This window comes from Mytilus trossulus, chromosome 11 (genome assembly GCF_036588685.1).
Source record: "Mytilus trossulus isolate FHL-02 chromosome 11, PNRI_Mtr1.1.1.hap1, whole genome shotgun sequence".
Lineage (NCBI taxonomy): Eukaryota > Metazoa > Mollusca > Bivalvia > Mytilida > Mytilidae > Mytilus > Mytilus trossulus.
The window spans coordinates 42,692,319-42,764,407 of NC_086383.1; the positions used below are offsets into that span (position 1 = coordinate 42,692,319).

The 72,089-nt window shown below is 31.8% G+C and overlaps 2 protein-coding genes across 6 annotated transcripts; both read right to left on the bottom strand.

Moving 5' to 3' along the window:
* Positions 1-15,837: 15,837 nt before the first annotated feature.
* On the bottom strand, positions 15,838-30,237 carry LOC134690377 (uncharacterized). Its single transcript, XM_063550348.1, has 9 exons — positions 30,198-30,237; positions 26,508-26,602; positions 20,741-20,857; positions 20,212-20,331; positions 19,537-19,593; positions 18,763-18,816; positions 18,125-18,160; positions 17,405-17,483; positions 15,838-16,921 (listed from the first exon to the last, which is right to left on the bottom strand). Exons 2-9 carry the CDS (start codon positions 26,569-26,571, stop codon positions 16,438-16,440), a joined length of 1,011 nt encoding a protein of 336 aa, XP_063406418.1. The 5' UTR covers positions 26,572-26,602; positions 30,198-30,237; the 3' UTR covers positions 15,838-16,437.
* A 10,384-nt stretch (positions 30,238-40,621) lies between these two features.
* On the bottom strand, positions 40,622-53,414 carry LOC134690378 (uncharacterized). Of its 5 annotated transcripts, none has more exons than XM_063550353.1 (8): positions 53,312-53,414; positions 51,493-51,579; positions 48,504-48,608; positions 47,303-47,422; positions 46,418-46,474; positions 45,394-45,450; positions 44,883-44,961; positions 40,622-41,264 (listed from the first exon to the last, which is right to left on the bottom strand). In XM_063550353.1, the coding sequence occupies exons 2-8, from the start codon at positions 51,551-51,553 to the stop codon at positions 40,910-40,912; spliced, it is 834 nt and encodes a 277-aa protein (XP_063406423.1). In that variant the 5' UTR covers positions 51,554-51,579; positions 53,312-53,414; the 3' UTR covers positions 40,622-40,909. The 5 variants fall into 5 exon arrangements, with proteins under 5 accessions (XP_063406423.1, XP_063406421.1, XP_063406422.1 ...); XM_063550351.1 differs by having other exon boundaries at positions 48,504-48,620; XM_063550352.1 differs by having other exon boundaries at positions 53,308-53,414.
* Positions 53,415-72,089: the final 18,675 nt, after the last annotated feature.

Below are 72,089 nucleotides of genomic sequence, written 5' to 3' on the forward strand. Positions count from 1 at the left end.
CATAAACAGACTTACCTGTTTTACAAATGAAGTGGTTTTGGATACTGCAATTACCAAAAGTCAAACCACTTCTGCTGTAGTGGCCACATGTAACAATTCTGTTTTTAACTGTCTCAAAGCCTATGTCTGAAAGTTTGAATACAGTATCACGTTTAACATTTTCTTTATTAAAAAAAAAGCCGGACATATTCTAAAAAGCTATATATATGTGGTTTGATTGCCTACATGAGGCAGCCATAGGTATCATAATTATATATTGTTTTGGCAGAAGCTGTTTAGTATCAATCACAAGTACACGAATTTATACTCATTGTTTTTTGATCAAGTGAATATAATATGTATAAGACCCAATTATATGCTGATATTGTTGTGCAAATCTTAACTTTAATCAATACACATTCACCAATTCGCTATTTTTTCTTCAAATGGATGTTTTCAAACATGTTTTATTAATACGATACTTATATAAAACGTTAAAATTGATTGCGAACATCATTAGTTTATTGTCAATCTATAACCGCTTAACGTTAAACATCACTTGTGTTAAACTGATAACCATAACTGCAGTTACGATGGTCCCAACTTGGCGCAACCCAAAAACAGGTAAAATCGTCTTTTTGTACAAATGTAAATTCTTCGTGTACACGCATTATTTTAAAGAAATACTCAGCCATGTCGGAATCACCGTAACTCTGCAGTTACGGTCGGCTGCAGTTACGGTCGTGATTACTTCAATATCAGTGAAACATGTTAAAATATAGAATACTGTACATTCAGAAATTATTGCTTGAATTTATTATTACGATTTTGTCATTTGAGACTTACATGCGATTTTAATAATTGCTATATTGAAAACTCCTGTTGAGTTCATATAAAAAAATCAAAATGCGAGTTTCAATTATTGCGATTATAACCCTGTCGCATTTTTCGCTAATATAAAAACATCGCAATAATTTCGGAATTTACAGTAATCTGACTAAATCATTAGTTTACTTGATCATATTTTCTAGCAAAACTGTACCATATTGACCCATATGATGGATATCTAACTTCTGGCTTCTCACACCAATCCAGTGCTGTGCGTTTCGCTGGTCTAATTCACAGCTGTTTGTAGAAAACAACAGAGGAAATGTGTCTTGTTGAAACACACAACTCCATAGTAAAGCATCGTATGTTGCATATACAGTGGGATAGTTAGCATACTGGCCGTTTCCTATGTTAACAGATTGATACATGTGTATATGAAAAGAACATTACATTTGTAGATAAAAACATTATGCGCATCTTCTTAGACATGTAAATCATATCGTTACATGATGCATGTGTTACTTACAACGTACATGTACCACTATAGACTGACATGTTTTTTAGAAATATTTTCAAGTGATTAACAAGAGTAAGGTTAACAAATAGAAGATCAATGCTCTCGATACACCTAATGGCATCCGAGTCGATACACATTCAGCTTGTTATTATACGACTTACAATCAAAGTAGAACATGCAAATGTACTATCTAAGGGTGCATTTTTTTTCTAACACAAACGATGCAAACGACTTAGCACGCACATGTTTTGATCATTTGTTTCTAACATACGTTTGCAAAGTTTACATACACTTTGATAAACTATGCAATTGCTAAAGATACGTCTCAAGTTTGTCGTTCGTCGTTTGTTAGTACAAACGCTATATTTCTTTCTAACTTGAACTTGATAAAACGATTTTTTTTTCTACGTTTGTAATAAATATGTTTACCATGCATAATTGAAAGTTCAAACAGGGTCCGTAAAGACTATGACGTTGTATTTGTTCCAACTTTCGTAGCGTTTAGAAAACAAAAACAAACGACATGCAACGTTTACAAAATTTTGCTTTTGAAAGAAATGCAGCCTAAATGTATACTTACGACACTGTGCAATATATCGTTGATTACAATCGTCTTTTCCATAATGCTGTTGGGACGAAATGCAGTCTGAATAAACACACGATTTGAGGGTATCGGTTGGATTATCAAGATGGATATCAGTGGCATTCAATACTGAAAAAAGTATTCAAGTCTTGATAAAAAAAATACATGTTTGAAAGAATCTATTTCTTGATTTTAATTTTCGTATGTGTAAATGTTAAAACACCACAATGAAGTATATGGTCTGATATAGTATTGATTATTGTGTGAAACAAACACAAGTGAAATTGTGATAGTTATATTTGCTACGAAGTTTTAAGTTATTTCAATATGTTCATAACTGGCCATATATTGCTTCCCTTTTAAAATTTTTTTAAATGATTTTACGGATCAGGTTGAAATGTAATTTGTCCAACATCTATTCGTGTATTAACAGATCTAAAAAATGATCGTTTGTCACAGCATGCATTTTATTGTAAAAATTTGAAGAGCCCCATATGTTTTATAAAATTAACGTTACAGCCGATTACATTGAGTATGTATGGACAAAGGTAATATATTTGGTTAGCGTGCTTTCTAGCTGAACCGTGAAGTTATTATTAGATAAGGTATTCTAGCCTTCTTTACCCACGTCTACTTGTATTTTGTCCTTATGACGAGTTAAGCCTTTTCAACTGATTTTATCGTTAGATCTTATGTTGTACCGTAATACCACAGTCCCAGGTTAGGGAAAGGGTTGGGATCCCGCTAACATGTTTAACCCCACCACATTATCTATGTAAGGAGCATGTAATTCAGTGGTTGTCGTTTGTTTATGTGTGACATATTTGTTTTTCGTTCATTCTTTTATATAAATAAGACCATTAGTTTTCTCGTTTGTATTGTTTTACATCCTCATATCGGGGCCTTGTGGGCTGACTATGCGTACGGGCTTTGTGGTGACCTATAGTTGTTAATGGCTGTGTCATTTTGGTCTCTTTTGGATGGCTGTCTCATAAGCAATCATACCACATCTTCTTTTTTATATTTAGCATGTTTATACTAGTCCGACAGATAAACAATCTGTTTATGGAACTAGTCTTCTTCAAAAGGAGGATAGTATACATTGCCTTATGATAACTTTACGGTTCAGCTAGCAAGTAAGCTACACAAAGATATAACCTTTGCCTACACACTCAATGCAATTGGCTGTAAATAGCATGTGCATACACATTTGTTTACATTTGATTTCATACCAACGCACATGCATGTATATATGCATATTTGTTTATTTCGAATATTAGATGACATTCACATACAAAAAGTTGTATATATACAGCCGATTTCAAATCTCTTTAATATGAAAGTGTTGATAAAAAAAATACATACAATACCTTTATACGTGAACAACAGTTCAAAACAGTTTGTATCATTCATCACACAACTTTGTAAGCATTTTGCAGCGTTTAGGGTTGGTAAGTCTATCAGGCGATGGTCATCGAAACACGCACATCGACTTGTCTATAAAAATAAATTTGACAGATGAAGGTGACACAAACAAAGACAACACTATCGGTAATAAATTATGTATTACAAGGTTAAACTAATGTCAACGTTTCCCTCCAGTTTTAGAAGTCACTACAGTAAAGAAAAGCTCCAGCACGTATATTATAATACAAAAAAACTATAAGTATCTCACTTAACGTGTTTAACCCAACTGCATGTTTGCGTCTGTCCCATGCCAGGAGCCTCTGGCCTTTGTTAGTTGCGAACGGTTATAAATTTCAATGTTTTAAAGTTAAGTGAAATGTCCATGTTCACTAAACTAGTACTCACTTTCATTTAGTATGTTAAGGGGACAACTGAAGCATGCATACGGGTTCAGGATTTTCTCCCTGTGATCATGCAGGCGCGTAGCTCCCTATTCGCCAACACGCAGTTGCGTGCACATCGGTTCGGCATGCCAAAAAAAATATTGCAAAATTAAAAATTTACAAATCAAATTTTACACTATGTTGCCACTTGTTTGATTGATGAAATGTCATTAAATAACGGCATTTGGTTTCAAAATAGAAGTTTTATTGGAGATCATGCATGACAAAATCGGACACTGTAACTTGTATCTTTTACAAGATTTGAATTTGTTATACTCAGTCTAATACATGTAGTTTCGGAGCCCATTTTACAGAGTACGGATATCTGTTTGGAATGAGATGTACCAATCGGCATTAGCTTTAAACCCTTTGATATCGTTGAAACTATGCCACAGCGATGTGTTCGAGGGACTACCAGAGCCACTCATCCTGCAAACACGCCAAAACAGTATTGGAAAGTCTCATTTTATTTTGAGTTTATAAACCATATGATAATGGAACTGGAGAGTGGATTCGCGTCTGGTATAATCAGAAAATCGCTTCTTTGTGCCGTATCTGCTTCCTCGTGTTGTAGGAAATATAACAAACGAATAAATCTCAACATTGTGTGAGACATACGAAACTGACCTGGTATGTAATTTTGACGAATTCAATTGGGAGGTCGCTCGATGGCAAACACTGGTTTATAACATCTCGCGAGTGCTACCGTGGTGAAATATCAGTGTACTACGTCTGTTGAAATCAAATGTACGATCAACAATGAACAATGACAGGTTATCATCGCTAGCATTACTGCATATTCAACGATATTTCAGTGTGAATACTGACAAATAAATAGAGAGGCTCGTTCCTGCCTAGACCCGAAGAGCAGATTTTGGACAATTTTGAGTAAATTCTGTATCAGAAAAATGTGAAGTTTATGTTTTCAATTAACCATGATTTACTTTATTCAGAAGCTTTATGAATAGTTTTACATTCATAAATTGTTTATAAGTCCTATCTACATGTAGCTCCTCTTTCAACTGTCCTATGACCGAAAGCCGAAAAAAAACCATTTTCCTTCATAAAAGGGTCCCAAAAATTTTTCGGCGGTAGGTGCTTGCACATCGTTTCTTTCTAGCTACGCCCCTGCCATGTCCATAAAGTAATATAACATGAAATTTTCCAAATACTAATAGTTACTTTTCATCTTCAAATAAAAAAAAGGTACATGCAAGTATAGATACATGTATATATGCTATGTGTAGTATTTGACGATTTCAATTAAAATAAAGAAGGAATGAGAAAAAAAATATCTATCAAAAATTAATTATATCTACTAATATATGAATAGTTAATCTTACGTCGGAGTTAACGGCAAAATACTTTGCATGTGAACATTTCACTTGACATACAGCTGGGTTTACTCCAGATGTGCTGTTTGTAAACACTATCTCCTCCACATCTTTCATCTTTTGTATTCTGAAACAACCTATAGAGAACATTGAATTATACTTGGTATATGGTCACAACTGTTTATTCCAATACAACTAATTGACAAAATCGAAATATTTACCAGTAGTGGTTAAATATGTATAATACATCATATTCATATAGGAATCCATAATGCATATCCATACGATTGAAATATGCTCGCAGACTTTGCTCACATACATGTATGCTTCATGAAATTCAAACATTTTTTAACAAGCAACAAAAAAAAAATCTTAGAAAAGATAAGAGTTGTCGCTGAAATAGTACTTTGCAAACATAACTTTGTAATTGACCAATTTTTTTTTTATCATACTTAGTTAATAATCACAAAAGAACTGTTCTTCACTTTATTTGTTTGTTGCAATATCCCGCTAAATTTCTATATTTAACTATATTTTTTAAACTTGTTATTGCTTCTGTTTACATTATTTCTCTTACCACAGAATGTTAAACGACCATTACTTTGTTTAATATTTATGGAAGCATTTACATTGTTTTTATTACATTTACAATGTTGTTTAAAGACGCAGACCTTGAGGAAGGCCCAAAGTTGATTAAATAAACGCGGTCCTCGAAGAAGACACCCATTGACATGCCCGTTTGAAGCAATATCAAATATAAATAGGAACGTTATTTAATCTTAACATAATGATCGTTCATAGTTTCTAACAACACTTCTTCGAACGCAAGTCATCTCATGAATATTATTGACGGCTCCTGAATATTATTGAAGGCTGGCCTCATGAATATTAACGCCGGCTGCTATCGACGGCTAGATCCACACTAGTTAGTTAGCGTCCTATCACCATAGACATTGGTCTTTTGTTGGACGCTAAACACTGATTTTTTTTATTTATTTCGTAATCGTTTAATTGTTTACAGAATTTGCAAGTCGATGCAGAACAATAAAATACATTTTTGTACATGAAGGTTCATCTCCAATGGTATTTTTTAATGGTTATTTGATGTCCATAAGACAACACCGCGTATGAATAATGAATGAACAACCTTAAATGCAAATTCTACCCGTACCAAATCTTTGTTCAATTGATTTCTCGTTATTTTATTAAACATTTCGAATTTGTAACAGAGCGTTAAAAATATAAGTAACTTTAACTTTGTTATGAAAGACAGTACAATCATTGGTGCTAAATTGACTTTTTATCTTGTAAATATTTCAGCATAGAAAGAAGAGTAGTTGGTCTCATTGGGGTCTATGCGTGACGCAGGATTGACGAATTTTTGAAAGCGTGATACGTGAAAGTCAAATTTTTGTGCCGTGAAAACAGAAAATAAAGTCTAGCTGGACACCGGAAATTACAGAAAATGAGAATTGCGTACGTACATAGTGTATGCGGGATACAGGTATCTGACAAGACAGTAAGCGGGATCCGGGATCAGAACCTCCCCTTTTTCCTTCATCAATTAGGCTCCATGTATATTGTATTGATTGACACAAACCTAAGATTTCCATCCATGGTAGCATTGCGATATAACTTCCACTCCAGAGACTTTGTACGTTGTTATTTTGTTGAAGGTATTCCGACAAAACTGTTTCATTACTTTCAAGAACATTACCTCTGTCAATACACAGCGAAACAGCATCTGTCCAGTTTGCAGTATCTTTGATTTCACTTATGCCTGTAGAAGTTTTAATAACATTATCAACATCTTAGTTGTAAAGACGATTCAGTTTTATCAAAGGCACACATTGTTGTTTTATGACTTAATAAATATATTAAGGATTTGTAATATTCCATAAGTGTTTCATCAACATGTCTTTCGCTTGCATTTCTTTTATTTACTTATTTCGATGACTTTTAATTACAGCTCGTCCAATCGTATGGTTGGATTGCAATGTACTTTCTGTCTCATAGATACATGAATAGACGTATACCCAACATCTCTTTTATTCGACAATTTCATTTTAAAGAAATCTATATATTTTGTATAGAAACATATTAATTGTTAAAGACGGACCTACCTACGGAACTTTCAATTGCCTCGAATTAATCCGTCCGAATAAATCAGCATGTCAAACACCATTGTGTAGATACACTAATGCAGATTCCCGAAATAACAAGTTTTCGCGACCAAATAAGTTGTCTCGACATAACAAGTTTTCACGACATAACAAGTTTTCACGACATAACAGGTTTTAGTGAGATATACATCCTTGAAATAGAAAAATGACGAAAGTTCATGCATAAGTGTCATTTATTAAAACTGTGCCTTGGGTATCTTGTCTTTCATTTAAGGTATAATTAGATATAGATTAATCCATATTATGGATACATGGATGTGAGGAGTTTTATGTCCAGTGGCGGATATCGTAAATACGAAACCACGGAAGATGTGGGATTTTTACATATCAATAGCAGATTAAAATCAGACGTGGTATGAATGCTAATGAAACAACTAATCACCAGAGTTCGTCGCAGGATTTTAATCAGTAGTTTCTAGTCGACATGAGATGAAGGTCAACTTTTCCATCTGACATATTATTCTGTGTCAGCGTTATCGGATAATTTGAAATCTTTACACCTTTTCTCTGATATATGACAAAGGAGTTTGGACCTTATCAAAACCATGTAATAACGTTAAGGTGACCATATTATACGACCATCGATGCGACTTGGAATTAACATGGATTGTCAAAATAAAAATAGATGAAAAAAGCCAATTATTGCACAACTACCGACAAGAGTTCAAATAAAGTGGAAGGAAGTAGTAATTGGCAATCACATGACCATCAACAATGAGCAACATTAATACCGTCTTACTCTACCAGTATTTGGCTATCAACGGCTCCGACATGCAAAATGTAAAACAATTCAAAAGAAAAAAAATAACTAAAAAAAATAATTAACGCAACATTAATAATGACAACCGCGAACCAACAACAACAACTGAACTATATGCTCTTGACTTTGGATGTGTACACACAAAATGTGGCGGGTTTAAACATGTTTGGTAACGCCTTACAATTGCTAAGTTTGTCAACAAGCCCGTTATTTATTTTGCTAAGGAAGAAGGTCTTGCCAAAGCATGTAATATTCTAGAGGGCAAGTCCGACATAAACAACTAGTTAGAATGCTAGAGAATTTGTATTTCTTAGTATTTGTTTATTGTCGTGTAAATATAATTTATACTTTAAAATTTGTAAAATTTATAATGAAAGAAGAACCAATTCCTCCCTGAATGCATTTTACACACTTGTCTAGGACTATTGTAAAAATTACTTCTTACATGTATTACACAAATATACAATTACAAAGCCTAATATGTGAGCAGTGTATGAATAAAATGGAGTGATGTGGGAGATAGGTATACACCATAGAGACAGCGACCTAACTACGTAAAATCAAAACGAAATAATGAGTGCTGAACATTTAACAGAATTCATGAAATAACTTCAATTTAAAAGATAACGAACACAACTATTGAAATTACGAAGGACTTACTCAACACTATGCGTGTAAAGGAACGTATGCCCATTTGAAAGAACCAGTGTGTTCATATAAAAGTCAAATATGGGCATTTATAGAAAAGGGGTGTAAATAGAAAGTAAACTACGTGCATATATCAGAAAATTATGTGCATATATAGAGTAAATTATGTTTATAAGATATGAATAGAAAGAAACGATGTACACATCAGGTATCTATGGCACTCCATACATGTATATTTTTTTCTCTTTCGGAATACAAATGTCTATATTATATAATTTAACTTGTGTTTTTCTTCTTCATAGTTCTGCTTACCTTGATCACATGACCACAACACAAGACATGAAGTAACCCAAAACCGGAAGATGTTCATATTATCGATGTGTTCTGTCTCAGTAAACTCTAAAAGAAAAACATTACAAAATTTCAAAATACAAAAGATGTTCATTTAAAAAAAAGTGTTAAAATAAGTGTGCTTTTATATTTTATCATTTTGTAAATTAAACCAAGTATACACATCTGAACCCTTAATTTGTATAAAGATTATACGCATTGCCATTCAAATTATTGATTTGACGGGTATTATTTATATGCTGCAGTTCAAATATACTATATTTCTACAGAAGATTAAATAAGAATATTTTCTTAACTGTATATGAATACTAAAAAAAAAAGAAGATATGGTATGATTGCCAATGATACTAGCCTTCAACAATGAGCAAAACCCCTATCGCATAGTTAGCTATAAAAGGCACCGAAATGTAAAAAGAAGAGAAAACCATCGGCCTAATTCATGAATATAATAGCGAACTAGAAACAAAAAGGATATATATTACAACAAACGACAACTACTGAACTTTTCAAATATTTTATATAATTCTTGATAAAATAAGATATCCAGCATTGAACATATAATAAAACATATATATTTGTTTTCCTAATTTGGCGTCTTTCAAGCACTTTAAATAAATATATAATTTTATTGTTTTTCACTTCCTTTGCATTTTTTTTTCATTTTAAAGCTAAACACAGTATGCGCATATAATTATAGTAAATGATGCAAAAGTTATTACATAAAATAATTGCAAATTTAGAAGGTAAACTTTTCGGTAAAGTTATAAGAAAATGAAATCGAAATTATTGCTAATAATAGATGAAATAAATTAAAGCTTTTTACGTACATGTACATTTAGTATATTTGGTCGTAAAACTGTTGTGTGTTTCGGTATTTATCCATCCCTTATGAAGGTAAACCTGAAGATTCCACAGTTGCATATAATTGGTAGTGTTATTTTTAATTATCAAGCATGTTAAGATCGTATACTAAAAAAAATGTTAACACATGGCAAGAGTAAAATCTCTTTGTTCTTACTGTGGTATAATCTGGATAATGCACAGCTAAGGTGTGCATTAACTACCTCAGATAACTGCACAGTTCAAATCTATTTTTACCTTTAGGGGCGGTTCTATGATATTGAATGGGGCGTTATTCTATCAAATTAAAAAAAAAATCAACGAGTGTAGCGAGACTAAAGACAATATTGACGTTTTGAAGCTCAAACACGATACTTTGTCAAATCCAAGGGTTAACGACCTGTTCGCCCCCCACCCCCGAATCTGCCATCTGCCTTGAAATTACGACAAAGATAAACTTCGTACAAACATCGTAGTTTCAAAATTAAAAAAAAGAAAGGTTTCTCATTCCTTCATTTTTTTTTATCTATTAAAGCTGGACATAAACTATTTTATTATATTTTGTGTACAACGTAAATCTATATCAGTGTTTTAAAGTAAAAAAGAAAGTTAAAACAATTTTTGTTAATTTCTGCCCAAAAAGAATTGTATCTAAGAATATCCGAATATAAAGAAATCAATCTGATTTAGATTAGTTTCAGACTCAATGGAATTTATAACGACTTTTTGAATATCCGAATATAAAGGAACTATTTTTGGACCAAATTTAATGAGGACCATATTTCAGTTTGTTTTAAAACAGGGGGATTAGCTGGAGATCAATCAGACTTCATTTAGATGGACGTGTCTTAAAAAGTAATACAGAAGATAAAAAGAGATTGGGGGGGGGGGGGGGGTTAAAGGTTTTGAAAGAGAAACGTATTTTCTGTTTATTTAATATTTTAGATTTAAATAATATAATATCTTCCTCGTTTCTTTTTCTCTCTAAGCATATCATTGAGGGAAAGAAATTCAAAAGCAATTATTCTGATTTAAACTCAATAACCCTTGCAGTTATTTTTTTTTATATTCATACACCGATTTGAAAGTACACAGTTTGTGAAAGTCTTAATCGTCACCAATTAAATAAAAATGGTGAATAAATTTAACGGAAATATTTTAATCAACAAAACATTTTTTTTTTATCATTTACCCAAGCCTGAGGAAGCGATAAAAAAAATATACCATTAAATCGCAATTTTAGAAATATGAAAAAAAATATTAATTTTAAACTTACCAAAGTCGTATTTTCGCCTTGCTTTACCCTACAAGAAACTTGCCTATGATCCGTGGATTGCGGAATGACGTCAACATTTCTACAACGTTCACGTAAATTGATTGCGTCATGTGTTAAAACAGTTATTGGCCAATCAAATCGGTATATGAAATTTAATTTGCACAGCACGAGATGACCCAATAACCCGAACTCCTACGTCGTTCGGGTTATTGTGTCATCTCGTGCTGTGCAGATTAAATCCCATATACCGACTTGCTTGGTCAATAACTATAACATAAACTCAAATAGTCTAAAGAATTGATTTCAATGTGTGTGTTAGCGTAATATGTAAAGTATACTTACAGGTTAATGACTTCCATTACATATAAACATGTGATTGTCGATGGTTGATGCCTTTATGATAAAGAATGAACGTAAATATCAAATATACGTAGTACTACATACATGTTCATCAAACCGTTTCATGTACTATAAAGTCAATTGCTATATATTCAAATAAGTCGAACCATACTACTAAACATGTCATTGAGGCAATTACATATTAGAAGTAAGTATAATTTAATCAAATTACTACCTTTGATTGTGTACACCATGTACATAGCATATATAATTGTTTGGGCGATATCAAGCTAAGGTTGTCGATGAAAAGAAGTGTATCCTTGCTGTTTCATCAGTAATTTGACCACATACATGTAGTAAAAACACAAATGTCAATTAATGTTTTTGAAAGGAAATCATAACTAGAGGCTTTAAAGAGCCTGTGTCGCTCACCTTGATCTATGTAAATATTAAACAAAGGACGCAGATGGATTCATGTCAAAATTGTGTTTTGGTGATGGTGATGTGTTTGTACATCTTACTTTACTGAACAATCTTGTTGCTTACAATTATCTCTATCTATAATGAAATTAGCCCAGTAGTTTCAGTGGAAAATGTTAGTAAAAATTTACAAATTATGAAAATTGTTTAAAATTTTCTTTAAAGGACAATAATTTAATTTTGGATGTATTGCGTCTTCTGATTGGCTGACGTTATTTTGTTATGAGCCCATATACATAATTTAGTCATGTGACCGTGACGTCATCAACGTTTTTTTCATGGTTTTCTACGGTTAAAAGTGGAATTTAGAATTAAATTATAAGAAATGAAGTGGGGGGTGAGAGTATACAGTCAGTCTGTCCAAATAACCAGACGTTTAAGTACGAAAAAAAAGAAGAAAAAAAGAAAAAGATAGAAATACTTGTGTGATGCTTTCAAAGAATATTTATGATGTAATCTGACCTATTGCATACTGTTCTGTCGTTGTCTAAACCCTTTTTTTTATCTGATTCATATTTACAGATATGAGAAAGAAAAGAAAATGTATCAAGGACGTTAAAAGAAATAAAGAAAATTAGATACAAATCTTTCATATGTGTTTTTGTTGCTCAGACTTTAGCTAGCTTGATTGCGTTGTGTTGTGTTGCAAACCACTATCTTCGTTTATACCATGGTGTTGTCAGCTTGTCCTCAACGTATGAGTTGGCATTCCTCTGCCTACTATCTTATTCAAATACTATCGTAATATGACACTGATGTTTTCCACTTCTCACGTTCTTTGTAACAAATGCATACACAATAAGAATGAAGAAGAAATGAATTCTATAATTACACTCAAATGATGTAATGAAATTGGGGAATTTCCACACTTAATTTCACCAAATGCAACTACACTAGGCGTAATTGATCAATAAAAGGTTGATAGCTAGTAATTCTATTGCAATGTTTTATAAATCAGAAGATAAAAAATCCGTTACTATCGATGTGCGTTAAATATTGAACGCAACTGCTAATCTTAATGCATATCTTTATATCTGCATTCTCCCTATTTATCATGGTAAAGCAACTGAACTTTATGTTTATAGATGGAATACTTTATTATATTGGTTCAATAATAGCCGTGGATCCCAAGGTCTTCTACTTAGTTATTTATTCGACCATTTAAATTGTTTGTATGTTACGACTCCCCACTTTATTTTAAAATACATAGTTTTTGCATCTTTTACTTAACTTTCTGTATACGGAATAGTAAAAATGCAAGTATTGTTTTGTTTGTGTTTCAATTTACGTGGCGTAATTCAGGTCGAATCCGGTTCCGATGCATACGATTGTTACTTATTAGTATGTTCCGCCTTGGTTATTTGCACAACCAACCGTTATGGATGCAGTCTTCTAATTGACTGCTCCATAGGCTTACAAGCAAAACAGCTGATTTTTTTAAATAAAAAAAATAAAAAATGCTACATAGAAAAAAATGTCATGTTCATATCATCATGATCATGTATGTACTAATGTGAAATTGTGATTCAATCGAAAAAAAGGGGGTCTTGTCACAAATAATAAAAAGTGGCAATCGTGAAGTCATAACATTTTTCTTACTTTCTGTTTTCAATTTTTACTAGGCCGCACCACTTCCAGTAAACATGATAACCTTCCACCTTCCTGGATTGATATCCCCAAAAGATGCAAGATTTTTTAAAGTCTATATATATATGTTTCAATTCACCATAAACTAATGATCAAACAGAAAAAAAATAGTTCAGAAAAAAATTCAGAAAAAAATGCACTATTTTATTTCCTCCATGTTTTGACATGCACCGGAAACTGGAGTTGTAATACAAGACTGGTACCTTATTCGATGCTATTGAGATATACACCTTGTAAGTTTAGATCTAAAAAAGCACATATACATGGAAAAATAAATTATGTGGACACCAAATGGTGTAGTTTTTAACAACACAATTGTCTTATATTAGTTCAATAAAACGTTAAATTCTGTGATTCTTGCTTTTAATATCATTTTAGCTTACAAATTGGTGCTCATTGCTATAGTAGTAGTATACATGTAGATATACAGATAAACTGACCATTGGTTCATATCTGGTACTTATTCCTGATTTGATACAGATATTAATACTTTAAACTCATGTGTTGAATAGAGTTATGCAGTAACGTTGCATAATATCCAAAAAGCTAGAAACAGAACAAGTGTAAGACTTACAGAAAACGACACCGATTGACACCTAAATAAAAGATAACTTAAAAAGGATAACCTTCAATAGTTTGTGCCAATTAAGTTCAACTTGGTCTTATTGATCCCGAAGAAGCTAGGAAAAACGAATACCCCTTTCGATACACTATGTGTTGTCTGTTTTGAACGTCATAATTATATCAATAACTTCAAAGTAATTCGGTGGATTTCTCTGATACATACTGCTATAAGCAGTAACGTATTTTACTATAGTACATTCACTAGGGGATGTAACTGACAAAAAAAATCCAATATGCATGCACTTATCTTGTATTGTATGGCAAAGAATGACAGAGTGTTTGAAAAGGTAGTGTTTGCCATTGATGACGTCAATAATCTTACCCTTCCGGAGCACCTGAGATCACCCTTAGTTTTTGGTGGGGTTCGTGTTGTTTATTCTTTAGTTTTCTATGTTGTGTCATGTGTACTATTGTTTTTCTGTTTGTCTTTTTCATTTTTAGCCATGACGTTGTCAGTTTGTTTTAGATTTACGAGTTTGACTGTCCCTTTGGTATCTTTCGTCCCTTTTTTGTAACTGTATATAATTAATTTGATGTATGTTTCATTATAATACTTTATTTTGATTGGCTAACTGCATATTATTTGTTATTCCGTAAGCAATTGTATCAGCCAATAAAATTTTTCATTCATGATAACACGTGGTCCCACAATAAAGTGCACTGGTGAATAAAATATAAAAATTATAAAATTCGTATTTTCGTGATCATAGCAAAAAAATGTAATTGTAAGTATTGAATGCTTCTTTTTGTAACTTTATAGGGTTGTTAAAGCGTTGACCGTGAGCACATTGTGCGCGAAAGCGCTTCATACTTAAAATGTGCGCACGGTCAACGCTTTAACAACCCTATAAAGTTACAAAAAGAAGCATTCAATACTTATAATTACATTTTTTTGCTATGATCACGAAAATACGAATTTTATAATTTTTATATTTTATTCACCAGTGCACTTTATTGTGGGACCACGTGTTACGTGTTACAAAATGTACTTCGGTCAACGCTTTTAAACCCCAATAAATTTACAAAAAAGAAGCATTCAATTCTTAAATGAACTAGTCTTTTACCTTTTGACTGGTATTGATGGCAAAACAACGTTTTGTGTTGTCCTTAAGATACCAACGTTTGTTAGAGGCTAAGCTGTTGTCCTTAAGATACCAACGTTTGTTCGAGTCGAAGCTTAAGGCAACAGTGGATATCCAAGGGACAATACACTTGACATTACAAAGCATGTTTAATTCCGCCGTATGTTTGCACCTGTCCACAATCAGGATCCTTTCACCTGTTTAGTCTTGTGTAATTTTCAATTTAAGTACTTTTTATATTTTAGAGTTTAATATGGCCTTAGTTGTCACTGAACTAGACTAAGTACATACTTTTGTTAAGGGGCAGCTGAAATTCGCCCTTTGGTGCTGGATTTTCTGACTGTATTTAAGACAAATTGGTGGCCTTCGGGCTTTTTAGTCGGGTTATGGTCTCTTTGACACATTCCCCATTTATTTTCTATTCTTAAATGAGTTACTCTTAGACAGTCAAGTGTTTATTGTACCTAACAAAACAACTTTAAATAAACTCTAATAAAGTCTACGTACACTATTTAGTGAAAAGCCACAAAAACATACACAAGATGGACTTGACCATGTGACATTTGTAAATATTGTATTCGCAGTAAACAATAACTAGAATATTTGTGTAACGATTCACATGCATATGATACACGCAATCTTGATACATTTCCATACAATAAACCAATGACAGATTGTGAAGGCGACGATAGACCTATATTATACACGTGTTATGTTTTAGATCTAACAAGATTTCGCGCAGAACTATTTTCTATTTCCTTTTTTTTAACATTAAATTTAGATATCGAGGAAAGACATACACAGATGAACCATTTACAATATTAACATGGCTTATAGTATAGTCAAGTCCATGACCAGACAGGTAGAATAATCAATATACTCAATGATGACATTGTTTGAAACTGTTTCAATGAAAAAGTAGTAAGAAAAACAGTGGCTGGCAAACAGTTTATGGAATGAGATAGTATAAATATATCCGCTTTTGTTTATACAGAAAAACAACTTGAGGTACAAAAACCAGAATAACATATTATTGTTCATATTTCCCATAGGCCTAGTTGGACATTGATAGTAGGAATGGAACATAATTTTCTAAATATTGTAACCTATAGGTTGCTATGTGTTGCTAAAATGATCATAATTGCTTAGGTCTTCTCTCACAATTACGTTATTAGAATGATTATAAGTAGGATCGAAGTCCACTGAATCTGGTGTTTTCAATTTAGCACTTGAGTTGTTATCCTTTGTGTGTATATCAACAGTTTGATTAGAGGTCAAAGTATAAATTTCTGATTTGCTTCCCTCAAGTTTCGATGCGTTTTCATTTTCATATTTTTTCGAAATTTTTCTATTATCTTTCCCGTTTAATTGATCGTAAACACCAGATATTGCCCTATTATATGTTGAGTCGGCGTCATTAGTCCCATCAGCAGTTCCAGTTTCATCAGATATAGCAGCTGCTAAACAATAGTCCCCATCTGATATATCAATGTCATGGTATTGATCTTCTGGAACATTTTCTGTTGTGTAATAGTTTATTTTAGATGTACGTTTTTCATTAACCACTGTCTTGGGGAGTGATTGTTTTCTTAGATGCATTCTACAATGAAATGCAATATATATTAAATCAGGATCAGAAGAATGAACATAAATTCCATTTGTTTTTTTTGTTTTTTATGTGCACAAGACGCGTGTTCTAAGATAATATGTAGCATATGAAACCAAAAGAGAAAGTTGTGCAATTGTAAAAGAAATCACCAGGTAAAGCAACAAGACTTTCATATATAATGTTGATTTGCTTGAGAGAATGGCGACGTAAGTTTTTCAATATTGAAAAACATAACGAATTGAAAATACAGACAATGTCATTTGAGTTGTTTATGCTCTCAAAACTTAGATTTTTAAAGATATTTCTTGTTTTGTGTTTAAACGTTTTGAATGTCGTTCCAGTGTGTGATAAAAAAAAATCAGTATTACACGTTTTTTTTTCATTTTTCTTTTGTCATGCTGTTTTTTTTCTTGTAAGTTGACATTGAACATCAAAATAAAAGTGAGGACTGACCACAATAAACCGAATGCTTACTTTCTGAAAACAAGTACCAGTATAACGACTACTATAAGCATTACAACTGTCAGTGACACAGCAACTCCAGCGATCAGACCTGAAAAGAAACAAAATCTTCTTTGCGATATTTGTTCCTAATATATTTATACAATTATGAACTTCGACTCAAAAACTGTGAAAACGAAAGTGTTGTTTGCACTTGAAATTAGTTATTAGTTATGTATAAAGTATTGATGAGATCGCTATCATTGCTTTCATGTGCAAGTCTTCCGTTCCAATTTGTATTTAAACGTTGTGCACGTCTTTTTAGGAAAGAAACTCATATAAAAACAATTAAAAAAGACATCGCAAGATGCATTTTTCACCAAGGCTTAACCATGATTGCTCTTCATACCAGTTTAAAGTATTTTCTTATTTTCTATTTGGGAGAATGTTTTACAACTGCACTTGTATAACTATATGATTATTTGGTATACTCTAACTAACGAGGATATATCAACCTGAAGAAACATTTCGACCTCAACTTCGTCTTCAGTCAATGTACATGTACTTCTTTCATGTTGACATATCTTCATATTGACCTCATACACAGGTCATTCTTGTATTATGAAGGTAAACACACAGTTTTTTCTAATAATTATTCGTGATTGAATCTTGAAAGAGTAATTTTATATAATGTTGTAAGTCAGGGGTTTTTCATAATAAATATGTATTTTACACATATTATACGTTCCCTACCAGAGCTGCTTTCTTCTATGTCAGTTTTGATAATTGCTACAAAATGAATTTATAAATATTTATTATCTGTATAATCAGCACGAATCAATAACAATGAAAACTTATAAGAATATAAAAAACATCACTATATTAACAGCAAAAAAAAAAAAAAAACATGCATTACACATGTTATACTTTTATACTGTTTACTAAGTAAATTATCTTCCATGTTCATGTACAGATAAAGATAAGCTTATACCGTGCGTAAGCTGTTACTATAAATTAAATATTACAATTCACGTAATTGTAGATAGGTTTAGCGTTGCGATAGTCAATGAGATACATTTAAATGTCCACAAATGGTCAGCTTACTACGAAAAATAACAATTCTTGAAAGTTCTCAAAAATTCGGAAAAAATCGAAAGGGAAATAATTTAATATTCCGTTAAAATTTTTATAGTTTTGCATCGAAGTGATATGATTTTTTGAACATTTACTTCTATAAAACCAAGCAATGGTGCTCATGACAGTTTTTGTGTATTTATATCAATTTTAGTGGTAATATATTTGCACAAAGGCAAAAAAAAAAGGTAAAAGATGTGTCTTAGTATCTAGCCGTTTTAACATGTGAATGTCATTTGTTTTTTCATCTATCTTACCTGAATCTGTGCTTAGTGGTGTAGTTGATATTCTTGTTGACTCAATTTGAATATCTGCCAAAAATTATATCATATGTTCATGATCATTATAAGTTTATAAAAATCGTTTTCGTTAACAAAAGAATTTAGTCATTCATAAATAATATATTGTAATAAAAAAATTAAAGATTTCAACAAATATACAAAATTAGAGTATCAAAATATCCTGTGTCGCTTACCAAAGGTTATATTCACATGTAATAAAGAACACTCTCAAACGACAGGTATACCAACATTAAATGCTTGACTACAATCTCATTGTTCTTGATCTAGAAAGCTCATACCTTTTTATGTTTGTTGTTTCTGACTATCTTCTACACGTTATGTCCTAAACACGAACAGTGTATAACTTACAATTGAAGTACAATAAAATTTATTTCTATTCGTTTGATGTGTATGAGCCTTTGATGTTGCAATTCGATTTAAACTTTTCTGTGTTTAATTTTCCTTGACGTTCAGTGTTTTTTTTGTTGTTTACTTTTGTCTTGCTGACCATTTTAACCTTTTAAAATTACTGTAATTGGACAATCTTACCAAAACATATCCATAACTAGTTACTGCTATAGCCAAGAAGTGACATATTTTGCTTAGTAGTTTCAAAAGATATGATTTTTATAATGGTAAGCAAACAATAGTCGAAGATGACGGATGCGAAAAACTTATGGTTTTTTTACACCATGTCACTTATGCTAATGCATTGTTTGTTTATTTCTTCATTTAAAAAAATATGTTTACCTGAAGTGATAAAAGTTGTCACAGAGATAATATGATTTGAAGTGCTTGATTCATTAACTGCAAAGTAAAAAAAAATATGAAATGTTTAAAGTTCATATTTAAAAACCAAGGTTCTTGCTCCATCGGTCAATGTCAACCTCTGGTTGATTTGATTTTTTTGGTTGGTCGCTATTGGACTGAAAGCTGCTCACTTAGTTATGATTAAATAATCCTTGGAGATGCTTTCGACATTTTGTTTTAGAACATTCATGTTTACAAGCAAAGCAGCAAAGCTGATCAGTCCTCCGTCAGGCATATAGTGTTATTTTTCCACCTGTTTAACTCCGATGTTGTATTCCCTTTGTCACAGTGTTCCCGATTGCGGCCAGTCGGTAATATACTTGAAAGATGATACATTTTAATGATTTGTTACTTCCCTGTGTTGAGACATTGTTTAGCCACAAATACAACAGCCTTTGGGGTACAGTTTGTATGAAAATATTTTAGTCGTGAAAGTGCTTCAAAGACCAGATGGAGTCAGGACAGTTATAAACAGGGTTGTATATGTCTGTCTTATCGCGTTGTATCAGTAAACAGCGTATCAAAATTACGTGGTAGATTGAGATAATTTGTAAATGTTAACAAACAAAAAATAACAAATGTTTCTGATATTAATAAAACAGCATTACAACAAACCTCCTAGAAAACACAAAGCATCATAGTCATCACAACAGTTCTTATGCTTTTTACACTCTGTGTTACAATAACATTGGTGTGCTTGGACATAAGGTTGGCCACACCTTCCAGTACAAAATTCTACAAAAGCAATACACATTTGAAAAGTCAATGCTAGGTTGTCTATTATATAAATTAACAAGGTCAAACTTTATGTCAAAATGCGGAACATGCATCTTTGCTTTAAAGTTAAAAAAAATAATTCAAACAGTTGGTATTGTAGTTTTAGACGATAAAAATTTCATTCAAAAAATGCAATTCAGGGACGCATAAAAAAATTTATAGCTGCTCTATATACGATATATTTTTAAATGGTGTGCATCTTTTTAGATTAACTTAGAAAATATTAGAAAACTATCAAATTATTTTCTAATACTATCCATTGACGAATTGTTCACTTCTTACTTTTCAATAATGTGTGGGCCTACAATGAAAGATTTAGCAGCGTTTCTTTGATTGTTAAAAATAATAGTTTAAAACATAAACACACCTTTTGGACAGGAATTGTCATAATCTGCACAACAGTCACGGTGCTCTTTACAAGCTGTGTTACACTGACAGGGAAGTTTTTTGTCATAGATAATCCCACATCTACCTAAACAGTATGCTAGAATAATAGAAAATATTTTGAAACAAGGAGAAATAACATAATAAAAGATATGCCTCGAATTAAAAAAAAACAAGACATGACAGGGTACGGACATTGTTTTCTAAATTGTTATGTAGTATGAACAAAATTTTATTTGTAAAATAAATTGCAAAATGCGTAATAACATATTAACATTATTATACTTCTAAACAAAATATAGAAGACATTCTTCGACGTATAATTCGTGCTTAGCTAGGAATTTAGATGATCGTTGCTGCATACATTACTTGACCATAATTTAGATTATGTGATTTCATATTCACTGATGCATTATTTGTACACAAAATGTACGTCTGGCGTAAACAATGTTAATGCTGATTTTATTAATATGTTTATCGCCCTAGTTGCAAGAAGTTGGTGTAGCTATTTAGATCAGATATGTGAATTTGTCGTAATCAGTTATCAAAGGTACCAGGCTTGTAATTTGATATGAATTGTAATATATGATAATATAATTTAGTTACATAACGTCATACCTTTATAACTATCATATGCTTTGCATATCAATGAATACGTTTTTATCGTTTATCAAGAAGGCTTTCAGAAGTGGCTCTTAAAGTGGTTTTTTTTCGTTTTTGAGAGTCGACGATAAAACAATGTTCCTGTCTTTCATTTTTTGCTTATGTGCTCTGTCTATATCCCTTTTTGTATTTTCTCGCTCTTTTTTTTATAAGAAATTCACAATTAGCATATGGACAAGCGATGAGAAAACAAGGTAAACTGCTATTTAAGATTCTGTAGAGGACATGCCTAAAATATTGACAATATTCTGCTTTTACTTTGAACGACAACATTATTTGATATCTAACTGTGTGACGTTTACATGCTGCTCAACTAATGTACGTCAAACGCGGTACTCTACATCTGAGTTAATGTTAACCTAACAATGTGCCTGTCCGAGTAAGGATTCGTTCCAACTATTTAAACTCATTGAGTACTTTATGGGTGGATTTAACATTATAGATAAATGAAATTGTATAACAAAAGTCAATGTATGTGGTTGTTAAATTTGACAATTGCCTTTTTAACGCTTATTTGTTACATATTTGTGTGTTTTTATATTGATAAAGATTATAACATTATGGTGACTACTGTGCCTCTGTTTCTGACATTTGTATTGTCATACAAGTGAGAGATTTAGCTAGCCTTATAACCAGGTTAAATCCACAATTTTCTACAGACGAAAATTTATATACCATGTCAAGAATATAGCCGTGTTCACATTGACCTAAACTCGGTGTTGTGTTAGTGTAACTCACACATAAACTAAACATAATTACGTTCCCATTGATAAAATAGTTTAAATCATATATTGTCTACATGCAGTCGTTACTCGATGTATGCCTTGTGTAGGTTGAGTGTACACAAAACTAGGTTTTCAGAACTTTAATTTTCCCATGTATATTTCAAAAAAAAGAACCGATGTCTGTATAACATTGATACTTACAACACTTATTAATAAAGTTCTTCACAGAAATATTTGTCTAGCTTGATATATTTTTTTTTGTAAAAACACTTAGCGTAGCCGCATTAACCCATTATCAAGACTAATTCATCAGAATAGCCGAACACATACTTCATTTTGAAAGGTCTTCCCGAATCGACTAGACTGACGTACACACTGTCAGAAATCTTTTGCCACTGGTTTTTACCCAAACAACGATTTTATCATAAATGCATTACTGAAAAAGGGTGAGGTTAATTGTTTTTTGTTTTTTGTATCTCAGGTCCGTTATTAAAAATACAGTTAGAAGTTTTAAAAAAACATTAACCCCCCCCCTTGCCAATTCCTCCTTGGAGATAATTACCCGATTTAAAACAAACAGAAAAGATATAAATGTAGTGATTCTTAACATCGTAATTCTTTTTCTTCGTCCTTAAGGACGCCTTTTTTCTCGATGCTACCAATTTAATATTTAACACTATAATGTATGAGGAAACTTTGGATTTAGAATGTTTGTTTATTCTGATCGTCTGTATGACCCAATTTTTAGCTCACCTGGCCCAAAGGACCAAGTGAGGTTTCTCATCACTTGGCGTCCGTTGTCCGTCGTCCGTAAACTTTTACAAAAATCTTCTCCTCTGAAACTACTAGGCCAAATTCAACCAAACTTAGCAATAATCATCATTTGGGTATTTAGTTTGAAAATTGTGTCCGGTGACCCGGCATACCAACCAAGATGGCCGCCAGGGCTAAAAATAGAACATAGGGGTAAAAGGCAGTTTTTGGCTTTTAACTCAAAAACCAAAGCATTTAGAGCAAATCTGACATGGAGTAAAAGTGTTTATCAGGTCAAGATCTATCTGCCCTGAAATTTTCAGATGAATCAGACAACCCGTTGTTAGGTTGTTGTCTCTGAATTGGTAATTTTAAGTAAATTTTTGGGTTATTATCTTGAATATTATTATAGATAGAGATAAACTGTATACAGCAAAAATTTAAGCAAAGTAAGATCTACCAATAAGTCAAAATACCAAAATGGTCAATTGACCCCCATAGGAGTTATTGTCCTTTATAGTCAATTTTTAACCATTTGTCGTAAATCTTAGTAATCTTTTAGAAAAATCTTCTCCTCTGAAACTCCTCTTATAATTGTGTCCGTTGACCAAGCACACCAACCAAGATGGCCTATACGGCTAAAAATAGAACATAGGGGTAAAATGCAGTTTTTGGCTTATAACTCAAAAACCAAAGCATATAGAGCAAATCTTACGGATGTAAAATTGTTTATCAGGTCAAGATCTATCTGCCCTGAAATTTTCAGATGAATCAGACAACCTGTTGTTAGGTTACGCAGCCCCTGAATTGGTAATTTTAAGGAAACTTTGCTGTTTTTGGTTATTATCTTGAATATTACTATATAGAGATAAACTGTAAACAGCAATAATGTACAGCAAAGTAAGACCTAAAAATAAGTCATCATAACCAAAATGATCAATTGGCCCCTTAGGGAGTTATTGCTCTTTTAAGTCAATTTTTAACAATTTTCATAAAAATTGTAAATTTTCACTTATATTTTCAACTGAATCTATTTGACCAAGTTCATTATAGATAGAGATAATTGTAAACAGCAAGAATGTTTAGAAAAAAATATCTACAAACACATCCCCATCACCACAACCCAATTTTGTCATAAATCCATCTGTTTCCTTTGTTTGATATTCACATAGACCAATGTGAGCGACACAGGCTCTTTGGAGCCTCTAGTTCAAAACAAATTGTGGGAAATCCATCCCACTTTTTTTAAGTCAAATGGTCGTTCCCTAACTGCTAGAAAAGTTGTCTGAACATTTGAATTCGGTTCTACGTAATGAACATTCAAATGACATATAGTTTACAAGTGTAAACAAATCTTATGTACATGTAACCAAACAAGGTGTATAGATGTGAACACATATAATGTGAAACAAGTGTACATTGCATTAAGCCAAATGCAAACATGTTACTGTACACGGCGTTTGGTGTGAACACGGCCTATGACTTTGTTATCAATTCTGTTGATGTGTTTGAGCTTTTGATTTTGACATTTGATAGAAACTTTCAGTTTTAAATTTGAATGTGCATGATTGTTCCAAAACAGCCTTCAACACTCTCCCGTCCATGCAAGATTGTTATTCACTCTTTAACACACAACTACATGTATAGGGTTAGAATAAAATCACACAAAGTAATCAAGTATACAACTTGGTCTGATAAATTTTTGCAATAAAGACACAGCTGCATCCCAAACAAAACTTCACGGTCAGTCAGACTGTCTGTTATAGTCTAACAAAAACAATAAAATCTAGTATTCTTTTAACAACTGTCATCTTATCAATTTACCATTTAATAACAGATAAATATACATTTGGTAAATTTATTGTACCATGATCAATGATGATCAATAATCATGAAATTCAACAAAAAATATTGACGACTAAGCGTAAAACCTTATGCGTGTAAATACACTCATCATATATACCAGGACTAAATTTAGTATATACGCCAGACGCGCGTTTCGTCTACAAAAGACTCAACAGTGACGCTCGCATCAAAAGGAGTAAAAAAAAGGCCAAATAATGTTCGACGTTAAAGAGCATCGAAGAGCATTGAGGTCCAGAGTTCCTTAAAGTTTTACCAAATACAGCTAAGGTAATCTATACCCGAAGTAAAAAAGCCTTAGTTTTTTCAATTTGTAAACAGTAAATTTAAAAATATTACCATATCAATAACAATTCATATCAGCACAAAAAGTGCTGACTACGATTGTGATACCCTCGGGGAAATAAATCTACACCAGCAGTGACATCGACCCAGTGGTTGTAAATAAACTCATTATAGATACCAGGAATAAATTTAGTATATACGTCAAAACGTGGTAATGTATACTAACCAAGTAAATATAACATAACGAAGCTTTTCATAAACTTAGTAATCATTGCATACTTGTACATACATATTGTATATAGCCTAACACAACTTTTCGAATAAATTACATACTAGATATACAGGTATTTCCGTAGCACAGGTTATCTTACTGCAATTATAACCAATTAAGCGTTCTAAAGGTGAATTTTATATATTTTTTTTCTCCTAAAGATGAAAGTCATATGAAACCTCAAATTAAAAAAAAAGATATATGCATACGGTTTTTTTAATAACAAAATGGATAGTTGTCATTATTAAACTTGTGTACATATACTTTTTTGGTGAAGAATATTCTTTAATTTGAAGTTTCCATTTGTTTTAATTGCTTGCGTCCAGGAAGCAATTCGCCAAAATATTTTTCGTATTCAAATGACCTGACCATAACCCTTCTCGTAAAATCTGGTGGTCGCAATAAACACAGATCTGTCACTGAAATAAACTGCTATCTGATTGTACACGAGCTCAATGTCCACGCTTCTTTGTTGATTGTTTATTTTAAGGTGACAATTGGTTAACTACGGTTTAAAATATGATAATCATTGAGCTGCCATATTTTCACTTCATAACAAACAGAGAGAGAAAAAAATGTCTATTATACGATATTTTTGTGTTAAAAGACTCATCAGTGACGCTCGAATCCAAAAAAGTTAAAAATGCCAAATAAAATACGAAGTTAAAGAACATTGAGAACCAAAATTCCTAAACGTTTTGCCAAATACAGCTAAGGTAAGCTATGCTTGAGGTAGAAAAGCCTTATTTTTTTCAAAAAATTAAAAACTTTGTAAACAGTAAATTTATAAAAATAACCATACCAATGACAATTCATGTCAGCACAAAAAGTGCTGACTACTGGGTTTGTGATACCCTCGGGTAAATAAATCTCCACCAGCAGTGGCATCGACCCAGTGGTTGTAAATAAACTCATCATAGAAACCAGGACTAAATTTAGTATATACGCCAGACGCGTGTTTCGTCTACAAAAGACTCATCAGTGACGCTCGAATCCAAAAAAAGTTAATAAGGCCAAATAAAGTACGAAGTTGAAGAAAATTGAGGACCCAATTTCTAAAAATTTTGCCAAATACAGCTAAGCTAATCTCTGCCTGAGGTAAAAAAAAGCCTTAGATTTTCAAAAAATTCTAAAATTTGTAAACAGTTAATTCATAAATATAACCATACACATGTTTAATGTTTTCTTACCTTTTTCATCTTTCTTCGCAGAAATACACAACAAAGGACACAACATTAAATATTCAATTCTCATCTTTATACTTCCTGTCGAGTCAGGTTTTTCACTGAAGAAGGAAATTATTTTTCGTACACGTATTATAACAGGGACTATAATTCATATTTAAATGTCTTAAATGTTCATTGTGAAACCAATCAGTTTCGTCTATTTAACAAATACAAAATAAAGAAGGAGAGATAACCTTGTTTTAAAAACACTAGTTGTACACATGCAGTTGTGTCTTTTAGTCTTTGTTACAACTATGGAACCGCTTACACTCATGATATACATCTTCACTGGGGTAAAGCTGATGACTGCGTTCACGGTCATCCCAAGATGTCGGACGAAAAATTAGGTCAGTATTTGTATTGTCTGTTCAAGTGTTTCTATATCATTTTCTTTACAAAGCATACATTGGTACGATATAAATTTATAAAAGATTCACATGGTAATCGCATATAACTACCGAGAAATGTGTATTAAACTGGAAATTGAATTTGAAAAAAATCTCTAAGATGACCGTAAATCGTGATTTAAATATTTTTAAGATGACCGTAACATATAACAATGATGACCGTGCTTGGTGAATAGATGACCGTAATGTGTGAAGGATGACCGTAATTAATAAAAGTTGCCCGTAACATTTAAAAAATGAATATCAGTTCTAAGAAATATCCGTACATTGTATCTATATCACCTTCTTTTAATCGAATAGTAAATCGTGTTGGTATAAAACGGATTTATAAGACTGCATTTTCCTATAGGAAGAAGAAAAAATACTTAGTCTACCATATATAGCCTCAAGCTAGGTACAAGCCATTTTTTTTTTTAATTATTTGGATTTTTATTAATATCATATAAGACATACATATTTTGAAAAGTGCCAATGCATATACACCCATTTTAGTTCCAATTACCATTTCAAAATAATGTACTTTATTTCAGATAGGTACATGTCTTATCACTATACCACCTGCAATTCTCGTCATTTATTGTATACAGCAGTTTGATACACACTATAGACAATCATGTTTGTCCACAAACATTTTAATAGTTTTAGAAATAAAGTTTTCGATGAAAACACTTCTCAATCTGCATATCGGTCTGTGCATTTCGGAGTTGCAGTAACAAAACTTAAAATAATGCAAGGCTATGTGCTAGGTTATAAGCTAAATATTAATTAAGAAGAACAGACTGTATCAAATTTGAACGTCATTGGCAATTATGTAGAAGAAGGCTGTCAAACGGAATTTAAAATTAACTTTATTAGGTCGTAAGTTTTCTCGTTTGAATTGTTTTACATTTTTATTTAGAGGGCTTTTAAAGCTGATAACGCGGTTTGGACTTTGCTCATTGTTGAATGCCGTACGGTGACCTGTAGTTGTTAATTTCTGTGACATTTAGTTTGTCTCATTGGCAATCATACCACATCTTTTTTTTTATATTTATGAACTATTGCCAATTATTTAAGCAAAACTAGAAATAAGAAAGGGCGATAATAGGACTTTATTTCCGTATTGAAATCCCTATCTAATGGAATATTTACTGAACATATTGCTTTTCATTTGTTACTGGATGTCAGAACGTTTTATTCCCAGTCAACAATATACTCCATAAAATATGTTCCAGAAAAGCTGGCATTCTTGGTTACTATAAAGAAACTGTTCAAGGGTAAGGGAGTTAACTTTTAGGGGTTATAAAGCAAAAGCTCTATCAGCTGAAAACATACCAGTAAAACCAACTGAATGCAGAATAAATTTAATTTCGCATTTCCATCAGATCCGGTGTTGTCAAGGGAATGTGTCACTTTTCGGCAGATGTTACGATTTTAATGTGCTTCCTCTGTAACCATACACATTGGCTCGATTACTGGATATTCATATGTTTATATTTGACCAGGGATTTTTTCTTCAACTTTTCGTCGTATCGCTATCACTTTATATTCAAATTTTAATGTCGTTATCAATAGATATTTAATTATTTACGAAAAATATACTATTTACTATCATTGTCATAAACTCAAAATACGGCTAATAGTTAAAAAGAAACTGATTAAATATATCAATATCCACTAAGCAAGCCCCTATTGAAACAAACTCAACAAAAAGCTATAAATACAATTATGGATATTTCTTAGAATAGACGGTCATCCTTTAAAAATTACAGTCATCCTTTAAAAAATACAGTCAACCTTTACAAATTACGGTAATCTTTTAACCAATTACGGTCACTCTTGTTATGAATCGATGATCCTGTTATGGTCATCTCGATTATGATTTACGGTCATCTTAGCGATTTTTTAAATCCAATTTTCTGTATTATACACATTTCTCGGTAGTAATTTGTGATTTCCGTTTGAATCTTTTATAAATTTACATCGTAACAATGAATGTTTTGTAAAGGAAATGATATAGAAACTCTTAAACAGACAATACAAATACTGACGTAATTTTTTGTCCGACATCTTGGGATGACCGAGAATGTAATTACGGTCATCAGTTGTACCCCAGTGATCTTGTAGATAAAGAAAGGTACCGTTTTGGAACTACATTAAACATTAAAAGATTATTTGATTGATGTTTTTATTTGTGCGAAGTGATTTTGCCTTAATAAATGGATACACTGTTTTATTAGTATCGTGCGCTGTGTTGTCCTATAACCGTTTTACGTCTCAATGCCATATGCTGTAATATTGTTAAATTATGGCTTAAACTAATGTGATAACAACTGTCAATGACTTATATACTGTAATCACTTTCTATCAGTTTGTTTATTGGTATGCAAATAGTCTGATCTATTGCCATAGTGATACGTTTTTTTACCTTTCTGAAACACCAGAAATTACGACCGGTCTCGAGTCGGGTTCCTGTTGTTCGTTATTAGATTTTCTACGTTGGGTTTTATATACTATCGTATATTCTTTGGTGATTCTTTCATGTCAAAATATATAAATTATACCTTTAATGTACAGCGTAGCTGTCGCTTTTTAGAAATAATTCTATACATTCACACATGATACAACAAGGCTATTTAATCGTGGTTTTCTGAGGTACGAAAAATTATCTTTATGAAAAAAGTGTAAATTAATGATGGGTGTGGAATGTTTTTTAACCGTAAACCTTATATAAGCAACGTATTGTATGCCCTGCTTATATCTGATGTAGTGTGATATGTATGTTTATTTTTCGTATATAATCAAGCAAATCTCGTATTACAGTTTTGAGTTCTTTTATTTAATATGTGTTACAAGTGTAGCACTAAAAGGAACTTAGTTATCGAAAATGAACATAAGTTTACACTACAAAAGGTGGTCACGAAAAAAACCACCGCTTTAAAAAAAAATTGCTACATTATTTGATAGAAGCTGGCAGCAAGGTTCGATTACATTTTGACAAAGAATCGATATAGAAGTTTGAAGATTATAGTTCATGCTGTAATGGTAATTTAGAAGAAGAAAACATACATATGGTTTACGATTGTAATGAACAAGTGATTGACAGTATGTATAACGAATATTATTTGGCAAAGAAAAACTCAGGAGCTTCTTGATTATACTTTTTTTTTTTAAATAAAAAGAAATTTGAATTTTGTAATGAAATATTTTCAATGTTAATTTTCAATACTTCAAAATAGATAGTACGTAGTTTTTAATTATTACTTACTGAATGAATACAGTTACTGATAGTCTTTCCTGTCTTAAGTGATGAATGACTAATGAAAGGTGAAGTTCGTAAACATCCGTTTGTAGTTTCGTACTAAAAATAAGTTTTATTGGCGAATACCTTCCGTGTTTATATCATTAAAGGTTTGAGAATACGAATAAAGGATAAATTACAGAAAAAAGAAAACAAAAATAGAAGAAATTACGATTTTATTCGCCATTTGACTAGGTCCTTTCACTTTAAATTTTTCTCCGAGTTCAAACTTTTTTCGTTATTTTACTTTTGGAATGCAGTATTTTTCGTTTTGGGCAAAAAAACAATGCGAACAACGAATTGACACAAACAATTTCCCCATAATATGTATTCCTGCTGTTTTGTATTCGGTTACAATGAATGGATTACTTATTCACGCATTTCAAATATCTAATTGCATTTGTCATATTTGTGTGTGTGTGTGTGTGTTGGTGTGTGTGTGAGTATGTGTGTGTTGGTGTGTGTGTGTGTGTGTGTGTTATAGGTGAAAAACATTGTATTTATAAAAAGATAAAATAAACAAATTGAAAATTGTAGACAGAACATTTAGCGTTAACAAATCTTCTTTTTTTCAAGAAGATTATAAGCAAGTGGAGTGGTCAAATGGAATGTAGATTACACTTTGATATACTCTATGACTTTTATATCATTGACTAAAGACAGTTGTAGTTGTTTTTTGCTTGGCTACAAACATATATTATGATATTGATTATAATTTTGTTAGGCCTTAAGCATTGTTAAGTGAGCGTAAATTGAAGCCTAATAAGAAGACAAAGCGCACGATCTAAAGTGAAGTACAGCATGTCCAATACTGAAACAATTATCGTATTACTCTTACCTTTACGCAAGATTCGAATTCGTAACAGAAACAAATGTGTTTGTCACGCTCAAAAAATGATTAAAACAAATCGTTTGATATGTTTTTTAAGCAAATCCTGTTTGTCTAAACATGACTAAAACTTATAGTTTGTTAATACGAGTACATTGTGTCTTATATCGCTTATTTAACCAGATATGAAACATATTTTTTGTTTTAAGAACACATGAAATACATAAAAAATATCATATCGGATAAGTTGACAGTCAATATTGAGCAGAAATATCATGTTAAGGATGGGTATTTGCGATAAATACTAGTCTAGAGAATGTTGAATTTCGCGAGCCGTAAGGCGAGGAAAGTTCATACTCAAGACTGGTATTTTTCGCAAATACCCCCCAAGAACATGCTATATCTTTTTAATTTCACCAAATGTTTAAGTTTAAAAACGCATTGATGATCGTGACGTTTCAAGCGTCAAATCGGATAGATTTTTCATATACCCCGGCGGCATTAATAAATGAACGATATTCATTTGATAACAGTAAATTGGTGAAATATACACTCAGTCTGGCTATCAACCAATCGAATGCCTGGATTCTTGCATAAGGTGTTGTTATGTGCAATTAATCAAAGATACAGATTTAATATTCCACTGAAATAAAAGATAATTTGGCGAGTGTTTTCGTTTCAATCACTTTTGATATGTTGTCGTTGTGACTTTGAGATATAAACCAGCAAAAAGCGATGATCCTTTGTGGTTCTGCTTTTTCTGTTGTGCATATCCGGATTTTCGTGTCATGAATGCATGGCTATCAGATATCCGTTGTTTTTTTTTTTATTTTATTATAGTACAAGAAAAGAATCTTCTGAATCATCTGTTATTTTTGTGCAATTCATCGGAATGAAAACAAATTCTTGTTATAGGTATACTTACGGGCCATTTGTTTTTATTGGTGAAAAGTAGATTGTAAATACTGATCAATCGAATACATAAATGTGTATCATAAAAAAAGAAAAAGGTGTGGTATGATTATGTCTATTTTTAAATTATATAATTATTCATTATTTTTGTATGTCGGTTAACAGCTTTGGTGATTATTTTTTTTTATTATTAAGCTTAAATAGGTACATTTTAACATGTATTTATATCATGTATATAGTCAACAGGTACAATGAAAAGTGTCATATATCATTAATTAAATATTTGCATATCATTCTTTCTAAGACACTAATGGAATCAAAATGAAATATTCAAATTTCATGTTTTCCTATTCAGTAATTGACTGAAAAAAAAACAATTATACGTTTTTACAAATAAAAATAATGATTAAAATTCCATTGTATTATTTATCAATTTTGTGTATTTCACTAGCAAATTGAACAAAGAAAACATTGGAGATGATCCTGTCAGCTGTGTTTACAATACAATGCTGATGTGTGATGCTTTTCAATCATAACTGTTGGTTTGGACAAGGTATCGTATACCATATTTTTGTCTGATGTAAAATATGATTTAATAGTTATATATAACCAAGAACATAATATTGTATCCTAGTTTTGTGTTCTTGATTTCATTTTTCACGTGAATACACAATTAAGTGTGATCGGCGACGAGAGAGCAATCCACAAGAGATACAAAGACGATAATGTGAATAACCTGATGGTCTCTTTACAATGAAAATATTATATAAAAATATGAGATGGTGATTTTAATATATGCCTTATTAAAACAAAAAGAGGAGGAAATCGAACTTGCTTGTTTTGCTAAATTTACCAAAAAAATTGTATCAATCACCACATTTGAGGAATTTATATTAACTAACTATAGTAAATGAAGTAATATTGGCAACTAAGCTGATGCAAACTCGGTGATTATTAAAACATGTAATGATCGGGTATTGAAATTTTATTTTAATTCAGATATTTCTATTTGAAAACAGAATGAAAAAGAAAATTTTGCATCGGTTGTTGAATGCTTCAAAATATTTAAAAGTAGTTTATGACTTACTATATGATGTAAAAAATGTAAACAGTCTTAAAAGTTGGCATGTACGACTTATACAAGGTAAATAAGTTCATAAACATCCGTAAACATCCGTTTGTTATTTTGTAATAAAATTAAATTTAATGGGGGAATTAATACCGTCCGTGTTTAGTTAACTTAAGAAATAGGTTAACAATGTTTAAATGTCACTTCATATTTAATCAATGCGGTATATTTGTGTATGTTTTTCCCCTTTCAAATTGATAATACATACACATAATTTAAAGAACAGGTAAAACAGAAACAACTGAAATAAAAAATGACAGAAAAATGAAATTTCAAAAATCAAAAATCAAAACATTATGATCACGCACACCATGTGATGACCAACATACCCCCCCCCCCTTTTTTTTACTATTCAAGATTATCTAATAGCAATGGAAAGAACATTGCGTTCAAATCAACTGATTAAAACACATGATCTATTAGCTGTCGTTTATTCTGCATTGATAGTGAACGACTTATTTATGCTTAGGTGTTTTGTTGATAGAGTCTCTGCAGGTAGCAGATTGTTTTCTTTATTGAAAAATTAATGTGTTTTGTAATAAAATTAAATTTAATGGGGGAATTAATACCTTCCGTGTTTAGTTAACTTAAGAAATAGGTTAACAATGTTTAAATGTCACTTCATATTTAATCAATGCGGTATATTTGTGTATGTTTTTCCCCTTTCAAATTGATAATACATATACATAATTTAAAGAACAGGTAAAACAGAAACAACTGAAATAAAAAATGACAGAAAAATGAAATTTCAAAAATCAAAAATCAAAACATTATGAACACGCACACCATGTGATGACCAACATACCCCCCCCCTTTTTTTTTACTATTCAAGATTATCTAATAGCAATGGAAAGAACATTGCGTTCAAATCAACTGATTAAAACACATGATTTATTAGCTGTCGTTTATTCTGCATTGATAGTGAACGACTTATTTATGCTTAGGTGTTTTGTTGATAGAGTCTCTGCAGGGAGCAGATTGTTTTCTTTATTGAAAAATTAATGTGTTTTTCTAATTGGGATTAAGATTTTACCAAAAATTTGTCTGCTGTATTTTTTTTTATTATTTCATTCATTTTTTCTACAGTTATAAGAAGATGTGGTATGAATGCCAACTCTCAATCAAAATTTATGAAACTTAACGGTTAAAGGTCAAAGTCCGGCCTGCACTACGGAGCATTGGCTCACACCAAATAGCAAGCTACATTGTTTAAAAGGAACAAAAAGACACGTTTAAAACCTTTCAAACAGGAAAAACAACTGTCTAATCTTTATAAAAAAAGAAAAAAGAGAAACACTCTCGAACCACAACATTAAACGAATCGTAAAAAGTGGCCATAAATACAGCGTTATGACTTGTAACAATTCTTAAAAGGTAACAGGTTTGAAATCTGTCGTTATATTTGACTAATTGTAAATACGTGAATTTTTGCGACATTTATGAATTCGTCAGAAGAGTTTATGTACATGTATGGAACGGGGCTTAATCAAATCTCAAGAGAAGTAAACACTTCATGAATGTTGAAGAACAAATAACAGGTAGCGTTTTTGATATCAAAATTTTATTACGTTTTATCTCTGAAATGACATGCGCCAACTTTTTTTCTAACACACAACGGTACACAACAAACAGATTTAATGCCAGCATTTAAAAAACATATACATTTATATTAATTAAGAAATGAGATTGTTAAAATGATATGTATGTCGTCAAATACAATTAGTATTGAGCCTGTTTTAAAACATAGTATAGTATTACGATTCAAACAAAACCAGTTTTCTAAATTAACTGCTGTATTCTTACAACTATGTTTATCAAATTTTGAATCTGACTTAATAATTACAGGCCAAGTGATATATATTGTCTAGTAAACATAAAAGCGATTGTACATTGAATACCTCAGTCAGGGTTCACAAAGTATTTTAACAGGTTAACTACATAACAACACGACGAAAAATGAAATATTGCAGGCAACGACAAACTAAAATCTTGCTTCTGTATAAATGCTTCCTACTTAGAAGGTAACATTTAGTGTCTTGCCGTATATGTATATATAACAGTATACAACCTGAACAATAAGTAACAGCTGCTTGCAACTAATTGGCGGGAATTTGATATTGATATGGCACAAAAGCTCCATGTAAAGCTCGAGGCCCTGGATGATATAAGTTAAGGTGACCTGATGCAGAGAGATTTGTGGACCAGGGTTTGACTTCCCCAAAAGCCTATCCAAGGGCAGTATGCGGCCCTCATAGCTAAAATTTGTACGGAAAATCCAGCTCGATTTAAGAACTTTGCACATATAGATGTTTCTGGAACTGCTATATGTCGTTGATCTGAGGATCACGAAGATCACGAAGAACACTCCCATGTAAAGACAAAGCAGTTAAAGTCATATGAAACTTCAAATAAAAAAAATATATATACATTTGTTTTTATACATAAATGGGTAGTTTTTATTTTAAAACCAAAATACCTATACTTTTTTTTCTCAAGAACATTATATAATTTGTCCAAATTAAGGATGTATTCTTCTGACTTTTCAGTCTCGTTCAGTCTCGTTGAAATCTCGTTCTTAAATTATTTCCAAAACATATGATAGAAGTGGAAAATATCAATGAATTTTAAAAATATTATAACCAAACATAACTCTGTGAAAAAATTGTGTATTTACCATGAACGGTTTTTGAATAATCCAGTTTTCAAATTTTACGACGATTCAAGTCAGTATTTTTAGTCAAAATTTTGAGTAAAATGGGTGAGGGATACAAAAAATGATTTTACAAGAATAATATACATCCCATCTCATTTTGGTCTTTTCAACTTTCTTAGATATGTATTTTTTCAATCATTTATAACAAAAAAGTTGAATTAATATGCATTTTATTCTTTAAAATGAGAAAAATCCTAAAAATACGAAATTGGCAGTATGGTAAATTTTACACAAAAAAGCATCAAAATATGATAAAACTTTCTTATATTAACACCTACCTATAGTTTTTGTAAGTTAAATTTATTCAGATTGGTCCACTTCATCTTTATGGAAAGTATGAAAAAAAGTTTAATTGTGGAACTTTGATTTTTTTCACGATAATAGCCCAAAAATAGGTAAAAATCGATGAAAAGTGAGAAAATCATCAAAATTGTGCATTTTCAAAGGGCCGTAGCAAAAAAAGAAGCACACCACCATATGATTTTTTCTTTACCAATTGTTTTGTTACAGTCTAATAAACCTAAAAATCAGGTTAAGAAAAAAAGTTTAATTCTAGAATTCTTTGGCTCCTCAGAGGTGTACATCCTTAAGAAGAAGTTTACTTTTTTTGCATTGCTTGCTTCCAGCAAATAATTCGCCGACATGTTTTCTTATGCAGCCTGACATTTATGATACAAATCTGGTAATCGCAATACGCAAGTCACTCCGTCATCAAGATAAACTTTATCCACGTGCTTACTTGAATATTATTCGTGCTACTATGTTTATTGTTTACAAACGGGTGGCAATCGTTAAACTTCGGTTTCAAAACAGGACCAATAACTAGCTGCCATATTTTCACAACACCGACCGATTGAAATATTTTGTAACGATGATAAAAAATGTATGCGAAAGAAAAGGATAAAATCTTGCACAGAAGACTGAGTTTATTATATATGTACATGTGTATGCATTGGTTCAATAATTGGATTAAAACTTTTTTCCAGCGATCACTTACTTGTGCCATATATATGACTTTAATCATTTCATAAAACAAACACAATCAAAAAATTATTGATTAACTGACATCAAAAGCAAGAAATCATCAGCTTAAATAAAAATTATTAATAGCTTACATCAAGTGACAGTGTGTACTATTCCGTATAAGACAGTTCTTATTCGTATTTACTCTTACTTATACCATAGCACACTGATATGTATCCGTAGTTCATACGCCCCAACACGTGTCGTTGCTTATCAAACCGTGATATTTCCGTGTTACATGGTGTCGTACGATAATAATCTGTCTCTCTCAAATCACCTAATGACCCCTTTTCTACTTTACACTTGGTAGAGACCTCTAAACGCGTAGTCAAACCGTTGTGCATCGGTATAGGACTACAGAAACTGCATTTATCTGATCAAATATGGAAATTAATCCATAGTGAAACCGGCGAGGAGGTCCTTGCATTTTTGGACTAAGCATACTTCAAATATATCAAAGATTATAGCATTCATAAGTAGAACTTTAAAATAAAAAAAGAATTTAGGTAAATGTGTGTGTAGGTATGCACATCCTAGTACTAATCGTCTTTATTGTACTCATATGAAGCAGAACTAATGCGACATTCCTAGCGACAAACACATCTTACTAAATTCTTTAATTTTACCTTTATTTATAATAATGATATTCTGTCAATCAAAAAGCCTCATTAGACTGAGTGCTATCATGCAATATACTTGTAGTAAAGTTAAATTAAGATGAAGGATAAAGCATCAGCAAAATGTCTGCTACCATGATGGTCTGTACGGTAACCTTTAGTTGTTAATTTCTGTGTCATTTTGGTCACTTGTGAAGAGATGTATCATTGACAATCATACAACATTTCATTTGTTATAATTATCGTGAATATACACAGAAAATTTATGAAAATAGTGATCTCAACTTTACATTTCTCAGCAGATAAGTGAAACTCTTCTCTATAGTGTGCATAAAATATACCAGTCAATGCAATACGCTTCCACATCTCCTTATCTCAAATAATTTGTTGACAGGGGTATAATGCTTTCATCAAAGTAGATGTACGAATAATGACAAATGACCGAGCTCGACAAAACATTAATGGCAAAGTCACTTTTAAACATTGGTTGAACAAAACGCAGTGCCGGTGGTACGTCGCTAAATATTTAAACATCAGTTAAGTCGCCTGGTGTGGAATTTTACCAATTGTATCTTTTTCCTGATGGTTATATTTTTACGTAGTGTGTCACTGATCATTTTTTTAGACGATACGCGCGACTGACGTAAGCACAACATTTCAATTCTGGTTTCTATGATGAATTTAATGATTCCTATGGCGGGTACGGCATGAATAGAAGGAAGATCTTGCCCTGTCAAACTAGTTTTTTGATTCCCTTGTTTTGGGGTCTTTAATAGCTTACAAAACGGTAGGAGTTACGCTTTATAGTTGTTCATTAATATATGATAAGTACTAATTTTACAAATACACATTATCGAAAAAATAAAACAAATAGTACAAAAATCTGACATCGGAAAATATAAGCAACTAATTCTTTATTAAAACAACTATAAAAAAAATAACAAAAAGTGATGTCTTTGTTCATTTTATTCCATGTTATTGCAAAAATTTGGCGTTGCGTTATAATTTTTGTCGACTAGTGCGTTTTAAATGGCATATATTTCAACATTCTTATAACCAAGAAAATCAATCTTAGGAGTTTCAGTTGATGTGATTACATAATTAATAGTAAACTTCTTTAACTAAAGTTTTATACAAGATAATGTTGTGCTTAGTGGGTAACTTAGTAATTTGAAACGCCAATGTTGCATCCCTTCAAAACGTTCAAAACACAATGGTTATGTATACTAACCAAGTAAGTGAAAAAAAAACGAACCTTTTCATAAACTTATTCATTGCATACTTGTACATATAAATTGTATATAACCTTATTCCATTGGTTGCAATAAATGAAATTGATTTCTCAGTTAGATAAAAAAAGAACGATAATTTCAAATGTGAAATAAACGTGGTTATTTTACTCTCTGACGTCATACAACATAGGGCGTTGTGAAGACGTCGATATCGTCGGATCACAACAAATTAAGTATGCGTAGGAAAAAGATATAGTTCCTTACATTTTCTACATTCATTTTATAAAAAGAAGCCATTAGCCAATGTAATAAAAAGTATAACAAATCACCGTATTTGAATATCAAAAATATAAGGACTAAACTCGTTTAATCTATGCGTCGTTCGGTCACGCGTTGTTATACTATAATTAACACAACTTTTCGAATAATTTACATACAAGATATAAAGATATTTCTATATTACAGGTTATCTTATTGCAATTATAACCAATTAAGCGTTCTAAAGGTGAATTATATATATATACTGTGCCAAAAAAGTTGAGCAACACTTTTTATTTCAATTTTTTTTTTGTTGTTTCTGCAATTATTTTTTTTAAACATCATTGATATAATCCTTAGTTTTACCTGTAATTTTTAACAGTCTTACTTTATTCTGGATGATTAATTTCGCGCCATTTTAGCTTTCCACGTGTTATTGATGTTTTACCTTCTGTACCTGTACTTTTTACACAAAATAAAAAAAAATCAGTTACGTTCAGAAACACACCATTGGTAAGAAAAACACAAAAAAAAATTGCATGTGGCGTCAACCTGGCCTCCCAAAAAATGACCGTCAGAAGGCTATTGAAATGTTTGATGCCAGAATGAGTGTTTCTGATGTCGAGGCTTGATTAAATGTGCATAAGTCATCAGTTTAGAGACTAACAACCATATATCGACATATTGCAACTGCACAGGATAGGTTGATATGTCGTAGACCAAGAAAAACTATCGCCAAGGAAGGAGCCCTACTTTCGCTTTAAATCAACACGTGACATTTTTTTCCGGCCACAAAAGTAGTGCATTGACTGAGGGCAAATGCTGGTGCGCCTGCTAATCCTTCATTGATGCAGTAATGGCATGGCCGAGAAATTGCTTTTGAATAGCACTATACTCATTTCCGCATTATGACCCTCCAGCGCTCCACACAAAAAAAATATCCTAATGAATGTGAGTGATAAACATTCATGTTGCTTCTGATATGTCATAATTTCATTTGTTTATTTTTAAAATATTATGTTGTTACAATTTTGTAATAAAATAAACTTTCTTATTTTGTTGCTAAACTTTTTTGGCTCAGTATATATATTTACTCCTTATTCAAAGCCTAAAGTCATGTGAAACCTCAAATTTAAATAAAAATATACGCATACGGTTTTTTTTAATAAAAAAAATGGATAGTTGTCATAATTAAACGTCTGTACATATATTTTTGTTGTGAAGAAAATTCTTGAATTTGTCAACATTTAGATGAAGTTTACTTTTTTTATTGCTTGCTTCCAGGAATCAATTCACCAACATATTTTTCGCATTAAAATAACCTTAGCATAATCCTTCTCGTAAAAATCCGGTGATCGCAAGAAGCATATCCGTCACTGAAATAAACTGTTATCTGATTGTACATGAACTCAATGTCCATGCTTCTTCGTTGATTGTTTATTTTAAGGTGACAATCGGTAAACTACGGTATCAAAATATGATAATTATTGAGCTGCCATATGTTCACTTAGAGAAAACAAAATGTCGATAATACGATATGTTTGCGTAAAAAATGAGAAAATTGTGCACAGCAGACTAAGTTCATGATATATACATGCATTGGTTCAAGAGCTGGATAACAAAAATTTACCAGTCACTCGTTTTATATGATTTTAATATTCGATGAAATTGCCGGACGTATACAATAAATTGAATCATAATAAAAAAAGCAAAGTATCGCACAATAACGGCATTCCTTTACTTTAGCTATTAACTGTCATTGCATTTTGGCCTCAGTTTGCATTTTGCAGATTTTAGTATCAAATATATCAGCAATATTTATTTTTAAACTGTATGTCAATTTAAAGGCTTACGATGAGGTGGAACACAGTTCATCATTATAACATTACTATTTATCATAAATCAAATATCACTATGTTCTTTCCCTAAAATAATTGTTTTATTTTGCTCATATTCGGGCCAGGGTCTAGTGTGTGTTTGTAACATGCAATTGATCATACACGTTCGCGCATTTATCTTTATCAAAATTTTCTAATTGCTCATATTCCGAAGAAACTGCATTGTAATACATTTGTGTTGTTTCTTTAATTGCTTTATATTTGCTATCATCTTCTCTTGAAGTCATCATGACATGTGTGTTAGTCAGGTTCTTGTCATCTTCGTGTGTAACATGTAATTCGTCATAAGCGTTCGTGCTTTTATCTTTCCTAACAATATCTAGCTGTTCGTATTCCAACTTATCTGTACAATTGTCGGTTTCATTTGTTTTACGATCGCCCATGCCAACTGTACTCGATGGACATTTTTCTTTTGTAAATTTCCTACAATAAATAATAGACGTCTAAAAAAAACAGCATTTTAAAATATATTTTAATCCTTCCTTCATATTTTTAACCGATGGATACTAAATTATGACTAAATTGAAATACATGAAATCAAGACACTTATCTGAACTGAGTTAAGGAATAACAGTACTGTAGTTGAAGAGTTGCCACCGTCAATTGTAGATTTGACGGTCGCAAATGCAGTTTTACTCGCGACGCGTAGCGGTGACAGTAAAACGGAGATTTGCGACCGTCAAATCAAAATTGACGGTGGCAACTCTTCAACTACAGTACTGTTATTCCGATTTTAATGCATCACAAAATGAAATAATACGATAAGACTTGAAAAAAGTTCTAAATTTTACAAATTTAAAAACAAAATCCACGAAACTTCATGAATGATTTTTGTTCAAAGACGTCATGACTAAACATGACGTCATTCAAATGAAAACTTACATAGGTAGATTATTACGTTACCGGTACGATTCAAATTCGAATAACATTACATTACAACGGCTAATTCGAGGTAGGTGTTGTTTTATTTTCGATTATATAGTAGTAATCGAATATTTGTTGGTTCAACAATTTAAAAAGGCGGGTCCATCCTTAGTTACGCCTAGTCAACTGTGGATTTGACGGCAACTTTTAGCCAATGAAAATAAATTGTTACATACAAATTGCATTAGAATATGCTTTATACGGACACAAAAATAACCCAATTTATATTAAATTTAAGTTGTTTGAGTTTGATTTTCTATTTACCATCTTTAAGTATTGAAACTAATCAGATACACGTTAGATAATAATGTCCGTGAGAACACCACGTATTGCTGCGGGTATTTTTAAGGTGCGTTCATGTAACAGACAAAAAATATGGGGGAAAAACGCATTCAAACAACAAAAAAATTGCAGCGATTCTTGCTTGAGAGATAAGCATTCGTTATGTACTGTTATAATGAATTACAATGATTATGTTTTAAATTTGATAGATGCTTTTGTGCTTTTTTGTAAAATTGTTTGTTTTAAGATTGTAACACAGTGATGACGGATATACCCATATTTTGACTATTTTATTCATTATGTCTGTTTTGTTATGACTCTGTACTTTAAAATATCCTGTCAGTATGCTAATGTTCTATAATATAACATTCTGGTGCATGCTAGCATTGACCATGTGAAATTTTAAAATTGTATGCATTGAACGACAATTTTTTTTTACGTCAGACACGCGAAACAATGTATTTGTTTGTGTTGTAGATATATGTTTTTGTGTTCTGTTAAATTGTTCCTTTTAAAAATGATGACTGTTGTACCCATATTGTGACTTTTTTATTTTTATTTTGTCTGTTCAGTTCATACACCATTGTACATATAACAGAATTTGATGAGACTGTAAACTAGAGGCTCTGAAGAGCCTGTATCGCTCACCTGATTCTACTCGGGTTTTTGAAATCATATAAAAAAAAAATGGCTTAAAGTAACAACACAACCTCATAAGGAAAGGAACATTCAGGCTATGTTTGTTTTCATTCAATTCAGCGGTTCTATAAAGGTAGAAATTTGTATGCATTTCCCATAGGGTATTATGTTAAACTAAGTCCCCCAATTGGCGGATGATAGATCGGCTACAAATAAACAACACTTGGTCAGCACCTCATAATGAATACCCATGTCATGTTTGGTGTCATTCCACTCAGTGGTTCACTAAACGAAGACATATGTATGTATTTCCCATAGGTCCTATATTAAACTAAGTCCCTTACTGGCGGCCATCTTGGATGATGGATCGGCTACAAAGTAACACCACTTGGTCAGCACCTCATAAGGAACATTCATTTTATGTTTTGTTTTATTCCATTCAGTGGTTCTCTTAAATAAGTCATGTGTATATATTTCCCATAGGGTCCTATGTTAAACTAAGTCCCCCATTGGCAGCCATCTTGGATAATGGATCGACTACAAAGTAACAACACTTGGTCAGCACCTCATAAGGAACATGCAGGCCTTGTTTGGTTTCATTCCATTCAGTGGTTCTCTAAAAGAAGTCATTTGTATTCATTTCCAATAGGGTCCTATGTTAAACTAAGTCCCCCGCTGGTGGCAATCTTGAATAATGGATCGACTACAAAGTAACAACACTTGGTCAGCACCTCATAAGGAACAGTCGTGTCATTCCATTCCATTTAGTGTTTCTCTAAAAGAAGTCATTTGTATGTATTTCCCATAGGGTCCTATGTTAAACTAAGTCCCCCGCTGGCGGCCATCTTGGACAATGGATCAGCTACAAAGTAACAACACTTGGTCAACACCGCATAAGAAACATGCGTGCCATGTTTGGTTTCATTTCATTCAGTGGTTCTCTAAAAGAAGTCATTTGTATGCATTTCCCATAGGGTCCTATGTTAAACTAAGTCCCCCTGCTGGCGGCCATCTTTGATGCTGGATCGGCTACAAAGTAACACCACTTGGTCAGCACCTCATAAGGAACATTCATTTTATGTTTTGTTTTATTCCATTCAGTGGTTCTCTTAAATAAGTCATGTGTATATATTTCCCATAGGGTCCTATGTTAAACTAAGTCACCCATTGGCAGCCATCTTGGATAATGGATCGACTACAAAGTAACAACACTTGGTCAGCACCTCATAAGGAACATGCAGGCCTTGTTTGGTTTCATTCCATTCAGTGGTTCTCTAAAAGAAGTCATTTGTATTCATTTCCAATAGGGTCCTATGTTAAACTAAGTCCCCCGCTGGTGGCAATCTTGAATAATGGAGCTACTACAAAGTAACAACACTTGGTCAGCACCTCATAAGGAACAGTCGTGTCATTCCATTCCATTAAGTGTTTCTCTAAAAGAAGTCATTTGTATGTATTTCCCATAGGGTCCTATGTTAAACTAAGTCCCCCGCTGGCGGCCATCTTGGACAATGGATCAGCTACAAAGTAACAACACTTGGTCAGCACCGCATAAGAAACATGCGTGCCATGTTTGGTTTCATTTCATTCAGTGGTTCTCTAAAAGAAGTCATTTGTATGCATTTCCCATAGGGTCCTATGTTAAACTAAGTCCCCCTGCTGGCGGCCATCTTTGATGATGGATCGGCTACAAAGTAAAAACACTTGGTCAACAACTCATAAGGAACATTCATGCCATGTTTGTTTTCATTCCATTCAATGGTTCTCTAGAAGAAGTTCAAAATGTAAAAAGTTAGCGACGACGACGACGACGACGGACGACGACGACGGACGACGGTCGCCTTCGGACCAAGTGAGCTAATAAGTGGGAGGTTCAGCACTATAAAACTAGGTATAATCCACCATTTTCTACATTATAAAATGCCTTATCAAGCCAGAATATGATAGTCTTAGTCCATTCGTTTTTTATGTGTTTTGTTATTTGATTTTGCCATTTGATTATGGACTTTACGATTAGATTCTCCTCTTAGTTCAGTTTTTTTTTTTTACTTGTAATTTTAATAAGTTATTATTTGCAAACTATACATTAACATACTTTAAATTGGATATCTTTTCAATTAATACCCTTGAACATGTTTTTTTTTATTCATGGCTTAACAAACTTGAATAATTGGTCTGTAGCACATAAATTCTTACCTCCTGAACATTACTGAAAGTACCACAACTAATATGAGTATAACCACAGTTATTGATAGAACAATAGCAACTATTATTTCTAAAAAAAAGACATAGAAAGAACTTTTATCACATTTGATGGCAACGGTTGATGGTTCTGTAGTTACATGTATGAAGTGTTTATTGTTTACGAATATGTGTTAGCGATACATTTATTACATTCAGTTTTACTCAGTTCAACTCTTTTCCATGTTATGCATTTTTACTTATAATTATATAATTCTTTATACTATCGTCTTTCCTTCGTCAAAACAAATTTGCTGAAAGTGTTTAGGCAAGTAGGTAGAAATATGAATGTATAAACATAATAAACTACTAAATAATCACTATTTGATCATGTTGATATGCCATTTTAAATTACGCTGTACAATTAGCATTCAAAGATTTGTGTATACCATATATATGTATTTTTGCACCATTTCGTAGTTTGCGTCTAACATTCTCTTTGCATTGTTTTATTTAATACATTTACCTGAATTGATGAAAGTGGTTTCAGAGCTAATATAATTTGCAGTGCTTACTTCGTTAACTGCAAAGACACGTAAATATGATAAAAGTAGATACATTTATCTGTCTGCGTGTGAGATAAAAGTACCGTACAATTATCTTCGAATCAGATCAGTGAATTAAAAAAAATATTAGTGAGAGTGTTGTTACATCATTTGGTTTACCGCCAATATTTTCCCTTGCAAATAACCAATTAAATGTCAATGCATAAAAGCGCTACGGACACACCACATTGATACAGTGTAATGTTAATTTTCAATGTTGATGCTTCCAAAAAATAAAGACGAAATTAAACTACATAGTTATTTGAGTGTTATATGTGTATACACTGTGCCAGAATCATGGTAAAGTTAGTGTATCATGACTTGTGTTGACTGCAATCATCAATCAATCAAGAAATATTAACCTTTAACGTTATAAGTACAAACAATTTGGTACTAATTCTAGAAGATTATCCCTGACATAATGTTCGATGTAGTCCATTCTCTCATCGTTGATTTTGATATCATCATAATTATTCACATTATAATTATCACCTAAAAGTTTATTTGTAATGTCAGAAATTATTCCACAAAAAATGCATAACCTTCTGATACATCTATCTCCTATCATGCCTATGTTTGATAGTGTTCATGTAACTGACTCAGTTTCTGATTAGTTTGTTGTGGACAATTATTTTAAGTTTCTTCACAGTGTGTTGTAAACAGTTATTTTAATTTTCTGCGCAGTTTGATGTGGATAGTTATTTGAAGTTTCTGCGAACCGTATTGTGGACAATTTTTGTTTAAGTTTCTGTGCAGTGTGTTGTGGTCAGCATAATTGTTCTGCGTTCTTTTTTTCTGCCAAGTGTTGTCTGGGTTAATTGATTAACATATGATCACTTAGTGCCGAATATATCCAAACGATTGTACAATTGAAGAATTATTCTGAAGCATGACTGTTTACGTTGGATATTTTTCTTACTTTTTACACAGATTAAAGACGTTTACCTGAAGTGTTGGAAGTTGTATCCGAGGTTATATAATTGGTAGTGCTTAATTCGTTCACTACAAATACAAGAACAACACATTCAATTAATGCCTTCTCAAAGTAAAAGCATGGAATAGTTCTGTAAATAGATATCGCGCCCTTTTCAACTCATTACACTGTTCATTATCTAAGTGAACATTGTAATTATCTAGATAAGCTAAATTGTTTCTTGTTATGTGTTTAGACACTCGGTCCAACTCAATTCGTTTGTTACATGTAACCAGATGGAGTGATTTTGTCAAAACAAAATCAATTCCTTGCTGAGATGTTTACGCGACCGCCCGTCTTCTATCCTTATCAATTTTGATATCCCATGTGTGATTCATCGCCATTTCCTTTTCTTTAATGAGTGACATTAATAGAGTAGAAGTTGCGCATTCGTCTGAAATTCCTCGGATCAGTTTTAGGACGGTACTGTTTTACTCATCTGTATGTTATACAAATGTGCTGCTGACGTGTTCTTCTTCTCGAACGGGCTCAAATTATTTTCTTTTTTATTATTATTTTTCTTGAATAGTAGCTGGACTTAAATTTGTTACTGGTCAAACATTTCATGCAAAGCGATAGCAAGAATGGAAACGGGGCATGTGTCAAAAGAACAACAAACCGACAAAAGAATAGAAAACAGGCCTGGGACAGCAATAGTTCTTCAACATGTTCAACGCAGCGACAAAATCCTCAAACATCGAAAGTTGGATGACGGTTATTTATACGTCTGTATTGCCATATAGCGGTGGTGAACGATATATCTTACAATATGTAGAATATTGATATTATGGGTCGATCTAATACAACACATGATTACAATTGATTCCGATATTGACAAAAAAAATGTTATAACAAACCTCCTAGTACACAGAAAGCATCATAGTCATCACAACAGTTATTGTACATTTGACAGTCTGTGTTACATTGACAGCGATGTCTTTTGTCAAACGGTTGTCCACAACTATCGACACAAAGTTCTACAAAAACAATACATTTTTAGAAAGTCTTTAATTTAACTAATATAAAAGGTATAGAGTGAGTATTGTTTAGCAAATTAAAACAACATCTCTTTTTGACAGCCCAAATTAATTATAATTAAACAAGTTGGTTTTGCTATTCTAGTACAACCACACGATTTATAAAATGCATACCAAACTGACAATACGAGGACGCATTGATAGTATACGATATAACACAATGGTGTCCAAATTTTCTACTTCGTATATAAAATTATTAGTAGTATAAAATCCATTCCATTTTTTTGGGGTAATATTTCCGCTCAAGCTGGTGCAAGGGGCGATCTTAAATTTGCACTGAGAAGAGAGTTTTTTAGGGGTCCGTATTGCAGGCTTCATTGTGGTGACTTTGAGATGAACAATATCAATAAAGGCGCTGTACCTGTGCTTTTTGTGTGTTTTTGTAGTCGTATAAGAACAGAAGAGGAAGTATGATTGCATGTACATGTTCTGATTTTGTGTAATGAATATGTAACCTGTATCCTCTGATTATCTACTATTTATATATGTTGTGTTCAAGATATACGTTTGTACAAATTATAATTTTTAAAGAGTTTTTATTCAAGTTATAAGTTTTTTTACACATACAATGTACCTTCTTGCACCAGGTGATAGAGTTTTATGTTTTAAATTCAAATGTAAATACTTCAACCTTACATTTAGAGCTATTCTACTTGTCATTCAACTGGAAATGAGGATACCCGAATTTTAAATTTCTCTTAATACCATATCCGTACAAAGGCTTGTTGTGGTCTTTTGTATCAATGCTCTGTATTAGATTGTAGTTGTGAAAATATGCGAAACAATGTACTGTGTGCTTGAATCATCCATTTGTGTTAATAAGTTTATAAATCACTGATGATAACTTGTACAAACTATCTGTAAAAATTATAATTTGTACAAGTTTACAACTTGAACACAACATATACGAGTCATTGATCATATAACCTATGACACTTTTTGGCAAGATGTGAACCTTAGATAAAAGGGTTAGCATTTAGCATCTGGTTTCTTCGTTTTGTTAAACATAACCTCAACATACCTTTTGGACAAGAATCGTCATAATCCTCACAACAGTCTCTGTGCATCTTGCAAGTTGATGTACACTGACAAGGGAAGCTATCGTTAAAACCTTGTTCACACCTACCTAAACAAGAATCTAAATAAAAAAAATATTTTGAAACAAGTAGTCATGCCTCAAAACACAGTTCATATTACATATAATTCTGGTAAATACATTTTACAGATCTTTCATTAGGTCTTTCGACATATAATGATTTAGATTTTGTTTTAAACATTTTTTTGTTCTTTCGCCACATGTTTGTTTTGCAGTTTAAAGTGCAGTGATTTCGCAAGATGTCGCGTAGATATTTTACATATTATATTGAACAGTTACACTTTTCAAACTGACCCTGTATAAACAAACTATTTTTATTGTAAGAGGTAATTCCCTGAACACTGAGTCTCTACACCATGGATGGGCACGATTACTGACAAATGTAATCGATTAATAATGGATAACATGAAGGTGTTTTGTAACAACTATAGGTCACCGTACGGCCTTCAACAATGAGCAAAGCCCATACCACTTAGTCAGCAATAAAAGGCCCCGATAAGACAATGTAAAACCATTTAATCGAGAAAACTAACGGCCTTATTTAAGTAAAAAAATGAACGAAAAACAAATATGTAACACATAAACAAACGTCAACCACTGAATTACAGGCTTCTGACTTGGGACAGGCACATACATAAATAATGTGGCGGGATGAAACAGGTTAGCGGGATCCCAACCCTCTCCCTAATCTGGGACAGTGGTATAACAGTACAACATAAGAACAAACTATAAAAATCAGTTGAAAAAGGCTTTACTCATCAGATAGACAAAAAATTACAAGTGGACGTGGACGGGTACTTATACATCCTGACCCAAAAAGACACAAGGTATTTTGCGCAATTGGTTAATAATCGATTATTCAAATTTTTGTATGTAATCAATTGCAATCGATTACTTTATCACAAGTAAATGCATTGCTTTTCTATGATTGTCAATTACATGCTTCAAAATTTAAAAAAAAATGTAAAGTAAGTTGATATCAACGTTTTTATGGTGGAAGTTTGGAACTTGTTAAGCCAAAATAAACCATTTAAAGCCTTGTTTCCAAATTATAAGTTCACCGTTATTATATACATGTAGATGGAATCTCTTAATGAGGTTAAGAATTATTGAAAAAAATCTTGAACATGAAGCAGAGATGACATGACAATCCATCAATCACATATATATATGTTAACGTTTTTTTTTAATAATCTTGCTTTCGTAATGACTAAGATGTTTTGTTGTAATTCATTATCAGCAGATGTTTTTTAGCATAGTTATTTTCTTATTTTGATATGAAAGGTGTTGACTTATTTTCAAGCACATACATCCATTTGTTTCCAAAGCTAGATTTAAAGTTAATTATGATAGGGGATCTGGTTGATCATAATTCACCTTGAGACAATAGATATAAAGGCAGTTGATAAAACACTTAAGTTATATCAGTGCTGCAAAGTGATGAATACAAACATGTTTTCATGTAAAATAGATTATATTTCATTAAAATTAAAAACTATTGTATTAAAGTAATTGAAATGTAATCGAAAGTAATCGATGATTACACAATGATTTTGGCTGTAATCGATTAAATTACGATTACAAAGTACTGTCGATAACCGGGAAAATGTAATCAATTACAACATGTACAATCGATTACGGTTACAGATTACGAGAACACCCATCCCTGCCCTAAACACTGTGGTTCTGTACGCACCTCCTTTTCAACCGTATATAAACTCGTCAGAGAACACAGGGTTAACATTTTATTTTTCAGACACACGCGCGTTTAGTCTACAACAGACTCATCATTCACGCTCGAAATAAAACATATTTAAGGCAAGATAAAGTACGAGGTTAAAGAGCATTGATGACGAATACATTTGCCAAATTCAGCCAAGGTAATATATTTCTGATAAAGAAAAGCCTTAGTACTTTTAAATGTAAAGTTTTCTAAACAGTTATGAATTACGACAACATTGTTCCTAAATTTGCTCGTTATATCCTAAGGAAGTTAAGAATATTTTCACCGAAGCGGTCTGGATACTCCATATGAGAGTTATTTTCCCTTCTGTATTTTAAAGAAGTCAAATATACAATATGTAATTGTAACTTGCAAACTGCATGAACCATAAATAATAGTAGAGACCTGTGTTACTTGTATGTAGGGCCATGGTCTTCCCAAACTAAAATTAAGTGAAGTTCAAAGGTCAAGGTCAGGTTCAAAAATTTAATTTTAACTTTAAGGTACTGTTTTGAAGTGACCGTATAAGATACCTTAGAAATGTTTTACTACACTGTCATTTGCGACATGATTTACCATACATATTTTGTAACAAAGATGCGTTGACATTTGATGGAATTATCCTCCCTTCTAAAAGAGGGACGGAAGATACCAAAGGGACAATCAAACGCGTAAACCGAAAATAAACTGACAACGCCATGGCTAAAAATGAAAAAGACAAACAGACTAACAATAGTACAAATGAAACAACATAAAAAATTAAAGAATAAACAACACGAACCAAACTTAAAACTAGGGGTGATCTCAGGTGCTCCAGAAGGGTAAGCAGATCCTGCTCCACATTTGGCATCCGTCGTGTTGCTTATGTGAAACCAATCCGGGAAATAGTCTGATTCGGTAGGTCACATTCATGAAAGGGAACTTAAACTCAAACTTGCATCATTCACATTAAATGCAACAGTTTTTCAAAACTGTTTGCTACAGTTTACCAAAACAAAATCACCTCTTGAATTATTTAACAATTATGACCTTATTTTCGTGCTGTCGTCATTAAAAACTTATTATAAATACATATAAAAATGATGAAACTATGGTATCATGACATAGTTATAAGGTTAAAAGAAAAAAAATATTATGACGTCTAAACCTATTTCTCTTTTGTGTGTTACATTTTTAGATGTTTTTTCTTACCTTTTCCACCTTTCGCAGGAATGCCCAACAATAGACTCAAAATGAAATATACCAACTTCATGTTTATCTATTGTGTCAGATTTTGCACTGGAAAAGGAAGTTATTTATGTATTATATTATGTCATGAGTGATGAACTATAACACATAGAAAGAAATTCATTTTTGATAGTGAGACAAATATCTATCTGTTCCGGACCATATCAGTATTTGGACCATACGCGTATGGTCATGACCATATGCGTATACTCATATGGTCCGACCATATGTATATAGTCAGACCATATGAGTATAATACGTGTTTGGTTATTAACGGGCCGGACCATATGAGTATTTGGACCATATAGGTATTTTTTTTAAATAACATTATAAACGTTTTAATAATCATGATAATACAAAAACTTTTCCTAAAAAAAAACAGTGATGGTGACATGGAAATTTATCAATTTTAAAATCCAAAAACTTCGAGAAAATTAAATATTGATGCCATAGTTATTTTTCATTGCTAGTTATATTATTGCATGTAGGCTTGGTGTGACATTCACTTCCATAAGGTATCATAGCTTTTTTGCATTTGCAAGAAATTTGTGCACGATCTTTTTATTTACACCCTTTGTTTGTGAAACTATAGCTAGACTTTTTGCAGCTGCGTACAGTGATACCGAAGTTGTTGGCATTTCTAATGTCTACGATGTTTTCAATGAGCCCTAGGTCTCAAATAACGTAAAATGACTGTACTACACGATATTCACAATACAACTTAAATAAACTATGATACTTTCCAGTGACTTCTTGTGTAACAATTCATAAAGAAATTTTTGGAGTTTGATTATTTGAGTCGACATATTGTCATTCACTCGTAAAAACAGATCGGTAATGACCGACGATCGGTACTTACCATCGGTATAAAATGTGTTTATTATAAATTGACAAAAAAGTACAATTAACTATGTGAAACTTCTTATTTTTATGTAGCTTATCTTTTGATTATCATTGAATAATGAAAATTACCTATATTATAGTATGTTTTAAATGAACGGTCATATCATATGAAGATTTTAGAAGTATTGAAAGTAAACTGTAACAGAGTGTTAATTACCCCCGACCATATGAGTATATACACATATGGTCATGACCGTACTCGTAAGGTCCAAATACTCATATGGTCGGGAACATATCCAATAGAGACAAAAGGATGACGATGTAAACAAGCATAGTGATCTCGACAATAGTTAGCTACAAAACAAACCGGGTATGAGGAAAAAGAGAAGTGCAACAGCCTGAGCGAGGACTAATTCACGAACAAAAAAATATTGCTGACAAAAAACTACTGAATTACAGAATCTTGGCACAGGAGATTACTTTAATTATTTTGAGGGTTGATTTTGTTTTGGAGATCTCTTTAACATTAGACAAACAGTAAAATGTACAAATTAACCTTGAACTATAAAATCTCATTTGACAATACAAAACCATCGTTTTAATCTTATTATGTGACATCATTTGATTGAAGCCGACCGAATAGTTTGTGTAGTGGATGACATATTGACTAGGCACAATATAGAAGTTTTTAAAGATGATAGTAAATGCTGATATACCGCTTTAACGAAAAATGATTCATATTTTTTACTGTCGTAATAATCAAGTAACTGGCTATACAGAATATTTATTTCCAAAGCCAAACAAAAGTTAAACTTGCTGAGAATTGACTGCATAAGAAGAATATTTCAAATATATAAATTAAATGAGAAGCTTTATTATCCTAACGTTTCTAATGACTTCGCAACCATTATATTTTATAAAGTAGTTTGTACTTACTTACTATGTTCATATATTGATACTCTTTTCCTGTCTTCAATAATGGCCTGAATGATTCATAAAAGGTGTATAATTTGGTAAACATCCGTTTGTAGTTTCACCCTAAAATTAAGTTTAATAGGCGAATACCTTCCGTGTTTAGTGAAGTTGAGAAATACATTAAAACATTATTACACATTTATTCAATGAGATATATTTATACATCACACAATCATGTACTGTTTTATTTTAATTTAACACATGAACGGATAGTAGGAAGAAAAAAGTGTTTCAAAATTAAAAAGAAATGTTTAAAAGATTTTGATTCCACCATTGAGAATTATAAAATCCGTTTGTTCACCGAAAAAAAAACCTATTGAATATTTCACGACTATACTTTTTATTATAGACACAACGAACAAGAATAAGAATATTACTAGCTTTATTTGCCTTTTTGTGCTAATGCGGCGTAAAGCAACCAACAATCAAAAACTATTTCAACAGCAGAATAATTAAATAACGATATGATTTAAATTGATTTCATGTATTACAATGATGAAAAAAAACATGCATCATGGTCTTAAAAAAACTTGTTATCATATTTTCAATGGAAACATCGAATTGACACACAATTTCTCCCCAAACTATAGCCTTGCTGTATTATATTATGTAACAGTGAATGAATGACTTGTTTAATTTCATTTGCATGTGTATTATGGCTGTTTGTAAACTATTTAAAAAAAAGCATGTTAAAAAAATGAAGAACAGAACACTTAGGTTGAACAAAACTTTTTTTAAAGGAAGATTATTAACGAGTAGCGATGTCCATGGGATGCCGGAAATACTTTAATATACGTTACGTCTATTATAGCAATGGCCAAACATAGTAAGTAAGTTTAATTGTTATCATTTTTGCATGACTATGCAAATACCTAGTGACATCAATTTCCATTATGTTGGCATTGAAAGAAGCCTGGTAAGAAGACAAAGAGCACCACCCAGAGGGATATTTATTATGTCAACAACTGAGGCAATTTTCGTACAATACTTAGTATTACATTATACATGCTATAGTCATTAAAGGAAAATTGTGTTTTAATGTTCATTTTTAAATGGATTTATTTTGTGAAAATATGACTTTAACTTATATTTTGCTGATAACGTGGAAATGTGTTTTATCTGATATCAGTACCAGTGTATATAACATTTTTTGAACCAACTTTTTTAACCTTTCAATTTTCAAATGAATGTTATTAACAAATGACATACATAATCTATATCGGACAATGATCCAGCCCTAATTTTACAACGAAGCAGCAATAATGGTAAGGTATATAATTGAACTTTTGATATGTAGTCATACGGGAAAAAAAAGGTAAAAAAAGTATAACACAACAAAAGAGTCAAACATATTCATATATTTTAACAGAAAAAAAAATAATAGTTTTTTTATGGTCTACTTTTTTTTTATCTTTTTATAGTATAGCAGTCATTTCTCAAAAAGGTATAATTTTAAATCAATCGTTTATTGAGATGGTTTCCATCGCGGGTGAAAAGTCATACATTCCGCTGTCCTAATAGTGCATATACGTGTTCAGTAGCACCACAGACTAGTTTGATTATATACATGTTTTTTTTTAGATTTGGGGACGTAACCTACCGATAAAAAAGTTACCAGTGGATCCTGTCTTAGATATGAATATTATTCTGTATTTTTTAAATTTAATAACAAGGTATTATTGTTGTCTTCTAAAACATCAAACCGTCATGCACAATAAAGAATTCTTAAGAATTTTTGAAGAAAACAAAATATTTTCGTGACACATTTATAAATTTATAATGCTTTTTTTGTGCATTTGAAAGTCTATACACCTAGTTCTGAAAAAGCCTCATTTGAGATCGTTTTATTGATATAGAATACTTAATTTGAACATGCGTTTTCATTGAATTGTTTTTATCTAGACACATTTATAAATTTATAATGCATTTTTTGTGCATTTGAAAGTCTATACACCTAGTTCTGAAAAAGCCTCATTTGAGATCGTTTTATTGATATAGAATACTTAATTTGAACATGCGTTTTCATTGAATTGTTTTTATCTATGTTATATATAGAGAGACGTTGGGGTGAGGAAAATATATATTTTATATAGGCTCACTTTAATATACGAAAAAAATAAATGATGTAGAATTTATTTTAAAGATATAAACAGACTTCAAATTTCCCAACATTGTCAACTTTTGATGCTACAATGATCATAATTGTTATGGTTTGCTCTCCATAGTATGTTCTCTGAGTGGTCATAGGTAGGGTCAGTGTCTACTTCCTGTGTTATCTGCCAGTGATCGTAAGCTTTCACGGTTTCATCTTTTGTAACATTATCTAATGCTATATACTTTTTCTTTTCAATGCTGTTATCCGATTTGTCTGTGTCAGCGATTGGTTTTGCTAAACAATAATCACTTGAGATAGAATTATCTAGAATATCGATTGCAATGTGTTGATCAATTGGGAGATTTGAGGTCAAGGTAAAAACCTCCATTTCGATTCCCTCGATTTCCAATGCGTTTTGATTCGGGGTTTTAGTTGGAATGATTCTATTGTTCATTTGGTTTAATTGATCGTAAACACCAGATAATGCCCTAGTATATGTTGATTTATCATCTGCAGACCAATCAATTTTATTCATATTGTCTGACACAGGTTTTGCTAGACAATAATTTTCATTTGATGTTTCAATGTCATGGTAATGACCTTCTAAAATATTTTCTGGTGTATAATGATTCAATTTAGACGTACGTTCTCCTTTACCCATTGTCAATGAAACATGTTGATTTCTTTGATGTATCCTACAATGACACAAATAAGATAAAACTGAACCGTAACAGGGACCATTATTTAAACTACCAGTGTAAGTTATTTACAAATATACATTAGTTTTATAAATACAAGGATTTCAATTTGTATATTTGAAAGATTCTTCTCGATACATGTACACTTTTTCGGTACACTTATCTTGACTAACTAATGAATATGAAGAAATATTTTTCTTTATTCATAAAAAAAGATTGTTTAAGCTTTCAGTTAACGTTATTGAGAGTAATATTGTTTTCAAGTTTAACCAATCAAATTATTGGTGGTTCAATACATTAACATGGGATACGGGTTTATGTGTGTGGTCACTTTTTTGACAGAACGTCCAATGTCAAGACATTGAAACAATGGATCTGAATATTTAATCAATTATAAAATCTATTGAAGGCGAAAAAACTAAACAAGCTTTTTAAAACTGAAAACTGATTTGCTTGAAAAAGATAAAAGTTTGTGTTGAACAGTTATTGATTCACAGTAAAAACACAGTCTGATCTATGATAAGTGCAATAATTGTCAAGAGAAAAAAACATGGACAATGTGGGTTTTTTTTCTGTTATGCTTTCAAACGTTCTTTGTTTTCAAACTTTAATGGTAGGCATTAAAAAGAAATCATTACTATATTGTGACATTCGTACATATTTGCCATCCCCCCTGAAGACAAGACGTTTGTTTTCCATCCCACATTTATCGATCTTTTAAATGACCATTGATCAATAAATGTGTGGATTTCTAAACTGACCAGATTGACGTAAATGCTTACTTCCTAAAAACTAGGACCAGTATTACAACTATTATTATCATTGCAACCGTTATTGACACAGTAACTCCACCAATCATAACTGAAATAGAAAAACAAATGTTTTGTTTTCAAATGTACAGTTACTTACTCCTGATCTGATATTGTGAATATGGAAATTACAACTAATAAGTTGTGTCCGGGACATATACATGACAAATTTGAAATATTCATTTGATCTCTATCACATGCATGTATCAAAAGTTTTAACAATATATTTTTACGAAAGATGTGTAATTTGCGATTAGAAAACATCATTTAAAAATATGAAAAACAAGAAAAAGAAAAGAACAATATTGACAAAGGATCAAGGTTTATTTAAAATATTTCAGTAAACTATCTTTGCCTTGCTATCTGTTTTCTATATGTTTTTGGTCCGAGAAGATTATTTCTTACATATTTTTACGTATCTTAATGGGCACATACAACTTATGCATGTTATAATTGCAAAAAGCTAAAATTTAAAGGTGTGATTGTGACCATGTTTCAAGACAAGTATTCTAGATCAAAGTGTACTATCTTCTACTAATAAAATCCAACTCGTTTCAAAATTTGGCGAATCCTTATATGAGACAACGTGGCTTGAATCGGGCTTAGCATTTTATGTTTTACGTACGATAACTGCTTTCTTCTGTTGCAGTCACAATATTCTCTACAACATAAAATTATCATAACATGTTTGAAATTAAAATTTAACTAGAAAATTTCGTCGTTATTGTAATCAGTCTGTTACATGTAAGACTTTGGGATCTTTACCATTTTTACCATGTTTAATCACGGTATGAATCATGTATGGTGCAATATTAATTGTTTTTCAATCTTAATAATTTTCGTTAGGCAGAATGTATTTAGGTTTTATTTAATCATCTTGTATTTCTAGCGTACGAATGTAGATGAGTTGAAACTGTTGAAATACTTAAAGTACCATAGTTTAGTCCAGTTTGCCATTTAAGCAAGTATGTTTTTAACCTTGGTATTAAGCAACTGTTTTGGAATTAAGCGATTCACACTTCAGTTCACCATAACGACATCTACATTGACAAAACTCGTATTGTGTAGTCATATTTACACACAAAACTCGAATTGTGTAGTCATTTTTACACACAAAACTTACATGACACAACGTGGAAAAAAAACGTATTAAATACAGGCTCATGTAAGAATCAGGCAAACAGTGATAAGTCCATACTGGCAAATTGTTAAAATTTCATATTCTAGGTGTGAACATACCTTATTAGAATTATAATTTGTTAATTAAATTCTTTTTTAGAAAAAAATAGTTTTGTGTAAAAAAAAAACATTTTGAAATGTTGACTCGAAGGCCCATGAAAAGGAGCAAGGTAAACTACAAAAAGGCACGTTTTTTAAGTACTTAAGATTGCTTTCATAAAAAAAAATTGCTGCTGGTATATATAGTTCATAGGTATAGTGATATGAAAACAGATTGAAAATTCATTTCAATTATTTTCTTTCCTAGCAACAGTAACCCTGGAAATGTGATCAAAAGCATTTTAGAAAAATGATAATTTCTTCTAATTCCATTTATTTAAAAAAAAAAACATGAGTCACCCGACACATTTAAAAAAGAAATACCCTAATGTTTATTTGGGACCAAGTTTATGTAAATTTTTCTCAGATGTTTCAGGAGAAGACTTTTGTAAAAGGTGAAATACCACCATTGATTTTCCACTATGAGTCTTTGTTAAATTTACACGTTTCAAAAACAAAATAGCTGAAATTATCTTTGTTTCAAATAAAGAAATATTTGGCATTAGTAAAGTGTTACCCTGTATATAAAACCAGGAACATATAAAGTGTTGAGGAATTTAAGCCGTTCACACCCAGTTTGATATTTAACCTACCGTACTTCTTATATACTTATCACAAACGATATACGTTACAACCTCCATTAAATGAAACATTGTTATCAGTTTTCTCGTCTTATTTATCTTCATATGACTTACCAGTATCAGCTCTAAGTATTGTAGTTGACGCAATGGTTGACTCATCAGTCGAATCTGTAACGATACTCATCTTTAGGTCTCGTAAAAAAAAATCGCAAAGTTTATTCATATAGAAATATTAACTCAGTCTAGAAATGTGTACCAAGATTTAAGTACGTTCCATTTAAAACTAATGATTAAAACGTGCTTATAAATAGACAAATAAACGATAGAAAAAACAATGTCTTTTATTACGCTGTATATGAATACGATTAGAATAGCACTAATAAAAAATTGATAAAGTTCATTTTCTTTTTTTCATTTCTCGTTTCAGTAATAACTTGGTTTTCAACTACATACTTACCTGAATTTACAAACGTTGACACAGTGCTGATATAATCTGTTGTGTTCAGTTTATAAACTGTCAAATAAAGCAAATCCAATTTAGAGTAGACAGCTTTAGATTTATCATAGTGCAAAAGGGGTGGATAAAATGGTCATATATAACTGTAAAAAAAAAATTCTTTTCAATTCTACAGGTAAAGATATCATGTAACACAGATAGATGTCGCATGAAAGGTGTCAATTAAGAAATTATATTCCCTGCATTGCTAGAAATATGTGAGAAAAAGGACGCCGAATTATGGATATGATAGGCGGAGTTCCGATTATTGTTAATATTCAGAATGATGTGTAAATTTGTACTTATATGTATAAGTTCGGGGACGATAGTAATATATGTACCTGGTTTGCAGACAAAACTAAACTTTGTTGATCGGTTACCAAAAACTGTGTGATTGTTGAATTGTTGCAGATATGCAAATTTACGTATGAAACTTTGAATGTTCTGGAAGTCTGTCAAATCTGTAAGGTGAGTGAAAAATATATATTAAGAAGGAAAAAGTCACAAGCATTGTTTAACATATAATATTTTGATTTAAAAAAAACACTCATTTTCTATCAAATAATCCTATTTTAATTATAACACATGTATAACTATTACATATTTTTTAAAGATAAGAAATGTTATAATTTAATATTTAGGAATAATCTAAAAGCTGTAACTACATGAGCAACACGTCGTATTCAACATATGGAGCAGAACCTGTTCACCACACCCAGATAACCTAATACAATGTAACACGCCTACTCTTGTGTTGGGGTTTGTGATTCTCATCCGGTCTTTAAAAAAAACAATATTTTTGCCTATTATGTTCTTTTCAAGGCGTGTCATTTTGTCTGGACGTATTTGTCCAAAGGGGTCAATTTCCACAGTACGTATACGTATATCTAAAATTACTAAAACAAAATGAATGACTAAGGATGATTAAACATGTTTGACTCGATACAATGAATATCAAAGTATTCTGGCCACTTACTTTGGTCATGCTTTTTACTGACAATTTGCATTATCACCTTGCATTGTTTTTCCCTTACATTGTTTTCGTACTAGATTTTTTTTTAGATTAAATCATGTTTAAATCACAGTTGTTTTAATTCAAAACCTTCAAATACATTGTTTAGCCTTTGGGAGTCATGGTTGTAATTGAATTACCGGAACTGTATGCGTCTGACGGATATAAGCCTAGTATTATTAATTAGTTTCCTCATTGTTATATTGAAATAAAGTGCCCATAATTGCACGTATACGTGTTGGGTCTTTTTTGGCATTTCTTATATTATAACCGTCTTTTTTTCTCTCTGTTGCAATTACGTACCTAATTTATCCAGACTTGTAAGGTACAACTTTTGTCTGTATACACCAACCCAGTACATCCCAGTTGTATCTTCTTCCTTAGCGTTATTACAAATGATATCTGAACGCAACAACGGATACGTGGAATGCCTCACTTTACAATTTGCCACAAGGGTTTGGAACGTCATACTGCCTGAATATGCCTCCATTTTGTTACCTTTAATTTTTAAGACAACTTTAATATGCATTGCACTTTTTTGTGTGTATTGTATTACTGTTAAAAAGTATGACTTGAAACAAAATAGATCAATTTGATTTCAAGCGTACATGCGGTAGATGATTGATTATTAGTGGTCAGTTCGTTAATTAAGAAATAATTCATGGAAGCCATAGATTATTGGAAATTTACACATGGCCTGGGCCGTGATATTCGAATTTTATCCTGAGCGTTAGCGAGGGATAAAATCAACGAATATCACGGCCCAGGCCATGTGTAAATTTCCAAAAATCTATGGCTTCCATGAATTATTTCGATTCTAATAGGACAAATACGATCTTTAAAAAAACTGAAGCGAGGGTGGGTAAATCTGTGTGTATGGCTGTTCTTATTTACTCCCTGTTAGATAAAGCTCATCATTTTAATAGACCCGTAGCTTGCACGGATTATTTCGTGAACAACCGCTGAAAAAAATTATGTTTCATTCTCAAAACCAACAATTGTTATGTTGATTTATATGTTTTTTCCCGTGAGCTACCGTCAAATCCAAAGTTGACATTTCGTAACCAATGAGCCGCCATGTTGACTTGCTGAAATCAGTACATAGGCGAATAATGCAATAGAATAGAAAATCAAACATAACCTACCTTGATAATCAATTTTAATACAACAGTAAACGACATGTCAATAGTTAACGTAACAGAAAACGTTCAACTCTAGAGTTTTCATTTGTATGACGTCATGTTTTGAAATGACTTAAATGCGCCAAAAACATTAATAGACTTTCGCGGAATTTTATTTTATTTTTATTTTGTTGGTTTCTCCGAGCCCTTATGCATTACTTCTTTTTATTGTGCATCCGAATAAGAATAAAAGTGATTTGGCTTTTCTGAATTGCAATTTTTAAAACAATTAAATCGACAAAGGGTTTGCAAATAGGTTTCAATACATGTGGATTTACGTGGGAAGTATATTGTAACAGCCATTATTATGTACACCACGGAGTCTGCGCTAAGTATAGATATATCGAGAATTTTATCACAGTGTTGTTTACAAAGCGAAAGAAGCACGTCATATTAGAATTGACATTATATGGAATGTATGCCAAAATTAGAAAAAAGATCCAGGAGGATAATCAAATAAACGCCGAGAAAAGAAGAGTTGACTTCCGTCGTCAATAGAAACGAAAATAACACAAAAAATAGTTCATGCATAACTTGCACTAAACTGACGATTGAGTATGAACCCCTACAACTAACAATCGTAAATTACCAATGATCCAAATGAAAAGAAGATCGTGATCCACTAGTGACAACCGTTGTGTTGCTTATTGCAAGTAAAGTCGATAGAACACATTTGGTAATTATATCAATGTTAAAACAAATGAATATAGGATTGAATTGTTTTTACAACCAGGTGATCATATCCGTAATTTCAAATTTAGAAATGTTATATTTAATGTGCATTCTTAAAAGTAAAATAATATGTGGTGTAAACAAATATATTCATTGGTTTTATTCGTGCTTTATGAGGTGAAGTGCAAATCTTAAAATCTCTTCATTTCTCCGTTAAAAAAATATCAGCATTGTCTGCTGATATACTTACGACAGTATGCTTTGAAATAACGGTCACATTTTGACTTGGAATAGTTTGGAGTTTCGGTAGAACAGTTACGAGCTAGACAGAACTTGTCTTCATTCGCTTGATCTTCGTCAAATGATTCATTTACAACTAAAAAAAAAGCTATGAGGATTATTCAATTTCAATAAAACATTGTTGATGGGAAATAAAAAAAAATATATTTCTATAATTTGACCAATTCTTCAGCAAAATACATTTGCATCCAGAATAAGTCTATAATGTTTACTGCTTAATTAACCCAACATAACTAACACACGAACCCGAAGGCAAGTTGTGTATTTTGCCTCTTTACGGTTGGGTTCACGCATTACCGAGTCTTGCTCCCGTTTAAAATCAGAGAGCGATACGACACGCAAAGTAAAAAACTCGGATAACTATCCTCAATTATCTGGAACGTCCTATCATTGTCTGAAAGCAGTCGTATAAGTTCGTAAAAGATTCCTACGGGTCGGAAGGGTCCGAATAGTTCGGCGAAGAACATTGACAGTTAGGTGCGTCCCGTAACATTCGGGGAAACTCAGCCGATTTTATCTAGTTGAATTACAATCGTGCCTATGCCGTGACAGATTTTGCTGTATCGGATCACATCCTAACAATGTTCTGTGTATTCTGGACGGTGTCCTGTGGAACGGGAATGATCTAGAGAAAATTTTCATTGCCGATTGAGTCAAGATTCCATCCAGATCTTTTCGATTGCAAAAAGTTTTTGCCGATCGAGTCAAGATTGCATCCAGATCTTGTCGATTGCAAATAGTTTTTGCCGAAACCGTTCCGGAACAGTCCCTTAATTAATACGAAATTCGTCAATCGTCAGTCCCGACAATTACAGAATACAACTGATACCAGACAAAGCCGTTTAAAATGCGAAAGATCGGAACTTGATAGGATTACGTTCCGACAGTACCTGATCATCTCGAGTATGCCGACAGTTTTCGAACGGATAACTTCCGTCAGCGTCTGATCACTGTCTGGTTACTGTCTGATCTCTGTCGGATTACATTCGGTAGAATTGGGACGCAGTATTGACAGACTCGGTCGAATTTTAACAGGCGAAAGATACAAATTGGATTTGAATACGCTGGTAAAACCATAATTTTTCAAGGTATATTCAAATTAGGACGAGAAACAACAGATGCATAAAGAGAAACTAAAAAATTTGTCATCAATATTTTATATCAGCAACTTTTATGAAGCAATATCCGTATTTTGTTGCAAATGCTTGCAAATGCTTGCATACTAGTTACAATCTACTATATACTGTTTTACATAGTGCTAGCATTAATTCCATCAAAGCTGCTGCACCATATTTGTAATACTTTTTCATATATATAATTATTCGATGCAAACATATTTGACAAACAAAAAAAGAGGTAGAGCTGATAACAGTTAAAATGATCAACAGGAACACTAAACGTTGCCAATTAATCAGAGCTGTATTTTTTAACACATTTGATTAACTTCCTACGGAGCCGGTGAAAAATTCGGATATACAATCCACCAATCATTAAATTGCAACTACAATGACTTTGTAATTCATACATTAAATACAACAACTGCTGTTTGACACCAGTATTTCCTTGTATATAGATAAAAAGTAGTTAGATGAATTTTATCATCTATTATACCATTACTTGGTCTTTTCGAGGTTTGCATGAGTAAGTGTAATACTGTTTTATAACCAGTCTTCGTATTGTTTTAATTATTATTTACATAAGGACTACAAGGCAGAAAATAAATATTATTATTAAGATACCTTTGTATACATCGACAAATAGATGGCAAGCATTTGCAGCCATACAATTCGAACATAAGCTGGACTTTTCACTGCTTTTAGTGACAAGTCTTTCGTGTTCAAAACAAACACATCTGTGATCCTACAAAACGCAAATCTTTAGGAAAAGTCAACTAGGCAAAATTTACTATATACCATTAACAAATAAACCAATCTCAACTTAAATATTTCAAATTCTTCATTTGATAGAAAACAAGTTATTATGAAACTGTTTTTGTTTAAATAGTTTTCTAATTAAAACTGGTGTTGGTATGCATCTTCAGACTACGTGGTTTCCTGCAACGACGATTTGAGAAACAGTCTATAAGTGATATGTCAGTATCATTTATCGATTGATTGATAAATAAAACTTCTGTAGACTCAGTTGGACAATACTCTTTTTGATCAGATAACAATATTAACGATAATCCTGAATCTGTATTTTCAACTTTCAACCACCATTGGTTGATTGAAATAATTTAATTCCAATAATATAACTGATTAATTGTACTGGATTATTTGTTATTCAGTTGTAGTTATTGAGTGCTGTATTGTGTTATAAATAATACAGTGTTATAATTAATATGGTTGTTGATTTTCCTGATAAGTCTAATGTAGACGAAACGCGCGTCTGGCGTACTAAATTATAATCCTGGTACTATTGATAACTATTGTATATGTAAAATAGGAATCGTAATATATTTATCTTTTTTAAGGTTTTGCAGCTTGTATAACTGTATTGGAATTAATCATTGTTGAGGACTTTTTGTCAAGTATTCAAGTCTTTTTTTTATAGTTGTCTAATACATAATCATGTCATATCTCCTTATTGTTCTGTATACAAAGTATTTGAAAACCATATGCCGATTAATTAAAATACACAGGATATATATGAATTTATATAATTATGCAATCGAACAAAAATCATACCGATTATTCTGAACTTTGAAACCAAACTTTCAAAAAGTATTGGTGTTTTTATCTTAGCAAGTTTCAGTTTTCTAATCATAAGAAAATCAGCATAGTATTCAATATTCTTTTTGTATAGATTATGATCTGAAAACAAGTATTTTGAACTTGATTTTTGTATAGAAATTTATACTCACATGTTGATTAAATCCAAAATATTGACTGCTTGTTCTCCATGTTTTCGTGCACTTAACTTGACACAAAGCTGAATCATCAACATCTTGTATATCAGTTACAGTATCTTTATCAGCTGATATGTTATAACAACCTGTGAGGATGGTTGAATGATACATGACAATTCATTAAAGAAGTCTGCAATAAGGTCATGAAATTGATACCACTCAAAGCGCATAAAATTATGCAAAAAATAGTAAAAGCTAAGATACTCGTTTACAATGTTAAATAAGGTAGTCGCAGATATTTCTGCAAGCCATAACTATTTCAATTATGAAAGAATAGACAAACATGCAAACATGTATGCTCACAGTTTCAGAAAATGATGCATACAAATGATGGTATCCAAATTATAAATATGATTTTCTTTCCAACAATTCTTCGCAATGACATTACCATCAACTACATTTGTGAATTTACAGTTGCCCAGATTTCTTTTAAGTTGCAAGTTGCTTTAGTGATATCATGTGTTTCCGGATATTTTTGGTTTGTCCTAAAGGTGATAATGTTTCAATTTATGTTTGTATACTTCCTTTGACAATTACAGCTTCCGCGTTATCTCGATCTTTTGCTCTTATACAACATCATCTTAAAGGTTTAGTGTCGTATTATGTTAGTTGACAGTATCATATGATCAAAAGGAATGCGTAATAAAAATAGGTTTATATTGTCAATAGATATAAGAACATGTTGTATGAGTAAAAATGAGACAACTCTACATTCAAGTAACATTGTGTAAAAGTAAAAAATTATAGGTCAAAGTGAATGATACAAATACAGATACTGTTGTATGGTGGGTTTTGTCGTGAAGAAAGGTTAATTTCTCGCTACATTGAAGACCTGTTGGTGACCTTCTGCTGTTTTTTTTTTCTTTGGTCGTGTTGTTGTCTCTTTGACAAATTCCCCCTTTCCATTCTCAATTTAATTTAGTTTAGATTTTCTTTTGTTAATATATCATCCACAAAACATTAGTGAAGTTAGTTATCTTAATCTTCTCCCAGCAAAAGGTATGAAAATATATGAATTTTCCTTGATTTATTGACAGATCGGTAATATACTGAACACAGAAAAGTAAGAATTATGATTCAGTGTTGGCCAATTAACTGACGTTAGCTACACATTCACACGAATTATTGACAAAAGAAGAGGACAGTATATCGTGATAACATATTATCTGTCAACGAACTGCAATAGTTTGTTGTCAAGTTGTGTTTAAACGTTCCGTTCACCATACAAACCTCTCATTTCAATCCATGGTAACCACGCTATAAAGCTGCCAACCCATACGCTCTTTACGCTATTACTTGCATGGATGTAGTCAGTAAGTATCGTTATATTGTTTTCTAAAATAGAATGGTGATCATAACAATGTAAAGCTGCATCTATCCATGTCACGGTCGTTTCAGGGGATCCAGTGACTGTCGTTTCCGGGAAACTAGTGACCGACGATTCAGAGAATAGAGTGACTGTTGTTTCCGGGAATCCTGTGACTGTTGTTTCTGGGAATCCATTGACCGAGGATTCAGCGAATCCAGTGACTTCTGTTTGCGGGAATCCAGTGATTGTTGTTTCGTGGAATCCATTGATCGACGTTTCAGATAATCCAGTGACTGTTGTTTTCGGGATTACAGTGACTGTTTTTACGGGAAATCCTATGATTGTCGATTCGGGGACTTCAGTGACTGAAGTTTTGGAGACATCAGTGATTGTCGTGTCGGGAAATTCAGTGACTGAAGTTTCGGAGAATTCAGTGATTTTCGTTTCGGGGAAATCAGTGACTGATGTTGCGGGGAATCCATTGACTGAAAGCACATGCATTTTATTAAACCTGTAAAACTAAATCATGCTGATATAGAAGTTAAATTGGTGTCATAATAATGCTCCGTATTCTATTTTTGAACTGATGATGACCAGTAAAATTGAGAATGGAAATAGGGAATGTGTCAAAGTGACAACTACACGACCGTATGACAGACAACAGCAAAAGGCAACCAACAGGTCTTCAATGTAGCGAGAAGATCCCGCACCTGGAGGCGTCCTTCAACTGGCCCCTAAACAAATATATATATTATATACACTAGTTTTGTGATAATGAATGCCATACTAAACTAAAGTGTACACTAAAAACTAAGATTAAAAATGATACAATACTAACAAAAGGTAAAGGCTCCTGACTAAGGACGGGCACAAAAAGGATGTGGGGTTACACATGTTTATCAGATCTCAACCCTCTCCCTATACCTCTAGTTATAGCCCATGTAGAAAAGCAATTATAAAATCAATTGATTAGTGCTTTGTGTTCTTTTGTACTTCTAGTCATTCAGTTAAAGTTTGAAAGTCAAACATAATGATCTTTCAATAAACTACTTTATGGTCGGGTTGTTTTGTCTTTGACACTTTCCCCATTTCCATTCTCAATGTTACTGTCAATTGAAAGACAGGAGAAATTGGAGTATATAATGTAACTATTTTGTTCTTTCGAAATTTCTAAATTAGAGCGCGAAAATAGAAAGATAAAGAAAACAGAATCATTATTCCTCTGTTTTTTTTCAATTGTGGGAAAAGAGATTGTCATTCGTGTTTTTTTTATTGGATCAAATATGTTGTGTTAACTGGATATTTCTTTATTTTTAAGCAAAGCTAAAAATTAGTCTTACCTTCATTCTGTAACAAATTATAGTGTTCCAAATAATGTCGATCTAAAATCCTTTACATATAGCAAATAATGTGATAATTGTTGATGTATCTTGAAAAATGAAATTGATTTCTTCGTATATGTGTTGACAAAAAATAAAACGCTTTAAAAAAAGATGTATTTCATATTTTTTCATGTCTCATTACCATGATTACAGAAGCCTTCGTTAGTATTCAGGACAATTTGCTAAACAAATCAATCATAATCTATTTATTTTTTACAGATTATTTCAAGAGTTAATTCTGAATAGTAATGTATGAAATATTCTGACTGCTTTACAAATGTTGTACTTTTTAATTGTTTGTATTTGAACACCTGAAATCGTAAATTCAAAGATATCTTTAGGTGTTATGAGCAAACATTTTTTTTAGAAATATGTAACCGCCCTGAGGTCATGACTAAACTATTCTAGTTTTTCTAAATTATTTCCAGTCCTTGTTATTCAGTTTATTTTTGACTAATGAGTATGAATGTCTTTCTAACTATAAAGAATAAATATCTTGATCAGATACAATTAAAACATATTTCATAAAGATCTTGTTATTAATTATTACCTTGTTTGCCTTGTGTAGAGCCAGAGAATAACGAGAACAAAACAACGAAATATTCAATTCCCATTCTTACACTTATATATGGTGTTTTTATCTGAAAAAGGAAGTCATTGTTAAAAACTAAAGAATTAACAAAGTAAAACAATTGATATTCAGATGTCATTTTGTGTACAATATGATTTGAAAATAAACCATAAGGAAAGAAATCTATTAGAAATTTTAAGTGTGTATTTATATCTTATCGTTAAAATAAATTGCATTTCACATGGGCATTGAAGGAAGCGGGCAGTATTTTTTAAATGTATTTAGTCAATGTTGTTATATTGAATTGAAATGGACAATATTAAAAAAGACAGTTGTCTCTATAATATTAAAGTAAAATAGACAATTGTCTCTAGCAAATTTGTTCTTGCTTGTTATCTATACAAATATATACAACGAATATGGTATCGTTACGTAATTCCGCAAATGTCAAATTGTCAAAAGCATCTAATGAGAACCTAAAGATACCAAAGGGACAGTCAAACTCATAGATTGAGAATAAACTGACAACGCAATAATTTAACGCCTAATGGCTCAATATGAAAAGGACAAACAGACAAACAATAGTAAACAAGAAGCAACATAGAAACATACACTGCCAAAGTCAAAAAGTCTGAAAAGACCAGTTTTTGTCGGAATTTGCATGAATTTTTACCCGACATTCTTATTTTGTCTGAAAATATTTAAAAAATTCTTGACATAGTATGAATTTGTCTTATAAGATTCTTGATTTTTTTGACAAGTGTCTTGACAGTATGATTATTGTCTTAAAATTTCTCGACACTTCCTGTTTCATCTGATAAGAGTCTTGAATAGTCTCTATATATTATTGACTGTCTTAAATTTGTTTCGATCAGTATATTCTTGACATTCTTAATAATGTCTGAATACGTTTTGACACATTCTTGACCGTCTTAAAGCTGTTTGAATATATCTCGACTCGTTCTTGACAGTCTTAAATATGTATTGACACTATCTCAACAGTATAAATTTCGCCTTAAATGAGAGAAGACTTATTCTGCACTGTTTATGAATTTCTATTGCTGTTACATACTTCTTTTGCTTATATCTTAACTGAACTTTTGCAGAATCAAGAATCAAGGATCAAGGATTAATTTGGTATAGCAAGATACCCTTTGGGTGCATGCGCAACTAAGTTAGAATACCCTGACTAATTCCCCATGTAATATAATTTTGATTTATTTTTATTAAACGTTTATTTAATTGTTTTCACTTTGAATATATGTTAAAATTACTGACAAACAGCATTTTGATCTTTTCCGTTCGCAAAACTGCCTGTCAAATTTCCTTTACTTAAATACGTGTCTTGTACATGTAGGCAGTTTTAAAATCAGACCATATGTCTCTTTTGGACCCCACAGTTTATCTTTTGCGTTTGTGTTGCTAAAGAAAGGGGGCTTTCGTTTAGGTCAAAGAGTTTGTTCCAATTTTGATTCATAAACGTTATTGATTTTTTTGAATAACCCAAACAAAAGTTTTTATTCAAATTTGAGTGTTGAATTTCATAAATTTCAATCAAAAACAAATATTTCTGATAAATTCCTCATGAAAAGAAATAAAATGTTCAGATCTATATTATGCATGTCCGTTTGAGATCCATTTCATAAGAACAATAATTTCTGAAGAAATACATTTTTCTTTTAATCTTTAGGAATTCTTCAATTTGTTTTTATGTTGAAATGATTAACTTCATAATTTTGATGGAGAAAATCCATTTAAATGACGATTTTCAGTTTCATCTATCAACACATTTTTTTTAAATTGTATGGCTTATTACAGGTAAAGCAGTAATTAGTATTTGAAAGTTGTGTGTACCCTGCGGTGTGGGATACCTTAAATTTACGGAAAACATCCTGTCCATGTGTAATACTTGATATATATTTCAACAGATGACATTACACAACTTGTCTTCTGTTTTATGAATAAAGAATGAGGATAACATCATATACTTTGCTATTTGTATAAACCACATTTTGGTATTATAATTATTAACCATATAAACATTGATTTTTTTGGATGTAGAATGAAATATGTCTACAGTACGATTGGTTTTTATCATTTATTAATTATTTATAAGATTTAGGAATCAAAATTTGTAATAATTTAAAAACCCACATTTAAATTGTTTTATATCAAAATCCCCACATTTGCAATATAAATACTTTAGATTTCATAGCCATAATATTTGCTTTGTCAAATTATCAATTGTTTTTCTTGCCAAACTTTTATTTTTGTTGTAAGAAGTGTAACTTGAAACAATAGTATGTTAGATAAAGAGAAATAAATATTGAAGTTATATCATGAATATTGGTCCAGATGTAAAACTCTTGTCTAGTAAATTTTAGACACAATTTAAACTGTTTAGAATATGTCAAGCCATACTGAGAAAAAACAAAAATGTCGAGAATATTTCGAGAAATTTCAAGAATTTGTCAAGAAATTTTGAGACCATATTCAGAATGTCGAGAATATGACGAGAAAATTTCATACAAATTTAATTGAAATGAGAATTTGTCAAGTCATACTTTTGGAGAATGTAACGCAAATTATCATGCAAAATAAGACAAAAACTGGTCTTTTCAGATTTCTATACTTTTGTAGTGTAAAGATTAAGCAACACGAACCCCATCAAAAACTGGGGGTGATCTCAGGTGCTCCGGAAGGGTAATCAGATCTTGTTCCACATGTGGCAATCGTGCTCATGTTATTACAAACCCGTTGAATAGTCTTATTCGGTATGGCATATTCATGGAAAGGGAATGGGATTGTGGTAACAACGTAAGAAACATATCCAATATCATCTGTGAAACGATTATTCCATAACGGTAAACCAACTCTTGATGGCGTTCGTAATTAACGAAGGAAGGGATAAACGAGGTTCCTGACTTGGAACACAAACGTGTGCATGCCGCAGGGTTAAAGTAGTTTCTTTTGTTATCATATTAACTTATACAACGAATAAACCGGCCTACAAAGCGTACAATAGTATGATAAATTGTATCATACAAGGAGACTACAAGCAAACCAATTTGTTCGATTAAGTTAGTGCACTATTGTAGGACGATAACTAATCCTGCGTAATATTCATATAAATAAAATAAAGTATAAAACAACTAAATGTGCCGCCATCAATATATTTCAAATAAAAGTATTGAACACTAACATCAGTAGAAATAAGCTAATTACTATACTTACACGATGTCTTGTCATGATGTCATTCTTAATAATGATCAATAAAAATAACTTCCTTGATTGCGGATTTTCTTTCAAATCTGTATCTAAACAACAATGTATTTAAATATAAACATTCCGTGTAAGGTAGATGAAGTTAGTTTTATGTCACAACACAATTGTGTATATTAGTTATGTAAACTAGAAATGTTATTTAGAGAAGTAAACGGAAAAAAATAAT

Coding starts and splice junctions, on each gene's coding strand:
- LOC134690378 (XM_063550351.1), bottom strand. CDS start 51,553: ATGAAGTTGGTATATTTCATTTTGAGTCTATTGTTGGGCATTCCTGCG. Junction 46,475..47,302: donor TGCTTTCTGTGTACTAGGAG/GTTTGTTATAAC, acceptor TTGTATTTGTAG/TGAACGAATTAAGCACTACC. Junction 44,962..45,393: donor AACCACTTTCATCAATTCAG/GTAAATGTATTA, acceptor TCTTTTTTTTAG/AAATAATAGTTGCTATTGTT.
- LOC134690377 (XM_063550348.1), bottom strand. CDS start 26,571: ATGAGAATTGAATATTTAATGTTGTGTCCTTTGTTGTGTATTTCTGCG. Junction 19,594..20,211: donor TGCTTTGTGTTTTCTAGGAG/GTTTGTTGTAAT, acceptor TTTACTTTGCAG/TTAATGAATCAAGCACTTCA. Junction 17,484..18,124: donor CATAGAAGAAAGCAGCTCTG/GTAGGGAACGTA, acceptor GTTTCTTTTCAG/GTCTGATCGCTGGAGTTGCT.